Genomic DNA, 71368 nt, shown 5'->3' with positions numbered 1-71368 from the left:
CAGAAAGCTGGCAGGTCTTTCAGGCCAGCAGCCTCCAAGCTCCAGAATGGCCCATGCTGATACCCAGTTCCAGTGTCAGAGAAGGAAATCGCAACTGCTTTAGCTTCAGCACTGTTAGAGAAGGAAAGTGTAGCTGAGTTAGCTTCAGCTTAGCATCGGCCTGACTCTTCCTTAGCGTAAGTGCCTAAAGTAGACGAAGCCTGCAGGCCTCAAGGCCGAACTGTCCAGGAACTCCAGAAATTGCTGACGATGTGACATTGCTGATGATGGAACTGCAAAAGCAATTAAAGCCAGCTAATACAGATACAAAACTCACTACCCAGGAGACCAAGTGGAGTGCAGGAGACCAGATGGGATGCACCTGGCTTGTGGTTGAGCTTTGGGAAGATAAGGGACTGGTAGGAAACAAGGACATGGTAACCAGCCTGGGATGTAGGCCAGGACCTGTGCAAAGGAGACAGACACCAATCAGAAGGAGAGCGAGCACCGACTCAGGAAACAAGATTGGAGGAGACCTTCCCTGGCAGGCAGGGAAACCAAGCTGTCAAGGGTAGAATTACCCCAGAATGTCTTTGTTTGGGGTACCCAGCTCCAGCTCTTACTATGCTCTACCGTCATTTAAATAAATAAATAATTTTGCTGTTATATGTGCATGAGACTCTGCTCCTTGGAAACCTAGCGTTGGACTATTTCTACAGCACCCAGGAAACCAAGCAGACATCTCAGGAGACAGGGTGGCTAAAGAGGGAACTCAGGCATGAGCTCTAATGCAAAAAGGCAGCACACAGCCATGGGAAGCAGGGAGAGGCTGCAAAGGAGGAATTGAGAACTATTGTCCAGGCAAGTAGGGAAGCAGTTCCTCTGACACAGCCAAAGCTCCTCTAGGCTCGATGCTTGCAAGGGATGCCAGGAGCATAAAGATGATGTGCTCTTGTTTCAGTAAGAGTAGAAGCGGGAACAAGGGAAATGTGGGCCCAGGGCTGAACGGGGCAGGCTGCCATTGAGAGGGACCTAGACAGGTCACGGAATGACTGAGTGCCCAACCAGTTCTTAGGCATCTGAGACAGTTTATTGAGCCCTAACAGATACAACAGATTTGGGGTGTCGGTATAGGCGTTCCTACTATTAACAAATGGATTTGATTAACAAATACAGTGCTTAACAAGTAAACGGATTTATCAAACTATTTACATATATCAAACTGTGGACATATATTGATATGTTATGGCACAAAGAAAGGAACAGAAACAAGAGAACAGACAAAAGAAGGATAAGTAGCTCCTCTGAAAAGGGAAAAGCAGTAAAGAGGGAGGAAGCTAACACTTCCACGATTCGGACAATCTCGAACCCCTTTTACAAAGCAGCTTTGCTTCTGTAGATTGGGCAATAACCGTCCTATAGGTGCACCGAACACTCACGCAACCATGCGGCGAGATTTAAATCCCAGCAGGAATTCCTCGGGCGGCACCCCCCCCCCCAAAATGCCACCTGTCCTCCCATTCAAAGTAATAGCAGGGTCTGTCTGTGACTACTTTGCTGGATTTACATGCGATGGCAAGCATTGCAAGTTATAGTTACCTAATCTAAGACTCCATTGGAAAAAATTACAACCACCACCACCACCAAGAAGATCCCCCCTCCTCCCCCCCCCCAGAATGCTTAACACAGCTGCCCAGAAAGGAACTCTCCCATTAGGCAGAACGATTGGACTTTTCAGATTGGTCTGCAACGGGGAAGAGAAAAAAAAATTAAGACACTTCCAAAAATTAACATTAAAGCGTTAAGTCATCAAGAAAAGGCAATGGCCTTACAACGCAGAACCAGCAGAGGCTATTTAAGAGCCATGCCGATTGTAAATCAGTCCTTGCCTCTTAGTCCCCCACAGCTCAGGTAAGCAATCACTAATGTAGTGAGTTCTTTTGTGATAACAATTACTTTCACCTTTCCCCGCCCCACCCCGTATAGCTAGGTTTCAAATATCTTGGGACTAGATTTGAAGTATCATTGTCAAAATAAATACCGGTCCATGTCCAATTTAAACTGTACCAAGTGTACGCTTCTAACAAGACTGATAAATCCATGAGAAGATGCTAGTGGACCCAGGCTGCTTGGTTTTTAGCCGAAGGTAAACTCATGCTTGGCTTGGTCAAGTCAGCCACAGCACAAAGTCTTCCTAGCTCTACTAGAATGTCACTGAAAGGGTAATATTAGTAAATGTCAGAGGCTAACACGAGTAAAGATTAGTCACTAACGTTAAGCAATGTTTCTGTGAAGAAGTAGCTTTCTGGTGGTGAAAACAAATCCCCCCCCCCGGTTGATTGGACTCAACCTGGAGAGCTAGGATCTAAGCCTGGGATTTAAGCACAGGAGTGCCATGAATGGCCAGCAGGAGGCATTCCCCCACGTTTGTGACTGCTAAATGAACCTCTTTCTACACAGCTCCAGGGCAGAGAACACCACCAACAGTAAGCGTATGCTGTGCTTGCTTTACAGACAGCACAGTACCGCTCTAACAACTCTCTAGGTGTTTTTTTCCTTTTAAGAACAGGTCCTGTTTTGCAAGGATGAGGCACAAATACGTATGGCCTTCCTACAGAGAAAGAAAACAACTGCTGATAACAATAAATAATTTAGGAAAATATTCATATGCTTTACAGTCAATAGCATATTCTACAAGCTGCTGAGCCTGCACATCTTCTACCTCTCCACCAAGATTTTTTTAAATTTTGCTCTTATGCTTTTACTCCTTCACTCGCCAGCCCGATAAGGTACTTCTTCAACACAAGTGCGAACGCAAAAGCTACCTGTTAGCCCGACTCAATTTCTTTTTAGCATTTTAATTTCCCTACAGAGTGAATTTCTCACATGAGGTTAGCTTCTTATTCTGAAAGAGCATTGGAATACTTTCTAAGAACTTACAAACTGCTCCCTGATCCTGCAAGCGCCGTCTTCACAGACAGTTTCCGAGTTTGCTGCTTTGTGCTTTATGTCACTGCCAAATGTTGTGCCTGTCCCGTTTTATAGAGGGTAACCTCAAACATGGACTATCCATCCCTATGCCTCCAGGTCAAGAGGGAACAGTGGAAAAACATGAAGCGCCTTTGGTATTGTAACCAGCTGATCTCTTCCAAGACATCCACAGCCCACTCAGAATAACCAAATTAAGTAGCAGAAGGATGACTTTTTAAAACAGATACATAAATAGCTTCCCAAAAGAGCACTTGCACAAGTGAGTAATTCTGGAGACAGGACACTTTTGCTTTATCACAGGAGCAGTGCCAGGCTGTTCCCCTTCCCTTACACAAACTCATTCAAAAGGTCCGAGAACTGACATAATACCAGCCTGTGCACATGATGCGTCCACAGGCTATGCTAGCGCAACCGCACGTGTAAAGAACAGCCCAGCTTCTCCCCGGGAAACTCTACAGCAAGTCTGCATTGTGCAATTATGTGCAATTGTAGCAGCTATTGCAGCTATTGCAGTTATGGAAAGAGTGAGCGACGGAAATTGTGGAACAGCTTTAGTACTGTACTTTACTGCTCTACACGTTCTTTATCTCGCCTTGCCGTGTCAGCAGGAAAAAGTTTCTTCCTTGGTTATTTGAACTCCTGACAATAGGCAAAGCTTGAAAAAAGCAGTGCGTCCCTTTCCCCGCTTGCAAGACAAGAAAAAAAGCCCCATTTAGAATATGATGGAGAAAAACATCTCAAACCACTCTCAGTATTGACAAGGGGGATTTGTAAAGAAATGGTACAGTATAGCTCTGCGTGAGTCTCAGGGCGTCTTTCCTGAAGCATAACCACAGGGCGACACTCATAAAGGAGGAGACTTAGTCACATTACCTAGAAACAGAACTCTTGGAAAAACTTCTAAGAACGGGCTCCAGGCACTGGGAGGCAATCCTGTGTAGCGATAGCAAGTGACTGTACGACTTTAACGTGGCTGCGCTTGACTGCCTGAGATGGCCTTAGACGACCCACGTGTCTCCACCTTAGTCAGTTGGCCAAAACAAGAACGGGGTTTCCACGCAACTTATTGGCAACGCGTTGTTATTTGCTGCTCAGGCTTCCAGTCCGTTTCCAATCAAGAGACAGCTTAGTTTTAGCCACATGAAGTACAGTGACATTTTAAATGTACCTTCCAAAGTTAGTGGTTGAACGGAACTGAAGAGGCTAGAGGGAGACACAGACAGGAGGGCAGGAGGAGATTGAATAGCAAAAGGAGTGACAGCAGAGCCGTCATTACGGGACCAGACTACAGACGCGACTCCACACCTGCAACCGTGACAATGACGGCCAGCAGAGCAGAGGAATAGAAGGCTTGGAGAGAGAGTTTGCACCACGGGCAATAGTTCCTTCTCTTTTCTAAGGCTTCCCTCCTTTTGGTATGAGTTGTTCATTAAAACGTATTCAATTCCGAGGAGGAGGAGGAGGAGCGCCTCCACAGGGCCCAGTCACCATCATCACAGCCACCGAGTCTGACAAGAGTTCTCACAGAGAGACCTGGAGGTATCAGCAGACTTTGCCCGTGGGGAAAAATGGACTCTACGCAGACTGCTTTATTACTTTGTTGCTTACAGAAGGGCTCCATGCTGTTCAGTAGCTGTTATTTCAGTCTTCGCGCCTCGACTGCAGAGAGTTGGGCTAAGGCGTGGGATGACAGAGTTGCGGTAACAGAGCTGGGATAAGGCACTGGCTTGTGATTTGAGAACAAAATGGCAATCATGGGTTGATCTGTTGCAGCCTTTCTTCTAGTATTAAGCAAATGACTCACTCTTTCTGTGCTTCAGCGCCCACCCTGTAAAGCAGTGGGGGCAGGGGGCTAATGCAGTACGAGTGTCACAGGGACGGAGATAGTAGAGGCTCTGAGGCAGACAGATCCTCCAGCAATGGGTGCTAGGCCACATACAAAGAGAGAGGTCTAACCTCCTAGACAAACAAATGTCATAACCATTTACTTGCTGAGCCTCTGCAGACTGCTCTGTGAAATCATCCGTGCTAACTGAGATGCACCTGGTAGGAAAAAAAAACACTACAGATGCTACACAGAAAGCCACAGGCTTAGCAACAGCTGTAGGAGCAACTGGGGGAAACGTCAAGAACTCCCTTTGAGTACTCTAGATGAAGAGAAATGTTTGGCACTCAACTACAGAGGTCAGCTCAGAGCAGTGGAAACATTACCTCACCTTTGCTTGACCTGCAATTCTCTGTAGGGGGCCAGAGCAGCTTTGGGGTGTTGGAGAGAATCTGAACCCTTTCACCTGCAGTGTAGGTGACAGCAGCAAAAGCCATGGATTTTTCCCTCTAATCTCTTGCTCTGTGTATCTGTTAACCACATCATCCGCAAAGTTGTTCCTTCCCCGTGCTTTTTATAGTAGTTCAGCTACAAAGGGCCAATTAGACATTACCAGAACCCAAAGGGTTGCTTGTTCTAAAAAAACAGCTATAGAGTAAAACCCACTTGTCACGATACTGACAAGCCGGAGCATCTATTCTGAAGAAAGAGAAAAGGAAAATGTAGAGGAACTTCCTATCTTGGCATCTTTCCAGAGATGCTGCTAGTGAGCTCCCTGGCTTGAAGTACAACAAAACACCATCTTCACTGTGTGTTCTTAGCAGTTCTGCACTGAACGGTGCTCCTCAATGCAGACTCCGTGGAAAGCCATCTTCCTTTTGTGTGGAGTGGAGGAGGGCCAGATATTCCGACTGGCTAATTCTTTAAGGAAAGGAAATCCACTGCAAGCCACTGAAAGGATAAAAGCCTTCAGAAAGGATGACTGTAGAATGTCGATGAATTCTGCACCAATTCCACCTGTTATGCATCTCATCGTTAAGGGTTAGACTGAAAAGACCAGAAAGCGTCATACACTGAACACGTTCTGCCTCAAATTTCCTGGAAATCAATGCTGTACTTCATCAGATGAGGCACATTACAAGTTGTCATCTTCTAATACTCCACACACATTAATTTCCAAAAGAGTATTAGCTCAGTCTCTCTCAACGAATTTCTTTCAGTGGAAACTAACACACATTCTGAAAATCCATGACAATCCATCTCAGGCTAAAAGAAAACTCCACACACGATGCTCTTGAAGCAAACTGTGTCCTGGAGTTTCCCAGGGCTTCTTTCACCACACTCTCGGAAAACATTCCACATGGATTTTCAAGGCGCAGTGGCCATAAGAACTTGCCAGAAGACGTCGCAGACTTAAATAACCGAGAAGAGTTTGTTCCAAATGTTCACTCTGTGACAGGCCTTTTGGAGTGGGAGAGCTTCTCGCTCAGTTATCTACAATGAATCTCCAGAGGGTGACTACACCTTTTGTCTCTAGAACTGCTTTCTGACTGTAAGGGACTTCTGAAAGTCCTTTTGTCCTGCACAAAAACTGCAGGAAACAAAGCCCTAGACTTTATTCAATGGCTTTCTTTTCCTTTTATGTCCTCCCTAGATGTGTGGTCAACAATTTGCGGGGGAGGGTTGCCTTTTTTTTCTTTTTTTTTTTTTTTCCATTGTGCTCCCCGACAGCTAGCAGGTCCACTGTCTGGGGAATCTTTAACCTGGAAGGAATAGATGGCACTTGGGTAACAAGGAGTTGGGTCAGCTCTTCTGATCACAGAAGACATTGCCTTTTCCTAATTTCCTTGACGTTAATCCCTTTGCACCTTAGTGTCTCGTGCCTAAAGAGGTTCCAGCAAGACAGCAGACGAGAGTAATCCAGCTTGCCTCACACCGTTTTACATCTTTGAAGAAAGCAATTATTTTGTGTGGCCCTTATTCGAAAGCGTACTAACATTCTAAACTCCAGAGCCAAGAAAGGCAGAAAATTGCGTCCAGAGACGCATACTGTGGGTTACCGTCTCTCATCTCCTTTCACATGGTCAATACAGACTCGCTCTGCATACTACACAGAAAGTCATTCTCTGACCTAGTTGCCCAATGATCAGATGACTATCACGGCTGGAGATCGTGGAGACCTCTTGCAAGTTATCACAATAGTTCCAAAAACCAAGGTCACAATCAGAGGCCTCCTCTAATCCAAGCCCAGAGCCGCTCTCTCAGCTCATTATCCAGTAAAAAAGCAGACCCTCTGTTTTACACTCACGTGGAATACTCCTCCAACAAATTCACAAATGAACGTAAAGAAAGAATGACTTTTTGACCACTGAAACACTTCAGCTTTTCTTTCCCGATAGTCTGCGTGCACACAAGGCACTCCACGAAAGTGAGCATATTCCTCCATCCTTTGGCTTTAGACTCCAAACCTGCAGTAGTCACACCGGTACAGCTATGACACCGCCCAGCTATTCACTAACTTCTACTCACCTCACATTCCTACCCCTACCAAAATATAGACCAGATCCAGCTGCAACAGGACACTGCTGAGCCTCTCCTTGACCTGCAGTGTCCTACACACTACTGTAGAACCTGCAAGGGTTCTACAATACTCATTTTGCAAGTGTGCTAACGCTCTCTTACAGTTTCTATTGCTCAGCTGCACCTTTCTTGTTTGTTTCCATACTCTTGGTCATACTCAGATCAGAAGAGAGGATTCCTGAAAAGGTGACCAGCACAAGCAATCTTTTTAGCAAGGCAAAGCTGGGCAAACGGCAAGCATCTCTCAACAACTGTTTAGTAGCAACGCTGTATGGCACACAATGGTAATAATATTACAGGCCTAGCACAGCAAATGCATGCTGCTCTTTGTGGCCCAGAAAGCGTTTCATGAAGGTGCCCCATGCAGTGATTACTATACTATGGCTATAAAGGACCAGTGCTTCACTTAGCATGGCTTTATCTGGCATAATGCAAATGAAAGCCTGAAGGAAACCTGGGCTTCAGTCAGGGTCAAGGTGGAGTCTCCAACCCTCTAATACTCTCAGGTCAGGTTATCATTTGGAGCTTGACCTGCAGTGTCCCCGAAATGCTTCTGCAATACTCATGCTGCAAGTTTCCTAATGCTCTTCTACATTTTCTCTTCCTCAACTGTACCTTTTTTGTTGGTTTTCATGCTCTTGGGTCATACTCTTTGCTCTTCAATGCTTTCTCTTCCTCTTCTACATTCTATGCTACATTTTCACTTTAGTGGGTTTCTCTTTGATTTTACGTCATCAGACACAAACTTTCACCTGGAGGCTTCTTTTGGTAAACAGTCTCTACTAACCAGCCCTACGAGCATGGGGCTTCTCCTTGGGCTCCTTTTCAGTTGGTGAGTCTCTGCGGATCCTACACTATGGCAAGATTTCATTCCTCCTTCTTACCAAGAGGAAAATTAGTAACAAATTCTTCTTTCTTGGTATTTCATGAGACCGCTAATACTGTGGCCGTTCTTACCTAACGACTCAGATATAATTTATGTTTTTAACCAACTCCTTTGATTTACTTTGAACTGAACTGAAGGCTAACGGTGTACGTAGGTGTCTAGCTTTTAAGCAACAGCCCCAAGAACAAATTGTGCAAGCCCTGAGAAAATAAATCCTGGCATTTTTACAGTGAGAACAAATTAAAAATCTTGCCAATGCTACACTTTCAAACAGAAATCAGCATCCTGATACAGCCAGCCGACAAAGCTGCTACTAAATGGTCAAGGCCCACATTTCCTTAATTGCCCTTTTGCTATCACTGGGCCTTAAATCAAAATGAGTATGCAGAAGATCATTACTTAGCTCCACAAATGCACATCTGCTCCAAAAAGTGGTCCAGAGTACCTCAGTATGTTGTGTGACTACTCGCCTTCTTCGAGAAATACATTTTGGTTGCAACACCACCGCATAAGTACAGCTCAGGTGACGGTGACGCGCTGAACGATTTGTCTCAGCACAGAGATAAAAGTACTTCCTGAGGAACCACCTTTATAGAGAGCGGTCTCAGGTAGCAGCCTCTGACTTCATGGACCGCAAGAATTTTGGGCCTTACAGGCTGTCCTGAAGCTATAAGGGCCATTCCTTTTCATCCTCCTGGTTAATAAATAGATTTTTTTTTTTATAGCAGGTATAAAGACAGTTGAAGAGAAATTTTTTTTTTAATAATTCCTGTACTGAGTTTGAGTACCTTCTGGCTTTCGGTTAAAAGGAAACTAAATTGCCATATGCAGTTGAAATACTTCAGCACAGACTCCATGAATTCAGGGCTACTTGTCATATAAGGCATCAAGCAGAGCCCACTAGGGGCACTGAAGCCATTGACAATGTCTAGTCTTACAAAAGCCATGGATTAACTCATCTGTACTCTCTGGGTCCTAATGGTTTGGCCGACTGATGATGGTGCAAGACTCTCAGACAGAAGGTAATTGCCTCTCTCTCTTTTTTTACTATAGATCAGCAATAATCTATCCCTTTCTCCCAGACTTAGGTCACTGCAAAGTTTTCTTCTGTTTATGTCACCACCTCGCTCCATCAGAGAGTCCTTCGTCGTCTTCCCATGGCAGTGACAAAAAAAAAGGATTTACTTTTAAGTGCCACCTCTGTGGCATCTGACTACCCCAGGAAGGCTTGACTTGTCTGATGGATTCCACTCTCTGCAGAAGATCATGACGTTCAGAACAAACGGAGCTCTTTGTCCTTCTCAGATATGCCAAGACTCTTTTCTAGACAGATTAAGACACTGGCAGGAGGCGATTGCTGAGCTCTTCCATAAAGCAGGAACCAGAAAAGATCCGTGCATTCAGTGGCATGGCCCTTCTCTTTTTAGTTATTATCGCTTGAAGTTTACAAGCAAAAATGAGTAAGTGTTCTGCCAGAACTTTTCTTCATATTAACCCCTCTGGCGACACTAAACTTCACTTTCCCGTCCGCTCTCCAGCACACCCCTGTCTCCCATGGCATCTGAAATATTTGCCAAGGCCTGAAACCACGCAGTCACCTCTTCCCCTCTCACCCCTTACTACTACTGCCTACAACTTCCCTGGAACTCGCCACAGTTCAAGGACACTCACTCACTCACGGGGTCCCACCTGCCTAAAGCTTAGCTCCTCTTCTCCCTGAGCCACTGCATCTTTTCTTGAACTCTCACCCTAGAACATCCCTGCTCTCTTTAACTTATGAGTCACTATCCCTGGAAAACATTTGTTGAGATCCTTTATCAAGCATGCACTATAACAAGGAAATGGATTGTAGTCTTGTTGAAGCAAGCTATACTTGAGGTACTAATGGGATTGCGGATTAAGGGTCCTACAGGGCCCCCTCAGAAGAGCTTGACCCTTGCGGAAGCCCTCGCAATCCGAGCTTTTACATCCACTCACCCAAAAACCGCATAACTGCATCCTTGCAGACTTCCAGGCTGTTGCCTTAACCTTTTGGTTGCCTTAGAACTCATTACTTAACTCCTGATGTCAAATGACACCACTGAGTTGTGTCCAGTTCCATCACGATGCCGACTCTGGGGCCATTACAACTGAAAGGGAAAAGCATGCAGGTCCCTTCTCTCTCCCTCCCGTGACTAGGACCGTTTCCCACACCCTACCTTCAGACAGTCTCCAAACAGAGCAGTGGAGCATGGAAGTTTTATCACTGTTTCCTTATCTTACCTAGTCTGTTACAGAGACTAGGCTCAGGTGTCTCTTCCAAAATCTTTGCAACACAAACAACTGCACCCTAGAGCAGTCAGAGCCAATTCAACAAGGGGATGTAGCCAGGCAAAGTCACAAAGCCAGATGATGGGCTACACAGTGCGCGTGAGGGGGAGCTCTCAGGAGAGCTAGGTGTGGAAATGTAGGAAACGTAGTAGGATGGTGTGGTACAAATGGCGTCATCAGAAACTCAAGTGAACAGTACCTATTTATATGGCTACTATCCCTCCTCAGTCACCACGCGCTCATCACTGTAGCACAGAATTTGCTCCACTGAAAAGGCCATTTAAATCCAGCTCTTTGGCTTCGCTCAACTAAGCAGTTTACGCTCATTTGCCTTGGAATGCTCTTCTACTCCCTAAAAACAATAACAGAAAAACAGCTTTTAATATCCTTGAATTTGAAAACACACCAGCTTCTTTTTAATAACTGCCGGAAAACTGTACCTAAACATACTTAAAACTACATTTTTCATTCTTTTTACTTAACTGCCACTTGCTTGAATTCAAGACTTTTGCAGGGGTCACAGCTCTACAAGTGGAAGACGCAAACCCCAGGTCACGTTCACAGGACTCCCACAGTTTGGACTTAAAGTCCAATACCTAAGACTTGGAATCGATTTTTCAGTGCTGGTAATATAGGCTTCGGATGATATTGAATTATGTGTGCATGCACAAACACATTATACATGGGGGCACAGACTTTGTACAGAGCAAAAAGCAGAGAGAGAGAAACACAGACACTAATATTAATGTATTACCGTTTACATCCTACTACCAGACGAGGAATGCTGTCACAGAGGTACAAGGGAAACCTTTCTGTCTCCTCAGTGACTGCTGGTAGAAGAGGGAACACTATGCGAGCATTCGGGCTTTGCAGAAGCGGGTATGGATCCAGCGGAGCTAACTCCTTCCTCTTTGACGTGAAATCATGCTTGTGTAAGGGCAAACTTTGGGACTGCTGTCTGTGCCTAAGAAGTCCACAGCATTTAACCGATTTAGCGGTCAAAAGGGATAGAAATATTGCGATAGAAATCTATGTCTAACAAAAAGGCTTCTGGACAATGGCTTTGAGGTTTAATTCTTATCCTTTCTTTATAGACCGAGACACGGGAAGAAAACCCCCCCCCCACATACCCCGAGCACAAAACCAGCGTTTCATTAACACCACATTCTACCAAAAAGAGTACAGCAGTTCTGAGTCGGTGGGTGAAAGGCAGTTGCATGACGAAAAGAAACAGACTAAAAATATAAAAAGCCAGACATGAATCCTTCTTTTTATCCGGGAGCCCTCAGTCTTAACTCTCATAACCCCATTTCCTACCATACGCCCATACTTCATTTTCAGCTCCAACTGTAACTTCTTGCAGGGAAGAAGCGCTTTCTTATTCATAACAAGTAGCCACTCCACCAGCATTGCTTCATAACAATAATGAATGACTATAGCTAGTCAACCGTTGTAGGTTGTTACCTCAGCCGTGCCGCCACCGCGCCCGCTCGCCCGGCCTCTACGCCCGGCCGCCCTCCGCCCCACACCCTCCAGCCTTCGCCTTCTGCCACCACTCGCCTCTGCTTGCTGCACACACGTCCCGCCAGCACTTGCCCACCATCGCATTTCCCCGCACCTCCAGCATCCTCTTGCAGCCCACCAGCTCTCAGGCACACGCACAGCTCCGGCGTCCCTCCAGGCCCCCTTCCTCTCCCAACTCCCTGCTTGGCTCAGGGAAGAAAGCATCCTGCTGCCACCACCTCGCGCCGGACTGAAGAGCCCAAAAGCCAAGAGGAGGAAACCAGCGTAGGCAAGCACATGACCAGCACTGAGCCCCGGCAGCAGATCAGGAGGAAAGAAAACGCACAAGAGGACATGTCTGAGGAGCTTGTCTCTCGACCGGAGCTCCTCGCCACCTCCAGAGTCAATGGCAACAAGGAGGCCCCCCCACAAGACAATTTTGGCTTGGAGGCATCTCCAAGACATCTACTGCAGGACAAATTACCCTCCACATCTGCAGCTGCTGGAGGTGTTGGGAGGCAAAGACAGCCCCACCGCAGAAAAAGGCATTACAGCCTTCTCTGTGTTCTGCAGCCCCAGCAAGAGGCTGCCTCAGTGGAGGGGCTCTTCCCCAAATCCACTGATCAGGCAACTGCCCACCAGGCCATGGCCCACCTGATGTCTCAGCATTAACCTTGACAAGTTGGCTTCCCATGGAACGCTCCATGCAGCCTGAAATGGCAGACCTGAAAAATACCTATATTCTGCTTGTGCTGCGAGGGAGGAGAACATCTCACCAAAGGAGCAGCAGGCTGCACCATCCACCAAGCCGGCAGCGGACACTGGCTGCATGTCCCGGGCCTTCTATTACTAACCGGCACGAACCGTTCTACTTCTCTGCACAGCTTGCAGCAGCTCTTCTCTATATTCAGGAACGTGAAACAAGCGACAAGTTTTTCATCTACACAAAGCTACTGGAGTCCTGGGGAGTAACTGCCAAGGGGCTGCAGTTGTGCTGGTAGATGAGAAGCGCCCCAGGGCAAAGAGCTCGCACCTTCTACCGTGCTTCTGTGGCTGTGGCACACCCACCCACACATGTAGCCCCAGAGACACCATGCATAGGGACCCAGGGCCCAATGCCCCCAGGTAGGGACCCAGGTGTCTGGGGCCCTGCTCCCCCTGGGGACTCAGGCATCTGGGTTCCTGCTCCCCTCATGCATCCAGCTGTCCAGGTCCCTGCTCCCCCCAGGGAAACAGGCATCTGCCTCACCTCTACCCCCCCAACAGGGACCCAGGTGTCCGGGACCTGATTTCCCCCAACAGGGACCCAGACATCTGGGGCCTGATTCACCCTACCCCGCAAGGGACCCAGGTGTCCGGGGCCCCTCTCCCTGCCCAGGGATCCAGCTGTCTGAGTCCCCACTCCCCCAGGGACCCAGGACTAGGGGTCCCCGCTTCCCATAGGCACCCAGATGTCTGGGTCACCTCTGCCCCCAGGGATCCAGGCGCCTGGGTCGCTGCTTTCCCAGGAACCCAGGTGTCTGGGGCCCTGCTCCCCCCGAGGACTCAGGCATCTGGGTTCCTGCATTTTTGTACCAAAAAAAAAACAACTTTCCAACCCAACCCACTTTACTGCCTCATTGCCCAAATGACCCATGGGGCACAGCCATCCCTGCTCCCACCTCCTCCTGAGCAGTAACCCTCCTCCTGCCCCATGGCCTCCCCTGACCCATAGCCCCCTGCTCTCCCTTTGCCACCTTGCTATACCCTTGGTGTGCCCCCAGAGTTGCTGAGCCCTCTAATGTCCCTTGTGTCTCTACACATCCTCCTTGTGATCTCATGTCCCTTACATAAATCCGTCTTCCTTTTGTCTCTACATACCTTTCGTGGGTTCTCATGTCCCCTGTATACTCCTGTGTCCCTTGTGTCCCTACATATTCTCCACGTGCTCCCATGCTCCTTGCATACTCCCACATCCCTTCTGTCTCTCCATATCCTGGATGTGGTCTTATGTCTCCTGCGCCCTCCCATGTCCCTTCTGTCTCTCCATAGCCTCCATGTCCTCTCATGTCTCCTGCATAATCCCATGTCCCTTGTGTGTCTACACATCCTAGATGTGGTCTTATGTCTCCTACCTGCTCCCATGTCTCCTGTGTCTCTCCATATCCTGGATGTTGTCTTCTGTCTCTGGCATACTCCCATGCCCCTTCTGTCCTTTCATATCCTCCATGTCCTCTCCTATCTCCTGCCCCCAACCATGTCCCCGCTGTCCCTACATAGCCTCCACATCCTCTCATGTCTCCTTCGCCCTCCCATGTCCCTTGTGTCTCTCCGTATTCTCCATATCGTCTCTTGTCTCCTGCACCCTCCCATGCCCCTTCTCTCCCTACATATCCTCCATATCCTCTCATGTCTCTTCCATAATCCCGTGTGCCTTGTGTCCCTACATTACCTCCATGTCCTCTCATGTCTCCTGCATACTCCCGTGTCCCTTGTGTCTCTCCATATCCTGGATGTTGTTTTCTGTCTCTTACCCCCTCCCATGTCCCTTCTGTCCCTACATATCCTCCATGTTCTTTCATGTCTCCTGTGCCCTCCCATGTCCCTTCTCTCCCTACATATCCTCCATATCCTCTCATGTCTCCTGCATAATCCTGTGTGCCTTGTGTCCCTACATTACCTCCATGTCTTCTCATGTCTCCGGCATAATCCCATGTCCCTTCTGTCTCTCCATATCCCTGATGTTGTCTTCTGACTCTTGCCCCCTCCCATGTCCCTTCTGTCTCTGCATATCCTCCATGTCCTCTCATGTCTCTTACAGAAACCCGTGTGCTTTGTGTCCCTACATAACCTTCATGTCCTCTTATGTCTCCTGCATACTCCCATGTCCCTTCTGTCTCTACATATCCTAGATGTGGTCTCATGTCTCCTACCTGCTCCCATGTCCCCTCTGTCTCTTCATATCCTCCATGTTCTTTCATGTCTCTTGCATAATCCCATGTGCCTTCTGTGTCTACACATCCTAAATGTCCTCTCATGTCTCTTGCCCCCTCCCATGTCCCTTGTGTGTCTGTATATCCTCCATGTCCTCTCCTATCTCCTGCCCCCTCCCATGTCCCCTCTGTCCCTACATAGCCTCCACATCCTCTCATGTCTCCTTCGCCCTCCCATGTCCCTTGTGTCTCTCTGTATTCTCCATATCGTCTCTTGTCTCCAGCCCCCTCCCATGTCCCTTGTGTCTCTACATATCCTAGATGTGCTCTTATGTCTCCTGCCTGCTCCCATGTCCCCTGCGTCTCTGCATAACCTCCATATCCTCTCAAGCCTCTCACAGCCTCCCATGTCCCTTCTGTCTCTCCATGTCCTCCATGTCCCCTCTTGTCTCCTGCCCCCTCCCATCTCCCTTCTCTCTCTACATATCCTATGTCTCCCTTGTTCCCCAGACCCTCCTGTGTCCCTTCTGTCCCTACAGAGCCTCCCTTCGCTCTCATGTCCCCTGTGTCCTGCCGTTTCCCCCGGCTCCCCACTCGTCCCCCTTCTCCCTCCGTCTCCCCCGTGTCCCCCCCGGCCCCCCGGGCACTGCCGCCGCTGCCCGAGCCGCTGCCTCCTGCCGGACGCCGGGGTCGCCGCGAGCGGCGGCGCTGCCCGGAGCCGCGGGGGGGGGCTCGGCGGCTGCCGGCGGCCGCTGCCCCTTCGGCGGGGGCGGGACCCCGCGGGGCCCCGCGCTGCCGCCCGGACCCGGACCCGGACCCCGACCCGGCCCCGGCCCCGGCCCCGGCCCCGGCCCCGGCCCCGGACCGCAACCCGGACCCCGAGCAGGCCCCGCTCAAGGACCCCAATCCGGACCCCGACCCGGCCCCAGCCCCACACCGCAACCCGGACCCCGGCCCGGCCCCGCTCAAGGACCCCAACCGGGACCCCGATCCGGCCCCAGCCCCGCTCAAGGACCGCAACCTGGACCCCGATCCCGCCCCGGACCGGGACTCGGACCCCAACCCGCACCCCGGCCCCGGCCCCGGCCCCGCCTCCTGCCGCCCGCGCGCTCCCGCTGCCGCCCCGGGACCCCGCTGCCCACCCCGGCCCCGGCCCCCAACCCGGCCCCGGCCCGAGCCAGCCGCGGAGCCCCGCCAGGAGACGCGACCTGCCCCCGCCCATGGCGGGCGCCGCCCCCAAACCTCGCTCCCTCGCTCGCCGGGGCCCCTCGTCGCCGCCGCACGCCAACGCCTGGACGCCCCGGCCCCGCGGTCCCTCGTCGCCTGCGTCCCCTGACGCCTGGGCCGCGCCGACGCCGCCGCTCCTCGGACGCCGCCGCTCCCGGCTCCTCCGGCTCCTCCGGCTCCTCCGACGCCGCCGCTCCCGGCACCTGGGGCTCCCTCGGACGCCGCCGTTACCGGCTCCTCCGGCTCCCTCGGACGCCGCTGTTGCCGGGACACCGCGTTCTGCGACGCCGCCGTTACCGACACTCCTGGCGGCTCCTCCGACGCCGCCTTTGAGGGACACCGGGCTCCCTCGGACGCCTGGCATCGGGCACGTCCTGGGGCAGCACAGGCAGATCCCGGGGCAGCATCACGCTGCAGGTGCCAGCGCAGATGCCAGGACAGGATGCTGGGGCAGGTGCAAGGCATGATCCTGGGGCAGGATCGCATGCTCCAGATTCCTCTGGAGTAGACATCTGAATGTAGGGTTTGGGGAGGGGGAATGAATGGCAGGCTAAAGGAGGTCCCGTTCAACTCCAAAATCTGCCTGCTCAGTCCAGCTGTGGGATGTACACAAGAGCGCAGAGAGTCCATGTCTTAAGAGCAGAAGGCAGGGCCCCTTGAGCTGCTCCAAGACTGCATTTCCCTTCTGCCACAAGTTTAACCCACCTCGGTCCTGCTGCTGGTTGTACATTGTTCTTCTGCCACTGGAACAGTTGAGAGACCATGAAAGGCAGTTTTGCTGGCCAGCTCTATTTCCCTGACGTGAAAAAAGGGAAACAAATCCCATGAACTAGAGAAAGAAAAATGAGTGAGAGTATCGGAGCTTCCAGGACAGTGGTCTTGTTTTACAGCGACTGACGTATTCTTCCCCTCCTTGAAGGTGTATCGCAAAGGATTCTCTCTTTGCTCTCTCACTCGCTACACAATTGGTTTTCCTAACTTGTCCCATTCCAGGGCCTGTGATTGTCTTGGCATTCCTCTCTGCTCAGAGGATTCTCTGCAGCTTGTGGGAAGGATGTTGCCAGCCAGGAAGTTAGCTCTGTTCTTCCCTCAGAAACTGCTGCTTGGATGTTCCCCTGATTCTCCAAACTGCGGAAAGAGCTGGAGCTACATATCGTCTGGGTGCTCTCATGTCCCTTGCATATTCCCGTGTCCCTTGTGTCCCTACATAGCCTCCCGTGCTGCAAAGGACCCACAGAGCCAAGGTGTCACCACACTGCACCTGTACAGGGTCCCGACTCCCCTGGACAACAGCCTTCAGGGACTTGCTGAAAAAGCCCTCCCTTCACGAGCTGCCCTGCGTTCACCCTCCCACGCCGTTTGCTTTCTGTCGCGAGCACAGCTTTCCACTCTCGCCTGGCTTCTCCAGATCTTCCTGATGAGCATCTTCCTGCCCCCCGTTTCAGCCCCTCACCTGCCAAACAGAATAACAAAGCCAGGCATTACCTGGACACGCAAAGGACCTGGCAGCTTCACAGACATCAGGGGCTGTTGGGGGGAAAAGCACTTTGGAAGTCTTTTGCAGAGCTCAAAGGACAAAGTGGGCACAAGGAAAAGCAGGAGCAAGCGGTGCTTTGGGCAGCAGCCCAGAGCACCGCAGGGCAGCCGGGCAGCCGCTTTCCCAGAGGGAAAAAAAAGCTCGAGCAGCTCCAAAATGCTCTTTGCATCCACCTCCAGCAGCCCCAAATGGCAGCTGGCCACGTCCCGCGCCCCTTTCCAGCTTTACTCCTGCAGCAAACTTGGCTCCCACACAGGCCGGGAAATACAAAACCCTTCAAAAGCAAAGAAAGGCACGACATGAGCTTTGCTCGCACTCTCCCTCAGCGCCCAACTCGCTTCTCTAAAGCACTCAGCAACGTGCACGCACCTCCCGGCACCCTGCACCCAGCACCCAGGTCCTGCCCCCGGAGCTCGTCCGCCCGCCCCCCTGGCACGGCCGCGCCGCCGCTGCCTCTGCCTCTGCCTCTGCCTCTGCCTCTGCCTCTGCCTCTGCCTCTGCCTCTGCCTCTGCCGCTGCCTCTGCCTCTGCCTCTGCCTCTGCCTCTGCCACTGCCTCTGCCTCTGCCTCTGCCTCTGCCTCTGCCTCTGCCTCTGCCACTGCCTCTGCCTCTGCGCGGGGAGGATTTCCGCCCCCGCCCCCGCACAGCCCCCGGCCCCGGCCCCGGCTGCGCTCCCCGCGAGTCGCGGCCGCCCCGACAGCTACACCGAACCACAGCCCCGAAAGGTTGGGCGCTGTCAAGGAGAAGTATCCCACAACATTTTGCATGCATACGGCAGCGCAGCTTTCCACAACACGGCAGCGTACCTGTGGAGGTAAAGCTCCTTTCAAGAAACAAGCAGTTGCTGTAGGAGGCCTTAATGGTGCGCCTAACACTTACCCAGTTGGACGGGCGAAATGAATACTCTCCAATGGACGTAGCATTGGAGGTCTTGCTGTTCTTGGGCGCAATGAATAGTCTGGGAATGGATATTCTGCAAGGAGAGTCTGGCCTAGATAGCTGGGGTACGTGGGAAATCGGTAGTCCTCCAGTGACAGGACAAACTCATCTCCGTAGGATTAAGCCTAGGACTCTCCTACGAAGAGCCCCACTCCTGCCCAACAGCAAACCAGTCAACATTGCTCAGTAGACGCTCCCTGCTCCTGTCACAAAACCTGTGACAGAATTACTCCCACAATTACAGCAACGGAGTATTCTAGGGGAAAAAAAAACCCTCTTGGGTTTTGCAGGTCACTCATTGCTGGACTCAGGAGGCTGGCGAGACCTCTGTACGATGTGCTGACGAACAAGGCGGTCTGGACCTGGCAAGCAAACCATCAGGAAGCATTAGCTGCTTTAAAGGCGGAAAGTGTCACTTACCAGTGTACGGGGCCGATCCACCCCACACCCCCAGCTACGCTACATACAGGCATAGGCGATAAGGGCTCGCCGTGGGGATGATGGCAACAAGGTGCGCAAGGTCCAAAGGACTACCCTACTGCCTTTGGCTCTAAATCGCCGCAAGGCTCGCAAGGCTCGAGGGACCCCCCCCTGCCCTGCCCTGCCCTGCCCTGCCCTGCCCTGCCCTGGAGAAAGTGCTGTTAGCGGCGTCTGAAGGGCTGCTAACTAGCGAGCCATTAAGTCGCGAAAGGGAAGTCAAGTTGTGTGTGCCTGGTGCTGTGTTTCAAACGCGTTTTACCCGGCCAGCCTTTGCGCCTTTGCGCCGGGGGACAGCACAAAGACTGCAGAGCAGCGAGGGGCTTCGTCTGCAGATCCGCGGGGGCGAGAGAGGGGCCGGAGAAAGCGAGCGAGCGAGCGAGCGAGCGAGCGAGCGGCGAGTGCCGAGCGCCCGGGGACGCCTGCGGAGCGCTGCCCTGCGGCCTCGTCGGCGGGAGCGGCGCCGCTGCCCGGCACGGCGAGAGCGAAGCCGGGCTCGGGGGCCGCGGCGGGCGCGCCCGGCGCCCCGGGAAACCCTGCGGAGGCCGAGCCGCAGCTCTGCCGCGAGAGCGCGGAGAAGCTTTCGCCGAGGCAATGGCCGGCTCGGCCCCGCTAGCAGAGCTCCGAGCGCTGGAAACGGCCCTGGAGCGAGGCGCCGCCTGTGCCTCGAGGGCCGCGCGTGCTCCGCGGGCCGGGCCCCCCGCTGGCTGGGCAGCTGGCTGAAAAGCAATCGGCAAGTCAGTGGGAGAGGTGTGTGTGGGGGGGGGGGGGACTGCCTGGGAAAAGACTTAGCATAGAGCTCAAGCTCAGAACATCCCCGCAGGACATGTATGTGCCCACCAAACCCCCGCAACCCTGAGGCAAAGTGGAATCAGAGGGCTGCTCCTCCTCTGGCCAGAAGCCATGTATGACCCATTTCTGCGGCAGAACGGCTGGGCAAATGGCTACCGGAATGGCTAGGACCTGTTGGGAGCTTTGATTTATTTCAAGGGGCTGCGAGGAGAGGCTGGCCTGTGACAAAAGCCCCGGCAAAGCACATTGTAGACTCAGGCCATTTTTGTCAAGCGATGGTACAGTGCATGTCGCAGGGACAACAAACAGCTCGCCAGTCTCAGAGAAGGTAAAGTACTCGGGGAAACTTGCCAGGCGGAGTGTATTGGCCCCTCAGGGAGACGAGCGGAAGGCTGGAAACACCTTCTCCCAGGAGTAGAAACAAGGAGTGGTATCGGGGATGTGCCCCCCGCCCGAGCTGCAACTGGTCTAGCAACTGCAGCTGCTTCAGCAGCTGCTTTGCCACTTTTCCCTTGCGCCGAGAACTACCATCCGACAACGGGTCACATTTTAAGAACAAAGAGGTGCACACGTGGTGTGCTTCACGTGGAGTCCCCTGGACTTTGCACCCCCCTCGGCGACCTCCAAGGAAGGGGAGAACAGAGAGGTGGAACGGATGACTGCAAGAGCAGCTACGCCCGAGTGAATCTAGGAATCGCTCTAACGGGCGAATCGCACTTTCCTGTGTGGAAAGTGGCAAGTCGGCTAAAGAAGCGACAAACTGCCATGGGAAGTCCCATAGATAAGGGCCTGATGCCAGGAGCCCCAGCAAGGCCTGTCACAACGGAAGGAAAAGGCATCGCGGAGCTGTGCGTGCGTCTGAGAGCTGGTGGGCTGCAAGAGGATGCTGGAGGTGCAGGGAAATGCGATGGTGGGCAAGTGCTGGCGGGATGTGTGTGCAGCAAGCAGAGGCGAGTGGTGGCGGAAGGCGAAGGCTGGAGGGTGTGGGGCGCAGGGCGGCCGGGCGTAGAGGCCGGGCGAGCGGGCGCGGTGGCGGCACGGCTGAGGTAACAACCTACAACGGTTGACTAGCTATAGTCATTCATTATTGTTATGAAGCAATGCTGGTGGAGTGGCTACTTGTTATGAATAAGAAAGCGCTTCTTCCCTGCAAGAAGTTACAGTTGGAGCTGAAAATGAAGTACGGGCGTATGGTAGGAAATGGGGTTATGAGAGTTAAGACTGAGGGCTCCCGGATAAAAAGAAGGATTCATGTCTGGCTTTTTATATTTTTAGTCTGTTTCTTTTCGTCATGCAACTGCCTTTCACCCACCGACTCAGAACTGCTGTACTCTTTTTGGTAGAATGTGGTGTTAATGAAACGCTGGTTTTGTGCTCGGGGTATGTGGGGGGGGTTTTTCTTCCCGTGTCTCGGTCTATAAAGAAAGGATAAGAATTAAACCTCAAAGCCATTGTCCAGAAGCCTTTTTGTTAGACATAGATTTCTATCGCAATATTTCTATCCCTTTTGACCGCTAAATCGGTTAAATGCTGTGGACTTCTTAGGCACAGACAGCAGTCCCAAAGTTTGCCCATACACAAGCATGATTTCACGTCAAAGAGGAAGGAGTTAGCTCCGCTGGATCCATACCCGCTTCTGCAAAGCCCGAATGCTCGCATAGTGTTCCCTCTTCTACCAGCAGTCACTGAGGAGACAGAAAGGTTTCCCTTGTACCTCTGTGACAGCATTCCTCGTCTGGTAGTAGGATGTAAACGGTAATACATTAATATTAGTGTCTGTGTTTCTCTCTCTCTGCTTTTTGCTCTGTACAAAGTCTGTGCCCCCATGTATAATGTGTTTGTGCATGCACACATAATTCAATATCATCCGAAGCCTATATTACCAGCACTGAAAAATCGATTCCAAGTCTTAGGTATTGGACTTTAAGTCCAAACTGTGGGAGTCCTGTGAACGTGACCTGGGGTTTGCGTCTTCCACTTGTAGAGCTGTGACCCCTGCAAAAGTCTTGAATTCAAGCAAGTGGCAGTTAAGTAAAAAGAATGAAAAATGTAGTTTTAAGTATGTTTAGGTACAGTTTTCCGGCAGTTATTAAAAAGAAGCTGGTGTGTTTTCAAATTCAAGGATATTAAAAGCTGTTTTTCTGTTATTGTTTTTAGGGAGTAGAAGAGCATTCCAAGGCAAATGAGCGTAAACTGCTTAGTTGAGCGAAGCCAAAGAGCTGGATTTAAATGGCCTTTTCAGTGGAGCAAATTCTGTGCTACAGTGATGAGCGCGTGGTGACTGAGGAGGGATAGTAGCCATATAAATAGGTACTGTTCACTTGAGTTTCTGATGACGCCATTTGTACCACACCATCCTACTACGTTTCCTACATTTCCACACCTAGCTCTCCTGAGAGCTCCCCCTCACGCGCACTGTGTAGCCCATCATCTGGCTTTGTGACTTTGCCTGGCTACATCCCCTTGTTGAATTGGCTCTAACTGCTCTAGGGTGCAGTTGTTTGTGTTGCAAAGATTTTGGAAGAGACACCTGAGCCTAGTCTCTGTAACAGACTAGGTAAGATAAGGAAACAGTGATAAAACTTCCATGCTCCACTGCTCTGTTTGGAGACTGTCTGAAGGTAGGGTGTGGGAAACGGTCCTAGTCACGGGAGGGAGAGAGAAGGGACCTGCATGCTTTTCCCTTTCAGTTGTAATGGCCCCAGAGTCGGCATCGTGATGGAACTGGACACAACTCAGTGGTGTCATTTGACATCAGGAGTTAAGTAATGAGTTCTAAGGCAACCAAAAGGTTAAGGCAATAGCCTGGAAGTCTGCAAGGATGCAGTTATGCGGTTTTTGGGTGAGTGGATGTAAAAGCTCGGATTGCGAGGGCTTCCGCAAGGGTCAAGCTCTTCTGAGGGGGCCCTGTAGGACCCTTAATCCGCAATCCCATTAGTACCTCAAGTATAGCTTGCTTCAACAAGACTACAATCCATTTCCTTGTTATAGTGCATGCTTGATAAAGGATCTCAACAAATGTTTTCCAGGGATAGTGACTCATAAGTTAAAGAGAGCAGGGATGTTCTAGGGTGAGAGTTCAAGAAAAGATGCAGTGGCTCAGGGAGAAGAGGAGCTAAGCTTTAGGCAGGTGGGACCCCGTGAGTGAGTGAGTGTCCTTGAACTGTGGCGAGTTCCAGGGAAGTTGTAGGCAGTAGTAGTAAGGGGTGAGAGGGGAAGAGGTGACTGCGTGGTTTCAGGCCTTGGCAAATATTTCAGATGCCATGGGAGACAGGGGTGTGCTGGAGAGCGGACGGGAAAGTGAAGTTTAGTGTCGCCAGAGGGGTTAATATGAAGAAAAGTTCTGGCAGAACACTTACTCATTTTTGCTTGTAAACTTCAAGCGATAATAACTAAAAAGAGAAGGGCCATGCCACTGAATGCACGGATCTTTTCTGGTTCCTGCTTTATGGAAGAGCTCAGCAATCGCCTCCTGCCAGTGTCTTAATCTGTCTAGAAAAGAGTCTTGGCATATCTGAGAAGGACAAAGAGCTCCGTTTGTTCTGAACGTCATGATCTTCTGCAGAGAGTGGAATCCATCAGACAAGTCAAGCCTTCCTGGGGTAGTCAGATGCCACAGAGGTGGCACTTAAAAGTAAATCCTTTTTTTTTGTCACTGCCATGGGAAGACGACGAAGGACTCTCTGATGGAGCGAGGTGGTGACATAAACAGAAGAAAACTTTGCAGTGACCTAAGTCTGGGAGAAAGGGATAGATTATTGCTGATCTATAGTAAAAAAAGAGAGAGAGGCAATTACCTTCTGTCTGAGAGTCTTGCACCATCATCAGTCGGCCAAACCATTAGGACCCAGAGAGTACAGATGAGTTAATCCATGGCTTTTGTAAGACTAGACATTGTCAATGGCTTCAGTGCCCCTAGTGGGCTCTGCTTGATGCCTTATATGACAAGTAGCCCTGAATTCATGGAGTCTGTGCTGAAGTATTTCAACTGCATATGGCAATTTAGTTTCCTTTTAACCGAAAGCCAGAAGGTACTCAAACTCAGTACAGGAATTATTAAAAAAAAAAATTTCTCTTCAACTGTCTTTATACCTGCTATAAAAAAAAAAATCTATTTATTAACCAGGAGGATGAAAAGGAATGGCCCTTATAGCTTCAGGACAGCCTGTAAGGCCCAAAATTCTTGCGGTCCATGAAGTCAGAGGCTGCTACCTGAGACCGCTCTCTATAAAGGTGGTTCCTCAGGAAGTACTTTTATCTCTGTGCTGAGACAAATCGTTCAGCGCGTCACCGTCACCTGAGCTGTACTTATGCGGTGGTGTTGCAACCAAAATGTATTTCTCGAAGAAGGCGAGTAGTCACACAACATACTGAGGTACTCTGGACCACTTTTTGGAGCAGATGTGCATTTGTGGAGCTAAGTAATGATCTTCTGCATACTCATTTTGATTTAAGGCCCAGTGATAGCAAAAGGGCAATTAAGGAAATGTGGGCCTTGACCATTTAGTAGCAGCTTTGTCGGCTGGCTGTATCAGGATGCTGATTTCTGTTTGAAAGTGTAGCATTGGCAAGATTTTTAATTTGTTCTCACTGTAAAAATGCCAGGATTTATTTTCTCAGGGCTTGCACAATTTGTTCTTGGGGCTGTTGCTTAAAAGCTAGACACCTACGTACACCGTTAGCCTTCAGTTCAGTTCAAAGTAAATCAAAGGAGTTGGTTAAAAACATAAATTATATCTGAGTCGTTAGGTAAGAACGGCCACAGTATTAGCGGTCTCATGAAATACCAAGAAAGAAGAATTTGTTACTAATTTTCCTCTTGGTAAGAAGGAGGAATGAAATCTTGCCATAGTGTAGGATCCGCAGAGACTCACCAACTGAAAAGGAGCCCAAGGAGAAGCCCCATGCTCGTAGGGCTGGTTAGTAGAGACTGTTTACCAAAAGAAGCCTCCAGGTGAAAGTTTGTGTCTGATGACGTAAAATCAAAGAGAAACCCACTAAAGTGAAAATGTAGCATAGAATGTAGAAGAGGAAGAGAAAGCATTGAAGAGCAAAGAGTATGACCCAAGAGCATGAAAACCAACAAAAAAGGTACAGTTGAGGAAGAGAAAATGTAGAAGAGCATTAGGAAACTTGCAGCATGAGTATTGCAGAAGCATTTCGGGGACACTGCAGGTCAAGCTCCAAATGATAACCTGACCTGAGAGTATTAGAGGGTTGGAGACTCCACCTTGACCCTGACTGAAGCCCAGGTTTCCTTCAGGCTTTCATTTGCATTATGCCAGATAAAGCCATGCTAAGTGAAGCACTGGTCCTTTATAGCCATAGTATAGTAATCACTGCGTGGGGCACTTTCATGAAACGCTTCCTGGGCCACAAAGAGCAGCATGCATTTGCTGTGCTAGGCCTGTAATATTATTACCATTGTGTGCCATACAGCGTTGCTACTAAACAGTTGTTGAGAGATGCTTGCCGTTTGCCCAGCTTTGCCTTGCTAAAAAGATTGCTTGTGCTGGTCACCTTTTCAGGAATCCTCTCTTCTGATCTGAGTATGACCAAGAGTATGGAAACAAACAAGAAAGGTGCAGCTGAGCAATAGAAACTGTAAGAGAGCGTTAGCACACTTGCAAAATGAGTATTGTAGAACCCTTACAGGTTCTACAGTAGTGTGTAGGACACTGCAGGTCAAGGAGAGGCTCAGCAGTGTCCTGTTGCAGCTGGATCTGGTCTATATTTTGGTAGGGGTAGGAATGTGAGGTGAGTAGAAGTTAGTGAATAGCTGGGCGGTGTCATAGCTGTACCGGTGTGACTACTGCAGGTTTGGAGTCTAAAGCCAAAGGATGGAGGAATATGCTCACTTTCGTGGAGTGCCTTGTGTGCACGCAGACTATCGGGAAAGAAAAGCTGAAGTGTTTCAGTGGTCAAAAAGTCATTCTTTCTTTACGTTCATTTGTGAATTTGTTGGAGGAGTATTCCACGTGAGTGTAAAACAGAGGGTCTGCTTTTTTACTGGATAATGAGCTGAGAGAGCGGCTCTGGGCTTGGATTAGAGGAGGCCTCTGATTGTGACCTTGGTTTTTGGAACTATTGTGATAACTTGCAAGAGGTCTCCACGATCTCCAGCCGTGATAGTCATCTGATCATTGGGCAACTAGGTCAGAGAATGACTTTCTGTGTAGTATGCAGAGCGAGTCTGTATTGACCATGTGAAAGGAGATGAGAGACGGTAACCCACAGTATGCGTCTCTGGACGCAATTTTCTGCCTTTCTTGGCTCTGGAGTTTAGAATGTTAGTACGCTTTCGAATAAGGGCCACACAAAATAATTGCTTTCTTCAAAGATGTAAAACGGTGTGAGGCAAGCTGGATTACTCTCGTCTGCTGTCTTGCTGGAACCTCTTTAGGCACGAGACACTAAGGTGCAAAGGGATTAACGTCAAGGAAATTAGGAAAAGGCAATGTCTTCTGTGATCAGAAGAGCTGACCCAACTCCTTGTTACCCAAGTGCCATCTATTCCTTCCAGGTTAAAGATTCCCCAGACAGTGGACCTGCTAGCTGTCGGGGAGCACAATGGAAAAAAAAAAAAAAAGAAAAAAAAGGCAACCCTCCCCCGCAAATTGTTGACCACACATCTAGGGAGGACATAAAAGGAAAAGAAAGCCATTGAATAAAGTCTAGGGCTTTGTTTCCTGCAGTTTTTGTGCAGGACAAAAGGACTTTCAGAAGTCCCTCCTTACAGTCAGAAAGCAGTTCTAGAGACAAAAGGTGTAGTCACCCTCTGGAGATTCATTGTAGATAACTGAGCGAGAAGCTCTCCCACTCCAAAAGGCCTGTCACAGAGTGAACATTTGGAACAAACTCTTCTCGGTTATTTAAGTCTGCGACGTCTTCTGGCAAGTTCTTATGGCCACTGCGCCTTGAAAATCCATGTGGAATGTTTTCCGAGAGTGTGGTGAAAGAAGCCCTGGGAAACTCCAGGACACAGTTTGCTTCAAGAGCATCGTGTGTGGAGTTTTCTTTTAGCCTGAGATGGATTGTCATGGATTTTCAGAATGTGTGTTAGTTTCCACTGAAAGAAATTCGTTGAGAGAGACTGAGCTAATACTCTTTTGGAAATTAATGTGTGTGGAGTATTAGAAGATGACAACTTGTAATGTGCCTCATCTGATGAAGTACAGCATTGATTTCCAGGAAATTTGAGGCAGAACGTGTTCAGTGTATGACGCTTTCTGGTCTTTTCAGTCTAACCCTTAACGATGAGATGCATAACAGGTGGAATTGGTGCAGAATTCATCGACATTCTACAGTCATCCTTTCTGAAGGCTTTTATCCTTTCAGTGGCTTGCAGTGGATTTCCTTTCCTTAAAGAATTAGCCAGTCGGAATATCTGGCCCTCCTCCACTCCACACAAAAGGAAGATGGCTTTCCACGGAGTCAGCATTGAGGAGCACCGTTCAGTGCAGAACTGCTAAGAACACACAGTGAAGATGGTGTTTTGTTGTACTTCAAGCCAGGGAGCTCACTAGCAGCATCTCTGGAAAGATGCCAAGATAGGAAGTTCCTCTACATTTTCCTTTTCTCTTTCTTCAGAATAGATGCTCCGGCTTGTCAGTATCGTGACAAGTGGGTTTTACTCTATAGCTGTTTTTTTAGAACAAGCAACCCTTTGGGTTCTGGTAATGTCTAATTGGCCCTTTGTAGCTGAACTACTATAAAAAGCACGGGGAAGGAACAACTTTGCGGATGATGTGGTTAACAGATACACAGAGCAAGAGATTAGAGGGAAAAATCCATGGCTTTTGCTGCTGTCACCTACACTGCAGGTGAAAGGGTTCAGATTCTCTCCAACACCCCAAAGCTGCTCTGGCCCCCTACAGAGAATTGCAGGTCAAGCAAAGGTGAGGTAATGTTTCCACTGCTCTGAGCTGACCTCTGTAGTTGAGTGCCAAACATTTCTCTTCATCTAGAGTACTCAAAGGGAGTTCTTGACGTTTCCCCCAGTTGCTCCTACAGCTGTTGCTAAGCCTGTGGCTTTCTGTGTAGCATCTGTAGTGTTTTTTTTTTCTACCAGGTGCATCTCAGTTAGCACGGATGATTTCACAGAGCAGTCTGCAGAGGCTCAGCAAGTAAATGGTTATGACATTTGTTTGTCTAGGAGGTTAGACCTCTCTCTTTGTATGTGGCCTAGCACCCATTGCTGGAGGATCTGTCTGCCTCAGAGCCTCTACTATCTCCGTCCCTGTGACACTCGTACTGCATTAGCCCCCTGCCCCCACTGCTTTACAGGGTGGGCGCTGAAGCACAGAAAGAGTGAGTCATTTGCTTAATACTAGAAGAAAGGCTGCAACAGATCAACCCATGATTGCCATTTTGTTCTCAAATCACAAGCCAGTGCCTTATCCCAGCTCTGTTACCGCAACTCTGTCATCCCACGCCTTAGCCCAACTCTCTGCAGTCGAGGCGCGAAGACTGAAATAACAGCTACTGAACAGCATGGAGCCCTTCTGTAAGCAACAAAGTAATAAAGCAGTCTGCGTAGAGTCCATTTTTCCCCACGGGCAAAGTCTGCTGATACCTCCAGGTCTCTCTGTGAGAACTCTTGTCAGACTCGGTGGCTGTGATGATGGTGACTGGGCCCTGTGGAGGCGCTCCTCCTCCTCCTCCTCGGAATTGAATACGTTTTAATGAACAACTCATACCAAAAGGAGGGAAGCCTTAGAAAAGAGAAGGAACTATTGCCCGTGGTGCAAACTCTCTCTCCAAGCCTTCTATTCCTCTGCTCTGCTGGCCGTCATTGTCACGGTTGCAGGTGTGGAGTCGCGTCTGTAGTCTGGTCCCGTAATGACGGCTCTGCTGTCACTCCTTTTGCTATTCAATCTCCTCCTGCCCTCCTGTCTGTGTCTCCCTCTAGCCTCTTCAGTTCCGTTCAACCACTAACTTTGGAAGGTACATTTAAAATGTCACTGTACTTCATGTGGCTAAAACTAAGCTGTCTCTTGATTGGAAACGGACTGGAAGCCTGAGCAGCAAATAACAACGCGTTGCCAATAAGTTGCGTGGAAACCCCGTTCTTGTTTTGGCCAACTGACTAAGGTGGAGACACGTGGGTCGTCTAAGGCCATCTCAGGCAGTCAAGCGCAGCCACGTTAAAGTCGTACAGTCACTTGCTATCGCTACACAGGATTGCCTCCCAGTGCCTGGAGCCCGTTCTTAGAAGTTTTTCCAAGAGTTCTGTTTCTAGGTAATGTGACTAAGTCTCCTCCTTTATGAGTGTCGCCCTGTGGTTATGCTTCAGGAAAGACGCCCTGAGACTCACGCAGAGCTATACTGTACCATTTCTTTACAAATCCCCCTTGTCAATACTGAGAGTGGTTTGAGATGTTTTTCTCCATCATATTCTAAATGGGGCTTTTTTTCTTGTCTTGCAAGCGGGGAAAGGGACGCACTGCTTTTTTCAAGCTTTGCCTATTGTCAGGAGTTCAAATAACCAAGGAAGAAACTTTTTCCTGCTGACACGGCAAGGCGAGATAAAGAACGTGTAGAGCAGTAAAGTACAGTACTAAAGCTGTTCCACAATTTCCGTCGCTCACTCTTTCCATAACTGCAATAGCTGCAATAGCTGCTACAATTGCACATAATTGCACAATGCAGACTTGCTGTAGAGTTTCCCGGGGAGAAGCTGGGCTGTTCTTTACACGTGCGGTTGCGCTAGCATAGCCTGTGGACGCATCATGCGCACAGGCTGGTATTATGTCAGTTCTCGGACCTTTTGAATGAGTTTGTGTAAGGGAAGGGGAACAGCCTGGCACTGCTCCTGTGATAAAGCAAAAGTGTCCTGTCTCCAGAATTACTCACTTGTGCAAGTGCTCTTTTGGGAAGCTATTTATGTATCTGTTTTAAAAAGTCATCCTTCTGCTACTTAATTTGGTTATTCTGAGTGGGCTGTGGATGTCTTGGAAGAGATCAGCTGGTTACAATACCAAAGGCGCTTCATGTTTTTCCACTGTTCCCTCTTGACCTGGAGGCATAGGGATGGATAGTCCATGTTTGAGGTTACCCTCTATAAAACGGGACAGGCACAACATTTGGCAGTGACATAAAGCACAAAGCAGCAAACTCGGAAACTGTCTGTGAAGACGGCGCTTGCAGGATCAGGGAGCAGTTTGTAAGTTCTTAGAAAGTATTCCAATGCTCTTTCAGAATAAGAAGCTAACCTCATGTGAGAAATTCACTCTGTAGGGAAATTAAAATGCTAAAAAGAAATTGAGTCGGGCTAACAGGTAGCTTTTGCGTTCGCACTTGTGTTGAAGAAGTACCTTATCGGGCTGGCGAGTGAAGGAGTAAAAGCATAAGAGCAAAATTTAAAAAAATCTTGGTGGAGAGGTAGAAGATGTGCAGGCTCAGCAGCTTGTAGAATATGCTATTGACTGTAAAGCATATGAATATTTTCCTAAATTATTTATTGTTATCAGCAGTTGTTTTCTTTCTCTGTAGGAAGGCCATACGTATTTGTGCCTCATCCTTGCAAAACAGGACCTGTTCTTAAAAGGAAAAAAACACCTAGAGAGTTGTTAGAGCGGTACTGTGCTGTCTGTAAAGCAAGCACAGCATACGCTTACTGTTGGTGGTGTTCTCTGCCCTGGAGCTGTGTAGAAAGAGGTTCATTTAGCAGTCACAAACGTGGGGGAATGCCTCCTGCTGGCCATTCATGGCACTCCTGTGCTTAAATCCCAGGCTTAGATCCTAGCTCTCCAGGTTGAGTCCAATCAACCGGGGGGGGGGATTTGTTTTCACCACCAGAAAGCTACTTCTTCACAGAAACATTGCTTAACGTTAGTGACTAATCTTTACTCGTGTTAGCCTCTGACATTTACTAATATTACCCTTTCAGTGACATTCTAGTAGAGCTAGGAAGACTTTGTGCTGTGGCTGACTTGACCAAGCCAAGCATGAGTTTACCTTCGGCTAAAAACCAAGCAGCCTGGGTCCACTAGCATCTTCTCATGGATTTATCAGTCTTGTTAGAAGCGTACACTTGGTACAGTTTAAATTGGACATGGACCGGTATTTATTTTGACAATGATACTTCAAATCTAGTCCCAAGATATTTGAAACCTAGCTATACGGGGTGGGGCGGGGAAAGGTGAAAGTAATTGTTATCACAAAAGAACTCACTACATTAGTGATTGCTTACCTGAGCTGTGGGGGACTAAGAGGCAAGGACTGATTTACAATCGGCATGGCTCTTAAATAGCCTCTGCTGGTTCTGCGTTGTAAGGCCATTGCCTTTTCTTGATGACTTAACGCTTTAATGTTAATTTTTGGAAGTGTCTTAATTTTTTTTTCTCTTCCCCGTTGCAGACCAATCTGAAAAGTCCAATCGTTCTGCCTAATGGGAGAGTTCCTTTCTGGGCAGCTGTGTTAAGCATTCTGGGGGGGGGGAGGAGGGGGGATCTTCTTGGTGGTGGTGGTGGTTGTAATTTTTTCCAATGGAGTCTTAGATTAGGTAACTATAACTTGCAATGCTTGCCATCGCATGTAAATCCAGCAAAGTAGTCACAGACAGACCCTGCTATTACTTTGAATGGGAGGACAGGTGGCATTTTGGGGGGGGGGGGGTGCCGCCCGAGGAATTCCTGCTGGGATTTAAATCTCGCCGCATGGTTGCGTGAGTGTTCGGTGCACCTATAGGACGGTTATTGCCCAATCTACAGAAGCAAAGCTGCTTTGTAAAAGGGGTTCGAGATTGTCCGAATCGTGGAAGTGTTAGCTTCCTCCCTCTTTACTGCTTTTCCCTTTTCAGAGGAGCTACTTATCCTTCTTTTGTCTGTTCTCTTGTTTCTGTTCCTTTCTTTGTGCCATAACATATCAATATATGTCCACAGTTTGATATATGTAAATAGTTTGATAAATCCGTTTACTTGTTAAGCACTGTATTTGTTAATCAAATCCATTTGTTAATAGTAGGAACGCCTATACCGACACCCCAAATCTGTTGTATCTGTTAGGGCTCAATAAACTGTCTCAGATGCCTAAGAACTGGTTGGGCACTCAGTCATTCCGTGACCTGTCTAGGTCCCTCTCAATGGCAGCCTGCCCCGTTCAGCCCTGGGCCCACATTTCCCTTGTTCCCGCTTCTACTCTTACTGAAACAAGAGCACATCATCTTTATGCTCCTGGCATCCCTTGCAAGCATCGAGCCTAGAGGAGCTTTGGCTGTGTCAGAGGAACTGCTTCCCTACTTGCCTGGACAATAGTTCTCAATTCCTCCTTTGCAGCCTCTCCCTGCTTCCCATGGCTGTGTGCTGCCTTTTTGCATTAGAGCTCATGCCTGAGTTCCCTCTTTAGCCACCCTGTCTCCTGAGATGTCTGCTTGGTTTCCTGGGTGCTGTAGAAATAGTCCAACGCTAGGTTTCCAAGGAGCAGAGTCTCATGCACATATAACAGCAAAATTATTTATTTATTTAAATGACGGTAGAGCATAGTAAGAGCTGGAGCTGGGTACCCCAAACAAAGACATTCTGGGGTAATTCTACCCTTGACAGCTTGGTTTCCCTGCCTGCCAGGGAAGGTCTCCTCCAATCTTGTTTCCTGAGTCGGTGCTCGCTCTCCTTCTGATTGGTGTCTGTCTCCTTTGCACAGGTCCTGGCCTACATCCCAGGCTGGTTACCATGTCCTTGTTTCCTACCAGTCCCTTATCTTCCCAAAGCTCAACCACAAGCCAGGTGCATCCCATCTGGTCTCCTGCACTCCACTTGGTCTCCTGGGTAGTGAGTTTTGTATCTGTATTAGCTGGCTTTAATTGCTTTTGCAGTTCCATCATCAGCAATGTCACATCGTCAGCAATTTCTGGAGTTCCTGGACAGTTCGGCCTTGAGGCCTGCAGGCTTCGTCTACTTTAGGCACTTACGCTAAGGAAGAGTCAGGCCGATGCTAAGCTGAAGCTAACTCAGCTACACTTTCCTTCTCTAACAGTGCTGAAGCTAAAGCAGTTGCGATTTCCTTCTCTGACACTGGAACTGGGTATCAGCATGGGCCATTCTGGAGCTTGGAGGCTGCTGGCCTGAAAGACCTGCCAGCTTTCTGGAGCCCTTCAGAGCTGCCTCCCATGGGATTCCTCCACCAGTCCCCCCAGGAGGCCCAAGTCTGCTCCTCTCACATCCACAGTCTGCACTCTGCTGCTCTTCTTCCTCACTCCCCTCAGAAGCACAAGCTCCACTGCCTCATGGCCACTGCAGGCAAGGCTGACACAGCTGATCACATGCCTGCTGGGTTCTTGCTGGTTGGCAAGTTCCAGGTCCAGGTGATTACAATCCCTGGATTTTCCTGGTGAGCATCTTCCTGCTCCCCATTTCAGCCCCTCACCTGCCAAATGAAATAACAAAGACAGACAGTACTTGAACACCCAAAGGACCTGAGACACGCAAATGCGGGACGCGACTCTAGTATCTGTCCAGGTCCCGCACACCTTTCCAGCTTTACTCCTGCAGCAAACTTGGCTTCCACACAAGCCGGGAAATACAAAACCCATCAAAAGCAAAGAAAGGCACGACATGAGCTTTGCTCGCACTCTCCCTCAGCGCCCAACTCTCTTCTCTAAAGCACTACGCCAAAAGGTCTTTACCCAGGGAGGTCAAGGCCTCATCATTGTCCCCACTCCCGGCCCTGTAGAGCTCCTTCTGCCCTTCTTCCAACTCCTTCCGCTCGTCCGCCGAGAAGCTGGCCGCGACAGCTTCCAACGTTGCAAGGGCCTGGCACAAAAATGAAAAACTCGGATGCTGCTGAACAGCAACAACAGCCAGGCTCTTGCTCCAGCTCCACAGCAAGGTTTGCCTCTGCAGGCCTCAACAAGGCAGACATTGCTTCTGGCACCTATCAACATCGTACCGACAGGATGACCCAGCTTCAGGGCTGCCTCCAAAGACTCTCGTTCTACACCAGCTTCCATACTAAGCTCTTCTGCCTTGGCCCTGACAGAGAACCAAAGCAAGCTGCTTCTCCCAACTGTCTCCACTGCATGCCTCCAAAGCAAAGCAATACAATCCGCTCGAGCACCTACAGCGGCAGAGATGCTGCTGCCAGCCACACACAGCCTACCATTAGCCTTGCTCCCTCCCAGAGCGGGAGCTGCAGATGCTGGTGCTGAGCAGGTTCCCACCCACAACCCCACCCCAAAGGCGTAATCCAGACTGGTCACAACTGGGAAAAACAGAAAAAAAGTATGCCGAGATGTCTCAACACATGAAAGCACTAAGCTGCTGCACCCAGCACCATGCACCCCAGCCCCTGGAACCCTGCACTGCGACTCCTCACCCTGGCACTGTGTACTCCAGCACCCCACACCCTGGATCTCAGCACCTGGGACCCTGCACCCAGCACCCACCTCCAGGCACCCGGCAGCCAGCAACGTGCACCTCACCTCAAAGGATCCTGCAGCCAGCACCATGCATCCCAGCACCTGTCACCCTGCACCCAGCAGTGAGCACCCACCTCCCGGTACTCTGCAGCCAGCAATGTGCACACACCTCCCAGCACCCTGCACCCAGAAAATGTGCACACACCTCCCGGCACCCAACACCCGGGTCCTGCCCCCGGAGCCCGCCCGCCCCCCAGCACGGCCGCACAGCAGTGCTCCCCGCCCAGCCCCCGCCCGGGCCCCGGCCCCAGCTGCGCTCCCCGCAGCCTGGCCCAGCTGCCAGGGCTCCCCTGCACCCGGCCGCCCTCTGAGCTGCACCCTCCAGCCTTCGCCTTCCGCCACCACTCGCCTCTGCCTGCTGCACACACGTCCCGCCAGCACATTGCCCACCATCGCATTTCCCCGCACCTCCAGCATCCTCTTGCAGCCCACCAGCTCTCAGAGGCATGCACAGCTCCGGCGTCCCTCCAGGCCCCCTTCCTCTCCCAACTCCCTGCTTGGCTCAGGGAAGAAAGCATCCTGCTGCCACCACCTCGCGCCGGACTGAAGAGCCCAAAAGCCAAGAGGAGGAAACCAGCGTAGGCAAGCACATGACCAGCACTGAGCCCCGGCAGCAGCTCAGGAGGAAAGAAAACGCACAAGAGGACATGTCTGAGGAGCTTGTCTCTCGACCGGAGCTCCTCGCCACCTCCAGAGTCAATGGCAACAAGGAGGCCCCCCCACAAGACAATTTTGGCTTGGAGGCATCTCCAAGACATCTACTGCAGGACAAATTACCCTCCACATCTGCAGCTGCTGGAGGTGTTGGGAGGCAAAGACAGCCCCACCGCAGAAAAAGGCATTACAGCCTTCTCTGTGTTCTGCAGCCCCAGCAAGAGGCTGCCTCAGTGGAGGGGCTCTTCCCCAAATCCACTGATCAGGCAACTGCCCACCAGGCCATGGCCCACCTGATGTCTCAGCATTAACCTTGACAAGTTGGCTTCCCATGGAACGCTCCATGCAGCCTGAAATGGCAGACCTGAAAAATACCTATATTCTGCTTGTGCTGCGAGGGAGGAGAACATCTCACCAAAGGAGCAGCAGGCTGCACCATCCACCAAGCCGGCAGCGGACACTGGCTGCATGTCCCGGGCCTTCTATTACTAACCGGCACGAACCGTTCTACTTCTCTGCACAGCTTGCAGCAGCTCTTCTCTATATTCAGGAACGTGAAACAAGCGACAAGTTTTTCATCTACACAAAGCTACTGGAGTCCTGGGGAGTAACTGCCAAGGGGCTGCAGTTGTGCTGGTAGATGAGAAGCGCCCCAGGGCAAAGAGCTCGCACCTTCTACCGTGCTTCTGTGGCTGTGGCACACCCACCCACACATGTAGCCCCAGAGACACCATGCATAGGGACCCAGGGCCCAATGCCCCCAGGTAGGGACCCAGGTGTCTGGGGCCCTGCTCCCCCTGGGGACTCAGGCATCTGGGTTCCTGCTCCCCTCATGCATCCAGCTGTCCAGGTCCCTGCTCCCCCCAGGGAAACAGGCATCTGCCTCACCTCTACCCCCCCAACAGGGACCCAGGTGTCCGGGACCTGATTTCCCCCAACAGGGACCCAGACATCTGGGGCCTGATTCACCCTACCCCGCAAGGGACCCAGGTGTCCGGGGCCCCTCTCCCTGCCCAGGGATCCAGCTGTCTGAGTCCCCACTCCCCCAGGGACCCAGGACTAGGGGTCCCCGCTTCCCATAGGCACCCAGATGTCTGGGTCACCTCTGCCCCCAGGGATCCAGGCGCCTGGGTCGCTGCTTTCCCAGGAACCCAGGTGTCTGGGGCCCTGCTCCCCCCGAGGACTCAGGCATCTGGGTTCCTGCATTTTTGTACCAAAAAAAAAACAACTTTCCAACCCAACCCACTTTACTGCCTCATTGCCCAAATGACCCATGGGGCACAGCCATCCCTGCTCCCACCTCCTCCTGAGCAGTAACCCTCCTCCTGCCCCATGGCCTCCCCTGACCCATAGCCCCCTGCTCTCCCTTTGCCACCTTGCTATACCCTTGGTGTGCCCCCAGAGTTGCTGAGCCCTCTAATGTCCCTTGTGTCTCTACACATCCTCCTTGTGATCTCATGTCCCTTACATAAATCCGTCTTCCTTTTGTCTCTACATACCTTTCGTGGGTTCTCATGTCCCCTGTATACTCCTGTGTCCCTTGTGTCCCTACATATTCTCCACGTGCTCCCATGCTCCTTGCATACTCCCACATCCCTTCTGTCTCTCCATATCCTGGATGTGGTCTTATGTCTCCTGCGCCCTCCCATGTCCCTTCTGTCTCTCCATAGCCTCCATGTCCTCTCATGTCTCCTGCATAATCCCATGTCCCTTGTGTGTCTACACATCCTAGATGTGGTCTTATGTCTCCTACCTGCTCCCATGTCTCCTGTGTCTCTCCATATCCTGGATGTTGTCTTCTGTCTCTGGCATACTCCCATGCCCCTTCTGTCCTTTCATATCCTCCATGTCCTCTCCTATCTCCTGCCCCCAACCATGTCCCCGCTGTCCCTACATAGCCTCCACATCCTCTCATGTCTCCTTCGCCCTCCCATGTCCCTTGTGTCTCTCCGTATTCTCCATATCGTCTCTTGTCTCCTGCACCCTCCCATGCCCCTTCTCTCCCTACATATCCTCCATATCCTCTCATGTCTCTTCCATAATCCCGTGTGCCTTGTGTCCCTACATTACCTCCATGTCCTCTCATGTCTCCTGCATACTCCCGTGTCCCTTCTGTCTCTCCATATCCTGGATGTTGTCGTCTGTCTCTTACCCCCTCCCATGTCCCTTCTGTCTCTCCATATCCCCGATGTTGTCTTCTGACTCTTGCCCCCTCCCATGTCCCTTCTGTCTCTGCATATCCTCCATGTCCTCTCATGTCTCTTACAGAAACCCGTGTGCTTTGTGTCCCTACGTAACCTTCATGTCCTCTTATGTCTCTTCCATGCTCCCATGTCTCCTGTGTCTCTCCATATCCTGGATGTTGTCTTCTGTCTCTGGCATACTCCCATGCCCCTTCTGTCCTTTCATATCCTCCATGTCCTCTCCTATCTCCTGCCCCCAACCATGTCCCCGCTGTCCCTACATAGCCTCCACATCCTCTCATGTCTCCTTCGCCCTCCCATGTCCCTTGTGTCTCTCCGTATTCTCCATATCGTCTCTTGTCTCCTGCACCCTCCCATGCCCCTTCTCTCCCTACATATCCTCCATATCCTCTCATGTCTCTTCCATAATCCCGTGTGCCTTGTGTCCCTACATTACCTCCATGTCCTCTCATGTCTCCTGCATACTCCCGTGTCCCTTCTGTCTCTCCATATCCTGGATGTTGTCGTCTGTCTCTTACCCCCTCCCATGTCCCTTCTGTCTCTCCATATCCCCGATGTTGTCTTCTGACTCTTGCCCCCTCCCATGTCCCTTCTGTCTCTGCATATCCTCCATGTCCTCTCATGTCTCTTACAGAAACCCGTGTGCTTTGTGTCCCTACGTAACCTTCATGTCCTCTTATGTCTCTTCCATGCTCCCATGTCTCCTGTGTCTCTCCATATCCTGGATGTTGTCTTCTGTCTCTGGCATACTCCCATGCCCCTTCTGTCCTTTCATATCCTCCATGTCCTCTCCTATCTCCTGCCCCCAACCATGTCCCCGCTGTCCCTACATAGCCTCCACATCCTCTCATGTCTCCTTCGCCCTCCCATGTCCCTTGTGTCTCTCCGTATTCTCCATATCGTCTCTTGTCTCCTGCACCCTCCCATGCCCCTTCTCTCCCTACATATCCTCCATATCCTCTCATGTCTCTTCCATAATCCCGTGTGCCTTGTGTCCCTACATTACCTCCATGTCCTCTCATGTCTCCTGCATACTCCCGTGTCCCTTCTGTCTCTCCATATCCTGGATGTTGTCGTCTGTCTCTTACCCCCTCCCATGTCCCTTCTGTCTCTCCATATCCCCGATGTTGTCTTCTGACTCTTGCCCCCTCCCATGTCCCTTCTGTCTCTGCATATCCTCCATGTCCTCTCATGTCTCTTACAGAAACCCGTGTGCTTTGTGTCCCTACGTAACCTTCATGTCCTCTTATGTCTCTTCCATGCTCCCATGTCTCCTGTGTCTCTCCATATCCTGGATGTTGTCTTCTGTCTCTGGCATACTCCCATGCCCCTTCTGTCCTTTCATATCCTCCATGTCCTCTCCTATCTCCTGCCCCCAACCATGTCCCCGCTGTCCCTACATAGCCTCCACATCCTCTCATGTCTCCTTCGCCCTCCCATGTCCCTTGTGTCTCTCCATATTCTCCATATCGTCTCTTGTCTCCTGCACCCTCCCATGCCCCTTCTCTCCCTACATATCCTCCATATCCTCTCATGTCTCTTCCATAATCCCGTGTGCCTTGTGTCCCTACATTACCTCCATGTCCTCTCATGTCTCCTGCATACTCCCGTGTCCCTTCTGTCTCTCCATATCCTGGATGTTGTCTTCTGTCTCTTACCCCCTCCCATGTCCCTTCTGTCCCTACATATCCTCCATGTTCTTTCATGTCTCCTGTGCCCTCCCATGTCCCTTCTCTCCCTACATATCCTCCATATCCTCTCATGTCTCCTGCATAATCCTGTGTGCCTTGTGTCCCTACATTACCTCCATGTCTTCTCATGTCTCCGGCATAATCCCATGTCCCTTCTGTCTCTCCATATCCCTGATGTTGTCTTCTGACTCTTGCCCCCTCCCATGTCCCTTCTGTCTCTGCATATCCTCCATGTCCTCTCATGTCTCTTACAGAAACCCGTGTGCTTTGTGTCCCTACATAACCTTCATGTCCTCTTATGTCTCCTGCATACTCCCATGTCCCTTCTGTCTCTACATATCCTAGATGTGGTCTCATGTCTCCTACCTGCTCCCATGTCCCCTCTGTCTCTTCATATCCTCCATGTTCTTTCATGTCTCTTGCATACTCCCATGTCCCTTCTGTCTCTACATATCCTAGATGTGGTCTCATGTCTCCTACCTGCTCCCATGTCCCCTCTGTCTCTTCATATCCTCCATGTTCTTTCATGTCTCCTGCATAATCCCATGTGCCTTCTGTGTCTACACATCCTAAGTGTCCTCTCATGTCTCTTGCCCCCTCCCATGTCCCTTGTGTGTCTGTATATCCTCCATGTCCTCTCCTATCTCCTGCCCCCTCCCATGTCCCCTCTGTCCCTACATAGCCTCCACATCCTCTCATGTCTCCTTCGCCCTCCCATGTCCCTTGTGTCTCTCTGTATTCTCCATATCGTCTCTTGTCTCCAGCCCCCTCCCATGTCCCTTGTGTCTCTACATATCCTAGATGTGCTCTTATGTCTCCTGCCTGCTCCCATGTCCCCTGCGTCTCTGCATAACCTCCATATCCTCTCAAGCCTCTCACAGCCTCCCATGTCCCTTCTGTCTCTCCATGTCCTCCATGTCCCCTCTTGTCTCCTGCCCCCTCCCATCTCCCTTCTCTCTCTACATATCCTATGTCTCCCTTGTTCCCCAGACCCTCCTGTGTCCCTTCTGTCCCTACAGAGCCTCCCTTCGCTCTCATGTCCCCTGTGTCCTGCCGTTTCCCCCGGCTCCCCACTCGTCCCCCTTCTCCCTCCGTCTCCCCCGTGTCCCCCCCGGCCCCCCGGGCACTGCCGCCGCTGCCCGAGCCGCTGCCTCCTGCCGGACGCCGGGGTCGCCGCGAGCGGCGGCGCTGCCCGGAGCCGCGGGGGGGGCTCGGCGGCTGCCGGCGGCCGCTGCCCCTTCGGCGGGGGCGGGACCCCGCGGGGCCCCGCGCTGCCGCCCGGACCCGGACCCGGACCCCGACCCGGCCCCGGACCAGGCCGCGGACCCCGACCCGGCCCCGGCCCCGGCCCCGGCCCCGGCCCCGGACCGCAACCCGGACCCCGAGCAGGCCCCGCTCAAGGACCCCAATCCGGACCCCGACCCGGCCCCAGCCCCACACCGCAACCCGGACCCCGGCCCGGCCCCGCTCAAGGACCCCAACCGGGACCCCGATCCGGCCCCAGCCCCGCTCAAGGACCGCAACCTGGACCCGGACCCCGACGCGGCCCCGGACCAGGCCGCGGACCCGGCCCCGGCCCCGGCCCCGGCCCCGGCCCCGGACCGCAACCCGGACCCCGAGCAGGCCCCGCTCAAGGACCCCAATCCGGACCCCGACCCGGCCCCAGCCCCACACCGCAACCCGGACCCCGGCCCGGCCCCGCTCAAGGACCCCAACCGGGACCCCGATCCGGCCCCAGCCCCGCTCAAGGACCGCAACCTGGACCCCGATCCCGCCCCGGACCGGGACTCGGACCCCAACCCGCACCCCGGCCCCGCCTCCTGCCGCCCGCGCGCTCCCGCTGCCGCCCCGGGACCCCGCTGCCCACCCCGGCCCCGGCCCCCAACCCGGCCCCGGCCCGAGCCAGCCGCGGAGCCCCGCCAGGAGACGCGACCTGCCCCCGCCCATGGCGGGCGCCGCCCCCAAACCTCGCTCCCTCGCTCGCCGGGGCCCCTCGTCGCCGCCGCACGCCAACGCCTGGACGCCCCGGCCCCGCGGTCCCTCGTCGCCTGCGTCCCCTGACGCCTGGGCCGCGCCGACGCCGCCGCTCCTCGGACGCCGCCGCTCCCGGCTCCTCCGGCTCCTCCGGCTCCTCCGACGCCGCCGCTCCCGGCACCTGGGGCTCCCTCGGACGCCGCCGTTACCGGCTCCTCCGGCTCCCTCGGACGCCGCTGTTGCCGGGACACCGCGTTCTGCGACGCCGCCGTTACCGACACTCCTGGCGGCTCCTCCGACGCCGCCTTTGAGGGACACCGGGCTCCCTCGGACGCCTGGCATCGGGCACGTCCTGGGGCAGCACAGGCAGATCCCGGGGCAGCATCACGCTGCAGGTGCCAGCGCAGATGCCAGGACAGGATGCTGGGGCAGGTGCAAGGCATGATCCTGGGGCAGGATCGCATGCTCCAGATTCCTCTGGAGTAGACATCTGAATGTAGGGTTTGGGGAGGGGGAATGAATGGCAGGCTAAAGGAGGTCCCGTTCAACTCCAAAATCTGCCTGCTCAGTCCAGCTGTGGGATGTACACAAGAGCGCAGAGAGTCCATGTCTTAAGAGCAGAAGGCAGGGCCCCTTGAGCTGCTCCAAGACTGCATTTCCCTTCTGCCACAAGTTTAACCCACCTCGGTCCTGCTGCTGGTTGTACATTGTTCTTCTGCCACTGGAACAGTTGAGAGACCATGAAAGGCAGTTTTGCTGGCCAGCTCTATTTCCCTGACGTGAAAAAAGGGAAACAAATCCCATGAACTAGAGAAAGAAAAATGAGTGAGAGTATCGGAGCTTCCAGGACAGTGGTCTTGTTTTACAGCGACTGACGTATTCTTCCCCTCCTTGAAGGTGTATCGCAAAGGATTCTCTCTTTGCTCTCTCACTCGCTACACAATTGGTTTTCCTAACTTGTCCCATTCCAGGGCCTGTGATTGTCTTGGCATTCCTCTCTGCTCAGAGGATTCTCTGCAGCTTGTGGGAAGGATGTTGCCAGCCAGGAAGTTAGCTCTGTTCTTCCCTCAGAAACTGCTGCTTGGATGTTCCCCTGATTCTCCAAACTGCGGAAAGAGCTGGAGCTACATATCGTCTGGGTGCTCTCATGTCCCTTGCATATTCCCGTGTCCCTTGTGTCCCTACATAGCCTCCCGTGCTGCAAAGGACCCACAGAGCCAAGGTGTCACCACACTGCACCTGTACAGGGTCCCGACTCCCCTGGACAACAGCCTTCAGGGACTTGCTGAAAAAGCCCTCCCTTCACGAGCTGCCCTGCGTTCACCCTCCCACGCCGTTTGCTTTCTGTCGCGAGCACAGCTTTCCACTCTCGCCTGGCTTCTCCAGATCTTCCTGATGAGCATCTTCCTGCCCCCCGTTTCAGCCCCTCACCTGCCAAACAGAATAACAAAGCCAGGCATTACCTGGACACGCAAAGGACCTGGCAGCTTCACAGACATCAGGGGCTGTTGGGGGGAAAAGCACTTTGGAAGTCTTTTGCAGAGCTCAAAGGACAAAGTGGGCACAAGGAAAAGCAGGAGCAAGCGGTGCTTTGGGCAGCAGCCCAGAGCACCGCAGGGCAGCCGGGCAGCCGCTTTCCCAGAGGGAAAAAAAAGCTCGAGCAGCTCCAAAATGCTCTTTGCATCCACCTCCAGCAGCCCCAAATGGCAGCTGGCCACGTCCCGCGCCCCTTTCCAGCTTTACTCCTGCAGCAAACTTGGCTCCCACACAGGCCGGGAAATACAAAACCCTTTCTTCAAAAGCAAAGAAAGGCACGACATGAGCTTTGCTCGCACTCTCCCTCAGCGCCCAACTCGCTTCTCTAAAGCACTCAGCAACGTGCACGCACCTCCTGGCACCCTGCACCCAGCACCCAGGTCCTGCCCCCGGAGCTCGTCCGCCCGCCCCCCTGGCACGGCCGCGCCGCCGCTGCCTCTGCCTCTGCCTCTGCCTCTGCCTCTGCCTCTGCCACTGCCGCTGCCGCTGCCTCTGCCTCTGCCTCTGCCACTGCCTCTGCCTCTGCGCGGGGAGGATTTCCGCCCCCGCCCCCGCACAGCCCCCGGCCCCGGCCCCGGCTGCGCTCCCCGCGAGTCGCGGCCGCCCCGACAGCTACACCGAACCACAGCCCCGAAAGGTTGGGCGCTGTCAAGGAGAAGTATCCCACAACATTTTGCATGCATACGGCAGCGCAGCTTTCCACAACACGGCAGCGTACCTGTGGAGGTAAAGCTCCTTTCAAGAAACAAGCAGTTGCTGTAGGAGGCCTTAATGGTGCGCCTAACACTTACCCAGTTGGACGGGCGAAATGAATACTCTCCAATGGACGTAGCATTGGAGGTCTTGCTGTTCTTGGGCGCAATGAATAGTCTGGGAATGGATATTCTGCAAGGAGAGTCTGGCCTAGATAGCTGGGGTACGTGGGAAATCGGTAGTCCTCCAGTGACAGGACAAACTCATCTCCGTAGGATTAAGCCTAGGACTCTCCTACGAAGAGCCCCACTCCTGCCCAACAGCAAACCAGTCAACATTGCTCAGTAGACGCTCCCTGCTCCTGTCACAAAACCTGTGACAGAATTACTCCCACAATTACAGCAACGGAGTATTCTAGGGGAAAAAAAAACCCTCTTGGGTTTTGCAGGTCACTCATTGCTGGACTCAGGAGGCTGGCGAGACCTCTGTACGATGTGCTGACGAACAAGGCGGTCTGGACCTGGCAAGCAAACCATCAGGAAGCATTAGCTGCTTTAAAGGCGGAAAGTGTCACTTACCAGTGTACGGGGCCGATCCACCCCACACCCCCAGCTACGCTACATACAGGCATAGGCGATAAGGGCTCGCCGTGGGGATGAGGGATAAGGGCTGCCCTGCCCTGCCCTGCCCTGGAGAAAGTGCTGTTAGCGGCGTCTGAAGGGCTGCTAACTAGCGAGCCATTAAGTCGCGAAAGGGAAGTCAAGTTGTGTGTGCCTGGTGCTGTGTTTCAAACGCGTTTTACCCGGCCAGCCTTTGCGCCTTTGCGCCGGGGGACAGCACAAAGACTGCAGAGCAGCGAGGGGCTTCGTCTGCAGATCCGCGGGGGCGAGAGAGGGGCCGGAGAAAGCGAGCGAGCGAGCGAGCGAGCGGCGAGTGCCGAGCGCCCGGGGACGCCTGCGGAGCGCTGCCCTGCGGCCTCGTCGGCGGGAGCGGCGCCGCTGCCCGGCACGGCGAGAGCGAAGCCGGGCTCGGGGGCCGCGGCGGGCGCGCCCGGCGCCCCGGGAAACCCTGCGGAGGCCGAGCCGCAGCTCTGCCGCGAGAGCGCGGAGAAGCTTTCGCCGAGGCAATGGCCGGCTCGGCCCCGCTAGCAGAGCTCCGAGCGCTGGAAACGGCCCTGGAGCGAGGCGCCGCCTGTGCCTCGAGGGCCGCGCGTGCTCCGCGGGCCGGGCCCCCCGCTGGCTGGGCAGCTGGCTGAAAAGCAATCGGCAAGTCAGTGGGAGAGAGATGTGTGTGTGTGGGGGGGGGACTGCCTGGGAAAAGACTTAGCATAGAGCTCAAGCTCAGAACATCCCCGCAGGACATGTATGTGCCCACCAAACCCCCGCAACCCTGAGGCAAAGTGGAATCAGAGGGCTGCTCCTCCTCTGGCCAGAAGCCATGTATGACCCATTTCTGCGGCAGAACGGCTGGGCAAATGGCTACCGGAATGGCTAGGACCTGCTGGGAGCTTTGATTTATTTCAAGGGGCTGCGAGGAGAGGCTGGCCTGTGACAAAAGCCCCGGCAAAGCACATTGTAGACTCAGGCCATTTTTGTCAAGCGATGGTACAGTGCATGTCGCAGGGACAACAAACAGCTCGCCAGTCTCAGAGAAGGTAAAGTACTCGGGGAAACTTGCCAGGCGGAGTGTATTGGCCCCTCAGGGAGACGAGCGGAAGGCTGGAAACACCTTCTCCCAGGAGTAGAAACAAGGAGTGGTATCGGGGATGTGCCCCCCGCCCGAGCTGCAACTGGTCTAGCAACTGCAGCTGCTTCAGCAGCTGCTTTGCCACTTTTCCCTTGCGCCGAGAACTACCATCCGACAACGGGTCACATTTTAAGAACAAAGAGGTGCACACGTGGTGTGCTTCACGTGGAGTCCCCTGGACTTTGCACCCCCCTCGGCGACCTCCAAGGAAGGGGAGAACAGAGAGGTGGAACGGATGACTGCAAGAGCAGCTACGCCCGAGTGAATCTAGGAATCGCTCTAACGGGCGAATCGCACTTTCCTGTGTGGAAAGTGGCAAGTCGGCTAAAGAAGCGACAAACTGCCATGGGAAGTCCCATAGATAAGGGCCTGATGCCAGGAGCCCCAGCAAGGCCTGTCACAATGGAAGGAAAAGGCATCGCGGAGCTGTGCGTGCGTCTGAGAGCTGGTGGGCTGCAAGAGGATGCTGGAGGTGCGGGGAAATGCGATGGTGGGCAAGTGCTGGCGGGACGTGTGTGCAGCAAGCAGAGGCGAGTGGTGGCGGAAGGCGAAGGCTGGAGGGTGTGGGGCGGAGGGCGGCCGGGCGTAGAGGCCGGGCGAGCGGGCGCGGTGGCGGCACGGCTGAGGTAACAACCTACAACGGTTGACTAGCTATAGTCATTCATTATTGTTATGAAGCAATGCTGGTGGAGTGGCTACTTGTTATGAATAAGAAAGCGCTTCTTCCCTGCAAGAAGTTACAGTTGGAGCTGAAAATGAAGTACGGGCGTATGGTAGGAAATGGGGTTATGAGAGTTAAGACTGAGGGCTCCCGGATAAAAAGAAGGATTCATGTCTGGCTTTTTATATTTTTAGTCTGTTTCTTTTCGTCATGCAACTGCCTTTCACCCACCGACTCAGAACTGCTGTACTCTTTTTGGTAGAATGTGGTGTTAATGAAACGCTGGTTTTGTGCTCGGGGTATGTGGGGGGGGGTTTTCTTCCCGTGTCTCGGTCTATAAAGAAAGGATAAGAATTAAACCTCAAAGCCATTGTCCAGAAGCCTTTTTGTTAGACATAGATTTCTATCGCAATATTTCTATCCCTTTTGACCGCTAAATCGGTTAAATGCTGTGGACTTCTTAGGCACAGACAGCAGTCCCAAAGTTTGCCCATACACAAGCATGATTTCATGTCAAAGAGGAAGGAGTTAGCTCCGCTGGATCCATACCCGCTTCTGCAAAGCCCGAATGCTCGCATAGTGTTCCCTCTTCTACCAGCAGTCACTGAGGAGACAGAAAGGTTTCCCTTGTACCTCTGTGACAGCATTCCTTGTCTGGTAGTAGGATGTAAACGGTAATACATTAATATTAGTGTCTGTGTTTCTCTCTCTCTGCTTTTTGCTCTGTACAAAGTCTGTGCCCCCATGTATAATGTGTTTGTGCATGCACACATAATTCAATATCATCCGAAGCCTATATTACCAGCACTGAAAAATCGATTCCAAGTCTTAGGTATTGGACTTTAAGTCCAAACTGTGGGAGTCCTGTGAACGTGACCTGGGGTTTGCGTCTTCCACTTGTAGAGCTGTGACCCCTGCAAAAGTCTTGAATTCAAGCAAGTGGCAGTTAAGTAAAAAGAATGAAAAATGTAGTTTTAAGTATGTTTAGGTACAGTTTTCCGGCAGTTATTAAAAAGAAGCTGGTGTGTTTTCAAATTCAAGGATATTAAAAGCTGTTTTTCTGTTATTGTTTTTAGGGAGTAGAAGAGCATTCCAAGGCAAATGAGCGTAAACTGCTTAGTTGAGCGAAGCCAAAGAGCTGGATTTAAATGGCCTTTTCAGTGGAGCAAATTCTGTGCTACAGTGATGAGCGCGTGGTGACTGAGGAGGGATAGTAGCCATATAAATAGGTACTGTTCACTTGAGTTTCTGATGACGCCATTTGTACCACACCATCCTACTACGTTTCCTACATTTCCACACCTAGCTCTCCTGAGAGCTCCCCCTCACGCGCACTGTGTAGCCCATCATCTGGCTTTGTGACTTTGCCTGGCTACATCCCCTTGTTGAATTGGCTCTGACTGCTCTAGGGTGCAGTTGTTTGTGTTGCAAAGATTTTGGAAGAGACACCTGAGCCTAGTCTCTGTAACAGACTAGGTAAGATAAGGAAACAGTGATAAAACTTCCATGCTCCACTGCTCTGTTTGGAGACTGTCTGAAGGTAGGGTGTGGGAAACGGTCCTAGTCACGGGAGGGAGAGAGAAGGGACCTGCATGCTTTTCCCTTTCAGTTGTAATGGCCCCAGAGTCGGCATCGTGATGGAACTGGACACAACTCAGTGGTGTCATTTGACATCAGGAGTTAAGTAATGAGTTCTAAGGCAACCAAAAGGTTAAGGCAACAGCCTGGAAGTCTGCAAGGATGCAGTTATGCGGTTTTTGGGTGAGTGGATGTAAAAGCTCGGATTGCGAGGGCTTCCGCAAGGGTCAAGCTCTTCTGAGGGGGCCCTGTAGGACCCTTAATCCGCAATCCCATTAGTACCTCAAGTATAGCTTGCTTCAACAAGACTACAATCCATTTCCTTGTTATAGTGCATGCTTGATAAAGGATCTCAACAAATGTTTTCCAGGGACAGTGACTCATAAGTTAAAGAGAGCAGGGATGTTCTAGGGTGAGAGTTCAAGAAAAGATGCAGTGGCTCAGGGAGAAGAGGAGCTAAGCTTTAGGCAGGTGGGACCCCGTGAGTGAGTGAGTGTCCTTGAACTGTGGCGAGTTCCAGGGAAGTTGTAGGCAGTAGTAGTAAGGGGTGAGAGGGGAAGAGGTGACTGCGTGGTTTCAGGCCTTGGCAAATATTTCAGATGCCATGGGAGACAGGGGTGTGCTGGAGAGCGGACGGGAAAGTGAAGTTTAGTGTCGCCAGAGGGGTTAATATGAAGAAAAGTTCTGGCAGAACACTTACTCATTTTTGCTTGTAAACTTCAAGCGATAATAACTAAAAAGAGAAGGGCCATGCCACTGAATGCACGGATCTTTTCTGGTTCCTGCTTTATGGAAGAGCTCAGCAATCGCCTCCTGCCAGTGTCTTAATCTGTCTAGAAAAGAGTCTTGGCATATCTGAGAAGGACAAAGAGCTCCGTTTGTTCTGAACGTCATGATCTTCTGCAGAGAGTGGAATCCATCAGACAAGTCAAGCCTTCCTGGGGTAGTCAGATGCCACAGAGGTGGCACTTAAAAGTAAATCCTTTTTTTTTGTCACTGCCATGGGAAGACGACGAAGGACTCTCTGATGGAGCGAGGTGGTGACATAAACAGAAGAAAACTTTGCAGTGACCTAAGTCTGGGAGAAAGGGATAGATTATTGCTGATCTATAGTAAAAAAAGAGAGAGAGGCAATTACCTTCTGTCTGAGAGTCTTGCACCATCATCAGTCGGCCAAACCATTAGGACCCAGAGAGTACAGATGAGTTAATCCATGGCTTTTGTAAGACTAGACATTGTCAATGGCTTCAGTGCCCCTAGTGGGCTCTGCTTGATGCCTTATATGACAAGTAGCCCTGAATTCATGGAGTCTGTGCTGAAGTATTTCAACTGCATATGGCAATTTAGTTTCCTTTTAACCGAAAGCCAGAAGGTACTCAAACTCAGTACAGGAATTATTAAAAAAAAAAAAAATTCTCTTCAACTGTCTTTATACCTGCTATAAAAAAAAAAAATCTATTTATTAACCAGGAGGATGAAAAGGAATGGCCCTTATAGCTTCAGGACAGCCTGTAAGGCCCAAAATTCTTGCGGTCCATGAAGTCAGAGGCTGCTACCTGAGACCGCTCTCTATAAAGGTGGTTCCTCAGGAAGTACTTTTATCTCTGTGCTGAGACAAATCGTTCAGCGCGTCACCGTCACCTGAGCTGTACTTATGCGGTGGTGTTGCAACCAAAATGTAGACAATGTATTTCTCGAAGAAGGCGAGTAGTCACACAACATACTGAGGTACTCTGGACCACTTTTTGGAGCAGATGTGCATTTGTGGAGCTAAGTAATGATCTTCTGCATACTCATTTTGATTTAAGGCCCAGTGATAGCAAAAGGGTAATTAAGGAAATGTGGGCCTTGACCATTTAGTAGCAGCTTTGTCGGCTGGCTGTATCAGGATGCTGATTTCTGTTTGAAAGTGTAGCATTGGCAAGATTTTTAATTTGTTCTCACTGTAAAAATGCCAGGATTTATTTTCTCAGGGCTTGCACAATTTGTTCTTGGGGCTGTTGCTTAAAAGCTAGACACCTACGTACACCGTTAGCCTTCAGTTCAGTTCAAAGTAAATCAAAGGAGTTGGTTAAAAACATAAATTATATCTGAGTCGTTAGGTAAGAACGGCCACAGTATTAGCGGTCTCATGAAATACCAAGAAAGAAGAATTTGTTACTAATTTTCCTCTTGGTAAGAAGGAGGAATGAAATCTTGCCATAGTGTAGGATCCGCAGAGACTCACCAACTGAAAAGGAGCCCAAGGAGAAGCCCCATGCTCGTAGGGCTGGTTAGTAGAGACTGTTTACCAAAAGAAGCCTCCAGGTGAAAGTTTGTGTCTGATGACGTAAAATCAAAGAGAAACCCACTAAAGTGAAAATGTAGCATAGAATGTAGAAGAGGAAGAGAAAGCATTGAAGAGCAAAGAGTATGACCCAAGAGCATGAAAGCCAACAAAAAAGGTACAGTTGAGGAAGAGAAAATGTAGAAGAGCATTAGGAAACTTGCAGCATGAGTATTGCAGAAGCATTTCGGGGACACTGCAGGTCAAGCTCCAAATGATAACCTGACCTGAGAGTATTAGAGGGTTGGAGACTCCACCTTGACCCTGACTGAAGCCCAGGTTTCCTTCAGGCTTTCATTTGCATTATGCCAGATAAAGCCATGCTAAGTGAAGCACTGGTCCTTTATAGCCATAGTATAGTAATCACTGCATGGGGCACCTTCATGAAACGCTTTCTGGGCCACAAAGAGCAGCATGCATTTGCTGTGCTAGGCCTGTAATATTATTACCATTGTGTGCCATACAGCGTTGCTACTAAACAGTTGTTGAGAGATGCTTGCCGTTTGCCCAGCTTTGCCTTGCTAAAAAGATTGCTTGTGCTGGTCACCTTTTCAGGAATCCTCTCTTCTGATCTGAGTATGACCAAGAGTATGGAAACAAACAAGAAAGGTGCAGCTGAGCAATAGAAACTGTAAGAGAGCGTTAGCACACTTGCAAAATGAGTATTGTAGAACCCTTGCAGGTTCTACAGTAGTGTGTAGGACACTGCAGGTCAAGGAGAGGCTCAGCAGTGTCCTGTTGCAGCTGGATCTGGTCTATATTTTGGTAGGGGTAGGAATGTGAGGTGAGTAGAAGTTAGTGAATAGCTGGGCGGTGTCATAGCTGTACCGGTGTGACTACTGCAGGTTTGGAGTCTAAAGCCAAAGGATGGAGGAATATGCTCACTTTCGTGGAGTGCCTTGTGTGCACGCAGACTATCGGGAAAGAAAAGCTGAAGTGTTTCAGTGGTCAAAAAGTCATTCTTTCTTTACGTTCATTTGTGAATTTGTTGGAGGAGTATTCCACGTGAGTGTAAAACAGAGGGTCTGCTTTTTTACTGGATAATGAGCTGAGAGAGCGGCTCTGGGCTTGGATTAGAGGAGGCCTCTGATTGTGACCTTGGTTTTTGGAACTATTGTGATAACTTGCAAGAGGTCTCCACGATCTCCAGCCGTGATAGTCATCTGATCATTGGGCAACTAGGTCAGAGAATGACTTTCTGTGTAGTATGCAGAGCGAGTCTGTATTGACCATGTGAAAGGAGATGAGAGACGGTAACCCACAGTATGCGTCTCTGGACGCAATTTTCTGCCTTTCTTGGCTCTGGAGTTTAGAATGTTAGTACGCTTTCGAATAAGGGCCACACAAAATAATTGCTTTCTTCAAAGATGTAAAACGGTGTGAGGCAAGCTGGATTACTCTCGTCTGCTGTCTTGCTGGAACCTCTTTAGGCACGAGACACTAAGGTGCAAAGGGATTAACGTCAAGGAAATTAGGAAAAGGCAATGTCTTCTGTGATCAGAAGAGCTGACCCAACTCCTTGTTACCCAAGTGCCATCTATTCCTTCCAGGTTAAAGATTCCCCAGACAGTGGACCTGCTAGCTGTCGGGGAGCACAATGGAAAAAAAAAAAAAAAGAAAAAAAAGGCAACCCTCCCCCGCAAATTGTTGACCACACATCTAGGGAGGACATAAAAGGAAAAGAAAGCCATTGAATAAAGTCTAGGGCTTTGTTTCCTGCAGTTTTTGTGCAGGACAAAAGGACTTTCAGAAGTCCCTTACAGTCAGAAAGCAGTTCTAGAGACAAAAGGTGTAGTCACCCTCTGGAGATTCATTGTAGATAACTGAGCGAGAAGCTCTCCCACTCCAAAAGGCCTGTCACAGAGTGAACATTTGGAACAAACTCTTCTCGGTTATTTAAGTCTGCGACGTCTTCTGGCAAGTTCTTATGGCCACTGCGCCTTGAAAATCCATGTGGAATGTTTTCCGAGAGTGTGGTGAAAGAAGCCCTGGGAAACTCCAGGACACAGTTTGCTTCAAGAGCATCGTGTGTGGAGTTTTCTTTTAGCCTGAGATGGATTGTCATGGATTTTCAGAATGTGTGTTAGTTTCCACTGAAAGAAATTCGTTGAGAGAGACTGAGCTAATACTCTTTTGGAAATTAATGTGTGTGGAGTATTAGAAGATGACAACTTGTAATGTGCCTCATCTGATGAAGTACAGCATTGATTTCCAGGAAATTTGAGGCAGAACGTGTTCAGTGTATGACGCTTTCTGGTCTTTTCAGTCTAACCCTTAACGATGAGATGCATAACAGGTGGAATTGGTGCAGAATTCATCGACATTCTACAGTCATCCTTTCTGAAGGCTTTTATCCTTTCAGTGGCTTGCAGTGGATTTCCTTTCCTTAAAGAATTAGCCAGTCGGAATATCTGGCCCTCCTCCACTCCACACAAAAGGAAGATGGCTTTCCACGGAGTCAGCATTGAGGAGCACCGTTCAGTGCAGAACTGCTAAGAACACACAGTGAAGATGGTGTTTTGTTGTACTTCAAGCCAGGGAGCTCACTAGCAGCATCTCTGGAAAGATGCCAAGATAGGAAGTTCCTCTACATTTTCCTTTTCTCTTTCTTCAGAATAGATGCTCCGGCTTGTCAGTATCGTGACAAGTGGGTTTTACTCTATAGCTGTTTTTTTAGAACAAGCAACCCTTTGGGTTCTGGTAATGTCTAATTGGCCCTTTGTAGCTGAACTACTATAAAAAGCACGGGGAAGGAACAACTTTGCGGATGATGTGGTTAACAGATACACAGAGCAAGAGATTAGAGGGAAAAATCCATGGCTTTTGCTGCTGTCACCTACACTGCAGGTGAAAGGGTTCAGATTCTCTCCAACACCCCAAAGCTGCTCTGGCCCCCTACAGAGAATTGCAGGTCAAGCAAAGGTGAGGTAATGTTTCCACTGCTCTGAGCTGACCTCTGTAGTTGAGTGCCAAACATTTCTCTTCATCTAGAGTACTCAAAGGGAGTTCTTGACGTTTCCCCCAGTTGCTCCTACAGCTGTTGCTAAGCCTGTGGCTTTCTGTGTAGCATCTGTAGTGTTTTTTTTTTCTACCAGGTGCATCTCAGTTAGCACGGATGATTTCACAGAGCAGTCTGCAGAGGCTCAGCAAGTAAATGGTTATGACATTTGTTTGTCTAGGAGGTTAGACCTCTCTCTTTGTATGTGGCCTAGCACCCATTGCTGGAGGATCTGTCTGCCTCAGAGCCTCTACTATCTCCGTCCCTGTGACACTCGTACTGCATTAGCCCCCTGCCCCCACTGCTTTACAGGGTGGGCGCTGAAGCACAGAAAGAGTGAGTCATTTGCTTAATACTAGAAGAAAGGCTGCAACAGATCAACCCATGATTGCCATTTTGTTCTCAAATCACAAGCCAGTGCCTTATCCCAGCTCTGTTACCGCAACTCTGTCATCCCACGCCTTAGCCCAACTCTCTGCAGTCGAGGCGCGAAGACTGAAATAACAGCTACTGAACAGCATGGAGCCCTTCTGTAAGCAACAAAGTAATAAAGCAGTCTGCGTAGAGTCCATTTTTCCCCACGGGCAAAGTCTGCTGATACCTCCAGGTCTCTCTGTGAGAACTCTTGTCAGACTCGGTGGCTGTGATGATGGTGACTGGGCCCTGTGGAGGCGCTCCTCCTCCTCCTCCTCGGAATTGAATACGTTTTAATGAACAACTCATACCAAAAGGAGGGAAGCCTTAGAAAAGAGAAGGAACTATTGCCCGTGGTGCAAACTCTCTCTCCAAGCCTTCTATTCCTCTGCTCTGCTGGCCGTCATTGTCACGGTTGCAGGTGTGGAGTCGCGTCTGTAGTCTGGTCCCGTAATGACGGCTCTGCTGTCACTCCTTTTGCTATTCAATCTCCTCCTGCCCTCCTGTCTGTGTCTCCCTCTAGCCTCTTCAGTTCCGTTCAACCACTAACTTTGGAAGGTACATTTAAAATGTCACTGTACTTCATGTGGCTAAAACTAAGCTGTCTCTTGATTGGAAACGGACTGGAAGCCTGAGCAGCAAATAACAACGCGTTGCCAATAAGTTGCGTGGAAACCCCGTTCTTGTTTTGGCCAACTGACTAAGGTGGAGACACGTGGGTCGTCTAAGGCCATCTCAGGCAGTCAAGCGCAGCCACGTTAAAGTCGTACAGTCACTTGCTATCGCTACACAGGATTGCCTCCCAGTGCCTGGAGCCCGTTCTTAGAAGTTTTTCCAAGAGTTCTGTTTCTAGGTAATGTGACTAAGTCTCCTCCTTTATGAGTGTCGCCCTGTGGTTATGCTTCAGGAAAGACGCCCTGAGACTCACGCAGAGCTATACTGTACCATTTCTTTACAAATCCCCCTTGTCAATACTGAGAGTGGTTTGAGATGTTTTTCTCCATCATATTCTAAATGGGGCTTTTTTTCTTGTCTTGCAAGCGGGGAAAGGGACGCACTGCTTTTTTCAAGCTTTGCCTATTGTCAGGAGTTCAAATAACCAAGGAAGAAACTTTTTCCTGCTGACACGGCAAGGCGAGATAAAGAACGTGTAGAGCAGTAAAGTACAGTACTAAAGCTGTTCCACAATTTCCGTCGCTCACTCTTTCCATAACTGCAATAGCTGCAATAGCTGCTACAATTGCACATAATTGCACAATGCAGACTTGCTGTAGAGTTTCCCGGGGAGAAGCTGGGCTGTTCTTTACACGTGCGGTTGCGCTAGCATAGCCTGTGGACGCATCATGCGCACAGGCTGGTATTATGTCAGTTCTCGGACCTTTTGAATGAGTTTGTGTAAGGGAAGGGGAACAGCCTGGCACTGCTCCTGTGATAAAGCAAAAGTGTCCTGTCTCCAGAATTACTCACTTGTGCAAGTGCTCTTTTGGGAAGCTATTTATGTATCTGTTTTAAAAAGTCATCCTTCTGCTACTTAATTTGGTTATTCTGAGTGGGCTGTGGATGTCTTGGAAGAGATCAGCTGGTTACAATACCAAAGGCGCTTCATGTTTTTCCACTGTTCCCTCTTGACCTGGAGGCATAGGGATGGATAGTCCATGTTTGAGGTTACCCTCTATAAAACGGGACAGGCACAACATTTGGCAGTGACATAAAGCACAAAGCAGCAAACTCGGAAACTGTCTGTGAAGACGGCGCTTGCAGGATCAGGGAGCAGTTTGTAAGTTCTTAGAAAGTATTCCAATGCTCTTTCAGAATAAGAAGCTAACCTCATGTGAGAAATTCACTCTGTAGGGAAATTAAAATGCTAAAAAGAAATTGAGTCGGGCTAACAGGTAGCTTTTGCGTTCGCACTTGTGTTGAAGAAGTACCTTATCGGGCTGGCGAGTGAAGGAGTAAAAGCATAAGAGCAAAATTTAAAAAAATCTTGGTGGAGAGGTAGAAGATGTGCAGGCTCAGCAGCTTGTAGAATATGCTATTGACTGTAAAGCATATGAATATTTTCCTAAATTATTTATTGTTATCAGCAGTTGTTTTCTTTCTCTGTAGGAAGGCCATACGTATTTGTGCCTCATCCTTGCAAAACAGGACCTGTTCTTAAAAGGAAAAAAACACCTAGAGAGTTGTTAGAGCGGTACTGTGCTGTCTGTAAAGCAAGCACAGCATACGCTTACTGTTGGTGGTGTTCTCTGCCCTGGAGCTGTGTAGAAAGAGGTTCATTTAGCAGTCACAAACGTGGGGGAATGCCTCCTGCTGGCCATTCATGGCACTCCTGTGCTTAAATCCCAGGCTTAGATCCTAGCTCTCCAGGTTGAGTCCAATCAACCGGGGGGGGGGATTTGTTTTCACCACCAGAAAGCTACTTCTTCACAGAAACATTGCTTAACGTTAGTGACTAATCTTTACTCGTGTTAGCCTCTGACATTTACTAATATTACCCTTTCAGTGACATTCTAGTAGAGCTAGGAAGACTTTGTGCTGTGGCTGACTTGACCAAGCCAAGCATGAGTTTACCTTCGGCTAAAAACCAAGCAGCCTGGGTCCACTAGCATCTTCTCATGGATTTATCAGTCTTGTTAGAAGCGTACACTTGGTACAGTTTAAATTGGACATGGACCGGTATTTATTTTGACAATGATACTTCAAATCTAGTCCCAAGATATTTGAAACCTAGCTATACGGGGTGGGGCGGGGAAAGGTGAAAGTAATTGTTATCACAAAAGAACTCACTACATTAGTGATTGCTTACCTGAGCTGTGGGGGACTAAGAGGCAAGGACTGATTTACAATCGGCATGGCTCTTAAATAGCCTCTGCTGGTTCTGCGTTGTAAGGCCATTGCCTTTTCTTGATGACTTAACGCTTTAATGTTAATTTTTGGAAGTGTCTTAATTTTTTTTTCTCTTCCCCGTTGCAGACCAATCTGAAAAGTCCAATCGTTCTGCCTAATGGGAGAGTTCCTTTCTGGGCAGCTGTGTTAAGCATTCTGGGGGGGGGGAGGAGGGGGGATCTTCTTGGTGGTGGTGGTGGTTGTAATTTTTTCCAATGGAGTCTTAGATTAGGTAACTATAACTTGCAATGCTTGCCATCGCATGTAAATCCAGCAAAGTAGTCACAGACAGACCCTGCTATTACTTTGAATGGGAGGACAGGTGGCATTTTGGGGGGGGGGGGGTGCCGCCCGAGGAATTCCTGCTGGGATTTAAATCTCGCCGCATGGTTGCGTGAGTGTTCGGTGCACCTATAGGACGGTTATTGCCCAATCTACAGAAGCAAAGCTGCTTTGTAAAAGGGGTTCGAGATTGTCCGAATCGTGGAAGTGTTAGCTTCCTCCCTCTTTACTGCTTTTCCCTTTTCAGAGGAGCTACTTATCCTTCTTTTGTCTGTTCTCTTGTTTCTGTTCCTTTCTTTGTGCCATAACATATCAATATATGTCCACAGTTTGATATATGTAAATAGTTTGATAAATCCGTTTACTTGTTAAGCACTGTATTTGTTAATCAAATCCATTTGTTAATAGTAGGAACGCCTATACCGACACCCCAAATCTGTTGTATCTGTTAGGGCTCAATAAACTGTCTCAGATGCCTAAGAACTGGTTGGGCACTCAGTCATTCCGTGACCTGTCTAGGTCCCTCTCAATGGCAGCCTGCCCCGTTCAGCCCTGGGCCCACATTTCCCTTGTTCCCGCTTCTACTCTTACTGAAACAAGAGCACATCATCTTTATGCTCCTGGCATCCCTTGCAAGCATCGAGCCTAGAGGAGCTTTGGCTGTGTCAGAGGAACTGCTTCCCTACTTGCCTGGACAATAGTTCTCAATTCCTCCTTTGCAGCCTCTCCCTGCTTCCCATGGCTGTGTGCTGCCTTTTTGCATTAGAGCTCATGCCTGAGTTCCCTCTTTAGCCACCCTGTCTCCTGAGATGTCTGCTTGGTTTCCTGGGTGCTGTAGAAATAGTCCAACGCTAGGTTTCCAAGGAGCAGAGTCTCATGCACATATAACAGCAAAATTATTTATTTATTTAAATGACGGTAGAGCATAGTAAGAGCTGGAGCTGGGTACCCCAAACAAAGACATTCTGGGGTAATTCTACCCTTGACAGCTTGGTTTCCCTGCCTGCCAGGGAAGGTCTCCTCCAATCTTGTTTCCTGAGTCGGTGCTCGCTCTCCTTCTGATTGGTGTCTGTCTCCTTTGCACAGGTCCTGGCCTACATCCCAGGCTGGTTACCATGTCCTTGTTTCCTACCAGTCCCTTATCTTCCCAAAGCTCAACCACAAGCCAGGTGCATCCCATCTGGTCTCCTGCACTCCACTTGGTCTCCTGGGTAGTGAGTTTTGTATCTGTATTAGCTGGCTTTAATTGCTTTTGCAGTTCCATCATCAGCAATGTCACATCGTCAGCAATTTCTGGAGTTCCTGGACAGTTCGGCCTTGAGGCCTGCAGGCTTCGTCTACTTTAGGCACTTACGCTAAGGAAGAGTCAGGCCGATGCTAAGCTGAAGCTAACTCAGCTACACTTTCCTTCTCTAACAGTGCTGAAGCTAAAGCAGTTGCGATTTCCTTCTCTGACACTGGAACTGGGTATCAGCATGGGCCATTCTGGAGCTTGGAGGCTGCTGGCCTGAAAGACCTGCCAGCTTTCTGGAGCCCTTCAGAGCTGCCTCCCATGGGATTCCTCCACCAGTCCCCCCAGGAGGCCCAAGTCTGCTCCTCTCACATCCACAGTCTGCACTCTGCTGCTCTTCTTCCTCACTCCCCTCAGAAGCACAAGCTCCACTGCCTCATGGCCACTGCAGGCAAGGCTGACACAGCTGATCACATGCCTGCTGGGTTCTTGCTGGTTGGCAAGTTCCAGGTCCAGGTGATTACAATCCCTGGATTTTCCTGGTGAGCATCTTCCTGCTCCCCATTTCAGCCCCTCACCTGCCAAATGAAATAACAAAGACAGACAGTACTTGAACACCCAAAGGACCTGAGACACGCAAATGCGGGACGCGACTCTAGTATCTGTCCAGGTCCCGCACACCTTTCCAGCTTTACTCCTGCAGCAAACTTGGCTTCCACACAAGCCGGGAAATACAAAACCCATCAAAAGCAAAGAAAGGCACGACATGAGCTTTGCTCGCACTCTCCCTCAGCGCCCAACTCTCTTCTCTAAAGCACTACGCCAAAAGGTCTTTACCCAGGGAGGTCAAGACCTCCCATCATTGTCCCCACTCCCGGCCCTGTAGAGCTCCTTCTGCCCTTCTTCCAACTCCTTCCGCTCGTCCGCCGAGAAGCTGGCCGCGACAGCTTCCAACGTTGCAAGGGCCTGGCACAAAAATGAAAAACTCGGATGCTGCTGAACAGCAACAACAGCCAGGCTCTTGCTCCAGCTCCACAGCAAGGTTTGCCTCTGCAGGCCTCAACAAGGCAGACATTGCTCCTGGCACCTATCAACATCGTACCGACAGGATGACCCAGCTTCAGGGCTGCCTCCAAAGACTCTCGTTCTACACCAGCTTCCATACTAAGCTCTTCTGCCTTGGCCCTGACAGAGAACCAAAGCAAGCTGCTTCTCCCAACTGTCTCCACTGCATGCCTCCAAAGCAAAGCAATACAATCCGCTCGAGCACCTACAGCGGCAGAGATGCTGCTGCCAGCCACACACAGCCTACCATTAGCCTTGCTCCCTCCCAGAGCGGGAGCTGCAGATGCTGGTGCTGAGCAGGTTCCCACCCACAACCCCACCCCAAAGGCGTAATCCAGACTGGTCACAACTGGGAAAAACAGAAAAAAAGTATGCCGAGATGTCTCAACACATGAAAGCACTAAGCTGCTGCACCCAGCACCATGCACCCCAGCCCCTGGAACCCTGCACTGCGACTCCTCACCCTGGCACTGTGTACTCCAGCACCCCACACCCTGGATCTCAGCACCTGGGACCCTGCACCCAGCACCCACCTCCAGGCACCCGGCAGCCAGCAACGTGCACCTCACCTCAAAGGATCCTGCAGCCAGCACCATGCATCCCAGCACCTGTCACCCTGCACCCAGCAGTGAGCACCCACCTCCCGGTACTCTGCAGCCAGCAATGTGCACACACCTCCCAGCACCCTGCACCCAGAAAATGTGCACACACCTCCCGGCACCCAACACCCGGGTCCTGCCCCCGGAGCCCGCCCGCCCCCCAGCACGGCCGCACAGCAGTGCTCCCCGCCCAGCCCCCGCCCGGGCCCCGGCCCCAGCTGCGCTCCCCGCAGCCTGGCCCAGCTGCCAGGGCTCCCCTGCACCCGGCCGCCCTCTGAGCTGCACCCTCCAGCCTTCGCCTTCCGCCACCACTCGCCTCTGCCTGCTGCACACACGTCCCGCCAGCACATTGCCCACCATCGCATTTCCCCGCACCTCCAGCATCCTCTTGCAGCCCACCAGCTCTCAGAGGCATGCACAGCTCCGGCGTCCCTCCAGGCCCCCTTCCTCTCCCAACTCCCTGCTTGGCTCAGGCAAGAAAGCATCCTGCTGCCACCACCTCGCGCCGGACTGAAGAGCCCAAAAGCCAAGAGGAGGAAACCAGCGTAGGCAAGCACATGACCAGCACTGAGCCCCGGCAGCAGCTCAGGAGGAAAGAAAACGCACAAGAGGACATGTCTGAGGAGCTTGTCTCTCGACCGGAGCTCCTCGCCACCTCCAGAGTCAATGGCAACAAGGAGGCCCCCCCACAAGACAATTTTGGCTTGGAGGCATCTCCAAGACATCTACTGCAGGACAAATTACCCTCCACATCTGCAGCTGCTGGAGGTGTTGGGAGGCAAAGACAGCCCCACCGCAGAAAAAGGCATTACAGCCTTCTCTGTGTTCTGCAGCCCCAGCAAGAGGCTGCCTCAGTGGAGGGGCTCTTCCCCAAATCCACTGATCAGGCAACTGCCCACCAGGCCATGGCCCACCTGATGTCTCAGCATTAACCTTGACAAGTTGGCTTCCCATGGAACGCTCCATGCAGCCTGAAATGGCAGACCTGAAAAATACCTATATTCTGCTTGTGCTGCGAGGGAGGAGAACATCTCACCAAAGGAGCAGCAGGCTGCACCATCCACCAAGCCGGCAGCGGACACTGGCTGCATGTCCCGGGCCTTCTATTACTAACCGGCACGAACCGTTCTACTTCTCTGCACAGCTTGCAGCAGCTCTTCTCTATATTCAGGAACGTGAAACAAGCGACAAGTTTTTCATCTACACAAAGCTACTGGAGTCCTGGGGAGTAACTGCCAAGGGGCTGCAGTTGTGCTGGTAGATGAGAAGCGCCCCAGGGCAAAGAGCTCGCACCTTCTACCGTGCTTCTGTGGCTGTGGCACACCCACCCACACATGTAGCCCCAGAGACACCATGCATAGGGACCCAGGGCCCAATGCCCCCAGGTAGGGACCCAGGTGTCTGGGGCCCTGCTCCCCCTGGGGACTCAGGCATCTGGGTTCCTGCTCCCCTCATGCATCCAGCTGTCCAGGTCCCTGCTCCCCCCAGGGAAACAGGCATCTGCCTCACCTCTACCCCCCCAACAGGGACCCAGGTGTCCGGGACCTGATTTCCCCCAACAGGGACCCAGACATCTGGGGCCTGATTCACCCTACCCCGCAAGGGACCCAGGTGTCCGGGGCCCCTCTCCCTGCCCAGGGATCCAGCTGTCTGAGTCCCCACTCCCCCAGGGACCCAGGACTAGGGGTCCCCGCTTCCCATAGGCACCCAGATGTCTGGGTCACCTCTGCCCCCAGGGATCCAGGCGCCTGGGTCGCTGCTTTCCCAGGAACCCAGGTGTCTGGGGCCCTGCTCCCCCCGAGGACTCAGGCATCTGGGTTCCTGCATTTTTGTACCAAAAAAAAAACAACTTTCCAACCCAACCCACTTTACTGCCTCATTGCCCAAATGACCCATGGGGCACAGCCATCCCTGCTCCCACCTCCTCCTGAGCAGTAACCCTCCTCCTGCCCCATGGCCTCCCCTGACCCATAGCCCCCTGCTCTCCCTTTGCCACCTTGCTATACCCTTGGTGTGCCCCCAGAGTTGCTGAGCCCTCTAATGTCCCTTGTGTCTCTACACATCCTCCTTGTGATCTCATGTCCCTTACATAAATCCGTCTTCCTTTTGTCTCTACATACCTTTCGTGGGTTCTCATGTCCCCTGTATACTCCTGTGTCCCTTGTGTCCCTACATATTCTCCACGTGCTCCCATGCTCCTTGCATACTCCCACATCCCTTCTGTCTCTCCATATCCTGGATGTGGTCTTATGTCTCCTGCGCCCTCCCATGTCCCTTCTGTCTCTCCATAGCCTCCATGTCCTCTCATGTCTCCTGCATAATCCCATGTCCCTTGTGTGTCTACACATCCTAGATGTGGTCTTATGTCTCCTACCTGCTCCCATGTCTCCTGTGTCTCTCCATATCCTGGATGTTGTCTTCTGTCTCTGGCATACTCCCATGCCCCTTCTGTCCTTTCATATCCTCCATGTCCTCTCCTATCTCCTGCCCCCAACCATGTCCCCGCTGTCCCTACATAGCCTCCACATCCTCTCATGTCTCCTTCGCCCTCCCATGTCCCTTGTGTCTCTCCGTATTCTCCATATCGTCTCTTGTCTCCTGCACCCTCCCATGCCCCTTCTCTCCCTACATATCCTCCATATCCTCTCATGTCTCTTCCATAATCCCGTGTGCCTTGTGTCCCTACATTACCTCCATGTCCTCTCATGTCTCCTGCATACTCCCGTGTCCCTTCTGTCTCTCCATATCCTGGATGTTGTCGTCTGTCTCTTACCCCCTCCCATGTCCCTTCTGTCTCTCCATATCCCCGATGTTGTCTTCTGACTCTTGCCCCCTCCCATGTCCCTTCTGTCTCTGCATATCCTCCATGTCCTCTCATGTCTCTTACAGAAACCCGTGTGCTTTGTGTCCCTACGTAACCTTCATGTCCTCTTATGTCTCTTCCATGCTCCCATGTCTCCTGTGTCTCTCCATATCCTGGATGTTGTCTTCTGTCTCTGGCATACTCCCATGCCCCTTCTGTCCTTTCATATCCTCCATGTCCTCTCCTATCTCCTGCCCCCAACCATGTCCCCGCTGTCCCTACATAGCCTCCACATCCTCTCATGTCTCCTTCGCCCTCCCATGTCCCTTGTGTCTCTCCGTATTCTCCATATCGTCTCTTGTCTCCTGCACCCTCCCATGCCCCTTCTCTCCCTACATATCCTCCATATCCTCTCATGTCTCTTCCATAATCCCGTGTGCCTTGTGTCCCTACATTACCTCCATGTCCTCTCATGTCTCCTGCATACTCCCGTGTCCCTTCTGTCTCTCCATATCCTGGATGTTGTCGTCTGTCTCTTACCCCCTCCCATGTCCCTTCTGTCTCTCCATATCCCCGATGTTGTCTTCTGACTCTTGCCCCCTCCCATGTCCCTTCTGTCTCTGCATATCCTCCATGTCCTCTCATGTCTCTTACAGAAACCCGTGTGCTTTGTGTCCCTACGTAACCTTCATGTCCTCTTATGTCTCTTCCATGCTCCCATGTCTCCTGTGTCTCTCCATATCCTGGATGTTGTCTTCTGTCTCTGGCATACTCCCATGCCCCTTCTGTCCTTTCATATCCTCCATGTCCTCTCCTATCTCCTGCCCCCAACCATGTCCCCGCTGTCCCTACATAGCCTCCACATCCTCTCATGTCTCCTTCGCCCTCCCATGTCCCTTGTGTCTCTCCGTATTCTCCATATCGTCTCTTGTCTCCTGCACCCTCCCATGCCCCTTCTCTCCCTACATATCCTCCATATCCTCTCATGTCTCTTCCATAATCCCGTGTGCCTTGTGTCCCTACATTACCTCCATGTCCTCTCATGTCTCCTGCATACTCCCGTGTCCCTTCTGTCTCTCCATATCCTGGATGTTGTCGTCTGTCTCTTACCCCCTCCCATGTCCCTTCTGTCTCTCCATATCCCCGATGTTGTCTTCTGACTCTTGCCCCCTCCCATGTCCCTTCTGTCTCTGCATATCCTCCATGTCCTCTCATGTCTCTTACAGAAACCCGTGTGCTTTGTGTCCCTACGTAACCTTCATGTCCTCTTATGTCTCTTCCATGCTCCCATGTCTCCTGTGTCTCTCCATATCCTGGATGTTGTCTTCTGTCTCTGGCATACTCCCATGCCCCTTCTGTCCTTTCATATCCTCCATGTCCTCTCCTATCTCCTGCCCCCAACCATGTCCCCGCTGTCCCTACATAGCCTCCACATCCTCTCATGTCTCCTTCGCCCTCCCATGTCCCTTGTGTCTCTCCATATTCTCCATATCGTCTCTTGTCTCCTGCACCCTCCCATGCCCCTTCTCTCCCTACATATCCTCCATATCCTCTCATGTCTCTTCCATAATCCCGTGTGCCTTGTGTCCCTACATTACCTCCATGTCCTCTCATGTCTCCTGCATACTCCCGTGTCCCTTCTGTCTCTCCATATCCTGGATGTTGTCTTCTGTCTCTTACCCCCTCCCATGTCCCTTCTGTCCCTACATATCCTCCATGTTCTTTCATGTCTCCTGTGCCCTCCCATGTCCCTTCTCTCCCTACATATCCTCCATATCCTCTCATGTCTCCTGCATAATCCTGTGTGCCTTGTGTCCCTACATTACCTCCATGTCTTCTCATGTCTCCGGCATAATCCCATGTCCCTTCTGTCTCTCCATATCCCTGATGTTGTCTTCTGACTCTTGCCCCCTCCCATGTCCCTTCTGTCTCTGCATATCCTCCATGTCCTCTCATGTCTCTTACAGAAACCCGTGTGCTTTGTGTCCCTACATAACCTTCATGTCCTCTTATGTCTCCTGCATACTCCCATGTCCCTTCTGTCTCTACATATCCTAGATGTGGTCTCATGTCTCCTACCTGCTCCCATGTCCCCTCTGTCTCTTCATATCCTCCATGTTCTTTCATGTCTCTTGCATACTCCCATGTCCCTTCTGTCTCTACATATCCTAGATGTGGTCTCATGTCTCCTACCTGCTCCCATGTCCCCTCTGTCTCTTCATATCCTCCATGTTCTTTCATGTCTCCTGCATAATCCCATGTGCCTTCTGTGTCTACACATCCTAAGTGTCCTCTCATGTCTCTTGCCCCCTCCCATGTCCCTTGTGTGTCTGTATATCCTCCATGTCCTCTCCTATCTCCTGCCCCCTCCCATGTCCCCTCTGTCCCTACATAGCCTCCACATCCTCTCATGTCTCCTTCGCCCTCCCATGTCCCTTGTGTCTCTCTGTATTCTCCATATCGTCTCTTGTCTCCAGCCCCCTCCCATGTCCCTTGTGTCTCTACATATCCTAGATGTGCTCTTATGTCTCCTGCCTGCTCCCATGTCCCCTGCGTCTCTGCATAACCTCCATATCCTCTCAAGCCTCTCACAGCCTCCCATGTCCCTTCTGTCTCTCCATGTCCTCCATGTCCCCTCTTGTCTCCTGCCCCCTCCCATCTCCCTTCTCTCTCTACATATCCTATGTCTCCCTTGTTCCCCAGACCCTCCTGTGTCCCTTCTGTCCCTACAGAGCCTCCCTTCGCTCTCATGTCCCCTGTGTCCTGCCGTTTCCCCCGGCTCCCCACTCGTCCCCCTTCTCCCTCCGTCTCCCCCGTGTCCCCCCCGGCCCCCCGGGCACTGCCGCCGCTGCCCGAGCCGCTGCCTCCTGCCGGACGCCGGGGTCGCCGCGAGCGGCGGCGCTGCCCGGAGCCGCGGGGGGGGCTCGGCGGCTGCCGGCGGCCGCTGCCCCTTCGGCGGGGGCGGGACCCCGCGGGGCCCCGCGCTGCCGCCCGGACCCGGACCCGGACCCCGACCCGGCCCCGGACCAGGCCGCGGACCCCGACCCGGCCCCGGCCCCGGCCCCGGCCCCGGCCCCGGACCGCAACCCGGACCCCGAGCAGGCCCCGCTCAAGGACCCCAATCCGGACCCCGACCCGGCCCCAGCCCCACACCGCAACCCGGACCCCGGCCCGGCCCCGCTCAAGGACCCCAACCGGGACCCCGATCCGGCCCCAGCCCCGCTCAAGGACCGCAACCTGGACCCGGACCCCGACCCGGCCCCGGACCAGGCCGCGGACCCGGCCCCGGCCCCGGCCCCGGCCCCGGCCCCGGACCGCAACCCGGACCCCGAGCAGGCCCCGCTCAAGGACCCCAATCCGGACCCCGACCCGGCCCCAGCCCCACACCGCAACCCGGACCCCGGCCCGGCCCCGCTCAAGGACCCCAACCGGGACCCCGATCCGGCCCCAGCCCCGCTCAAGGACCGCAACCTGGACCCCGATCCCGCCCCGGACCGGGACTCGGACCCCAACCCGCACCCCGGCCCCGCCTCCTGCCGCCCGCGCGCTCCCGCTGCCGCCCCGGGACCCCGCTGCCCACCCCGGCCCCGGCCCCCAACCCGGCCCCGGCCCGAGCCAGCCGCGGAGCCCCGCCAGGAGACGCGACCTGCCCCCGCCCATGGCGGGCGCCGCCCCCAAACCTCGCTCCCTCGCTCGCCGGGGCCCCTCGTCGCCGCCGCACGCCAACGCCTGGACGCCCCGGCCCCGCGGTCCCTCGTCGCCTGCGTCCCCTGACGCCTGGGCCGCGCCGACGCCGCCGCTCCTCGGACGCCGCCGCTCCCGGCTCCTCCGGCTCCTCCGGCTCCTCCGACGCCGCCGCTCCCGGCACCTGGGGCTCCCTCGGACGCCGCCGTTACCGGCTCCTCCGGCTCCCTCGGACGCCGCTGTTGCCGGGACACCGCGTTCTGCGACGCCGCCGTTACCGACACTCCTGGCGGCTCCTCCGACGCCGCCTTTGAGGGACACCGGGCTCCCTCGGACGCCTGGCATCGGGCACGTCCTGGGGCAGCACAGGCAGATCCCGGGGCAGCATCACGCTGCAGGTGCCAGCGCAGATGCCAGGACAGGATGCTGGGGCAGGTGCAAGGCATGATCCTGGGGCAGGATCGCATGCTCCAGATTCCTCTGGAGTAGACATCTGAATGTAGGGTTTGGGGAGGGGGAATGAATGGCAGGCTAAAGGAGGTCCCGTTCAACTCCAAAATCTGCCTGCTCAGTCCAGCTGTGGGATGTACACAAGAGCGCAGAGAGTCCATGTCTTAAGAGCAGAAGGCAGGGCCCCTTGAGCTGCTCCAAGACTGCATTTCCCTTCTGCCACAAGTTTAACCCACCTCGGTCCTGCTGCTGGTTGTACATTGTTCTTCTGCCACTGGAACAGTTGAGAGACCATGAAAGGCAGTTTTGCTGGCCAGCTCTATTTCCCTGACGTGAAAAAAGGGAAACAAATCCCATGAACTAGAGAAAGAAAAATGAGTGAGAGTATCGGAGCTTCCAGGACAGTGGTCTTGTTTTACAGCGACTGACGTATTCTTCCCCTCCTTGAAGGTGTATCGCAAAGGATTCTCTCTTTGCTCTCTCACTCGCTACACAATTGGTTTTCCTAACTTGTCCCATTCCAGGGCCTGTGATTGTCTTGGCATTCCTCTCTGCTCAGAGGATTCTCTGCAGCTTGTGGGAAGGATGTTGCCAGCCAGGAAGTTAGCTCTGTTCTTCCCTCAGAAACTGCTGCTTGGATGTTCCCCTGATTCTCCAAACTGCGGAAAGAGCTGGAGCTACATATCGTCTGGGTGCTCTCATGTCCCTTGCATATTCCCGTGTCCCTTGTGTCCCTACATAGCCTCCCGTGCTGCAAAGGACCCACAGAGCCAAGGTGTCACCACACTGCACCTGTACAGGGTCCCGACTCCCCTGGACAACAGCCTTCAGGGACTTGCTGAAAAAGCCCTCCCTTCACGAGCTGCCCTGCGTTCACCCTCCCACGCCGTTTGCTTTCTGTCGCGAGCACAGCTTTCCACTCTCGCCTGGCTTCTCCAGATCTTCCTGATGAGCATCTTCCTGCCCCCCGTTTCAGCCCCTCACCTGCCAAACAGAATAACAAAGCCAGGCATTACCTGGACACGCAAAGGACCTGGCAGCTTCACAGACATCAGGGGCTGTTGGGGGGAAAAGCACTTTGGAAGTCTTTTGCAGAGCTCAAAGGACAAAGTGGGCACAAGGAAAAGCAGGAGCAAGCGGTGCTTTGGGCAGCAGCCCAGAGCACCGCAGGGCAGCCGGGCAGCCGCTTTCCCAGAGGGAAAAAAAAGCTCGAGCAGCTCCAAAATGCTCTTTGCATCCACCTCCAGCAGCCCCAAATGGCAGCTGGCCACGTCCCGCGCCCCTTTCCAGCTTTACTCCTGCAGCAAACTTGGCTCCCACACAGGCCGGGAAATACAAAACCCTTTCTTCAAAAGCAAAGAAAGGCACGACATGAGCTTTGCTCGCACTCTCCCTCAGCGCCCAACTCGCTTCTCTAAAGCACTCAGCAACGTGCACGCACCTCCTGGCACCCTGCACCCAGCACCCAGGTCCTGCCCCCGGAGCTCGTCCGCCCGCCCCCCTGGCACGGCCGCGCCGCCGCTGCCTCTGCCTCTGCCTCTGCCTCTGCCTCTGCCTCTGCCTCTGCCACTGCCGCTGCCGCTGCCTCTGCCTCTGCCTCTGCCACTGCCTCTGCCTCTGCGCGGGGAGGATTTCCGCCCCCGCCCCCGCACAGCCCCCGGCCCCGGCCCCGGCTGCGCTCCCCGCGAGTCGCGGCCGCCCCGACAGCTACACCGAACCACAGCCCCGAAAGGTTGGGCGCTGTCAAGGAGAAGTATCCCACAACATTTTGCATGCATACGGCAGCGCAGCTTTCCACAACACGGCAGCGTACCTGTGGAGGTAAAGCTCCTTTCAAGAAACAAGCAGTTGCTGTAGGAGGCCTTAATGGTGCGCCTAACACTTACCCAGTTGGACGGGCGAAATGAATACTCTCCAATGGACGTAGCATTGGAGGTCTTGCTGTTCTTGGGCGCAATGAATAGTCTGGGAATGGATATTCTGCAAGGAGAGTCTGGCCTAGATAGCTGGGGTACGTGGGAAATCGGTAGTCCTCCAGTGACAGGACAAACTCATCTCCGTAGGATTAAGCCTAGGACTCTCCTACGAAGAGCCCCACTCCTGCCCAACAGCAAACCAGTCAACATTGCTCAGTAGACGCTCCCTGCTCCTGTCACAAAACCTGTGACAGAATTACTCCCACAATTACAGCAACGGAGTATTCTAGGGGAAAAAAAAACCCTCTTGGGTTTTGCAGGTCACTCATTGCTGGACTCAGGAGGCTGGCGAGACCTCTGTACGATGTGCTGACGAACAAGGCGGTCTGGACCTGGCAAGCAAACCATCAGGAAGCATTAGCTGCTTTAAAGGCGGAAAGTGTCACTTACCAGTGTACGGGGCCGATCCACCCCACACCCCCAGCTACGCTACATACAGGCATAGGCGATAAGGGCTCGCCGTGGGGATGATGGCAACAAGGTGCGCAAGGTCCAAAGGACTACCCTACTGCCTTTGGCTCTAAATCGCCGCAAGGCTCGCAAGGCTCGAGGGACCCCCCCCTGCCCTGCCCTGCCCTGCCCTGCCCTGCCCTGCCCTGGAGAAAGTGCTGTTAGCGGCGTCTGAAGGGCTGCTAACTAGCGAGCCATTAAGTCGCGAAAGGGAAGTCAAGTTGTGTGTGCCTGGTGCTGTGTTTCAAACGCGTTTTACCCGGCCAGCCTTTGCGCCTTTGCGCCGGGGGACAGCACAAAGACTGCAGAGCAGCGAGGGGCTTCGTCTGCAGATCCGCGGGGGCGAGAGAGGGGCCGGAGAAAGCGAGCGAGCGAGCGAGCGAGCGAGCGAGCGGCGAGTGCCGAGCGCCCGGGGACGCCTGCGGAGCGCTGCCCTGCGGCCTCGTCGGCGGGAGCGGCGCCGCTGCCCGGCACGGCGAGAGCGAAGCCGGGCTCGGGGGCCGCGGCGGGCGCGCCCGGCGCCCCGGGAAACCCTGCGGAGGCCGAGCCGCAGCTCTGCCGCGAGAGCGCGGAGAAGCTTTCGCCGAGGCAATGGCCGGCTCGGCCCCGCTAGCAGAGCTCCGAGCGCTGGAAACGGCCCTGGAGCGAGGCGCCGCCTGTGCCTCGAGGGCCGCGCGTGCTCCGCGGGCCGGGCCCCCCGCTGGCTGGGCAGCTGGCTGAAAAGCAATCGGCAAGTCAGTGGGAGAGGTGTGTGTGTGTGGGGGGGGGGGGACTGCCTGGGAAAAGACTTAGCATAGAGCTCAAGCTCAGAACATCCCCGCAGGACATGTATGTGCCCACCAAACCCCCGCAACCCTGAGGCAAAGTGGAATCAGAGGGCTGCTCCTCCTCTGGCCAGAAGCCATGTATGACCCATTTCTGCGGCAGAACGGCTGGGCAAATGGCTACCGGAATGGCTAGGACCTGCTGGGAGCTTTGATTTATTTCAAGGGGCTGCGAGGAGAGGCTGGCCTGTGACAAAAGCCCCGGCAAAGCACATTGTAGACTCAGGCCATTTTTGTCAAGCGATGGTACAGTGCATGTCGCAGGGACAACAAACAGCTCGCCAGTCTCAGAGAAGGTAAAGTACTCGGGGAAACTTGCCAGGCGGAGTGTATTGGCCCCTCAGGGAGACGAGCGGAAGGCTGGAAACACCTTCTCCCAGGAGTAGAAACAAGGAGTGGTATCGGGGATGTGCCCCCCGCCCGAGCTGCAACTGGTCTAGCAACTGCAGCTGCTTCAGCAGCTGCTTTGCCACTTTTCCCTTGCGCCGAGAACTACCATCCGACAACGGGTCACATTTTAAGAACAAAGAGGTGCACACGTGGTGTGCTTCACGTGGAGTCCCCTGGACTTTGCACCCCCCTCGGCGACCTCCAAGGAAGGGGAGAACAGAGAGGTGGAACGGATGACTGCAAGAGCAGCTACGCCCGAGTGAATCTAGGAATCGCTCTAACGGGCGAATCGCACTTTCCTGTGTGGAAAGTGGCAAGTCGGCTAAAGAAGCGACAAACTGCCATGGGAAGTCCCATAGATAAGGGCCTGATGCCAGGAGCCCCAGCAAGGCCTGTCACAATGGAAGGAAAAGGCATCGCGGAGCTGTGCGTGCGTCTGAGAGCTGGTGGGCTGCAAGAGGATGCTGGAGGTGCGGGGAAATGCGATGGTGGGCAAGTGCTGGCGGGACGTGTGTGCAGCAAGCAGAGGCGAGTGGTGGCGGAAGGCGAAGGCTGGAGGGTGTGGGGCGGAGGGCGGCCGGGCGTAGAGGCCGGGCGAGCGGGCGCGGTGGCGGCACGGCTGAGGTAACAACCTACAACGGTTGACTAGCTATAGTCATTCATTATTGTTATGAAGCAATGCTGGTGGAGTGGCTACTTGTTATGAATAAGAAAGCGCTTCTTCCCTGCAAGAAGTTACAGTTGGAGCTGAAAATGAAGTACGGGCGTATGGTAGGAAATGGGGTTATGAGAGTTAAGACTGAGGGCTCCCGGATAAAAAGAAGGATTCATGTCTGGCTTTTTATATTTTTAGTCTGTTTCTTTTCGTCATGCAACTGCCTTTCACCCACCGACTCAGAACTGCTGTACTCTTTTTGGTAGAATGTGGTGTTAATGAAACGCTGGTTTTGTGCTCGGGGTATGTGGGGGGGGGTTTTCTTCCCGTGTCTCGGTCTATAAAGAAAGGATAAGAATTAAACCTCAAAGCCATTGTCCAGAAGCCTTTTTGTTAGACATAGATTTCTATCGCAATATTTCTATCCCTTTTGACCGCTAAATCGGTTAAATGCTGTGGACTTCTTAGGCACAGACAGCAGTCCCAAAGTTTGCCCATACACAAGCATGATTTCATGTCAAAGAGGAAGGAGTTAGCTCCGCTGGATCCATACCCGCTTCTGCAAAGCCCGAATGCTCGCATAGTGTTCCCTCTTCTACCAGCAGTCACTGAGGAGACAGAAAGGTTTCCCTTGTACCTCTGTGACAGCATTCCTCGTCTGGTAGTAGGATGTAAACGGTAATACATTAATATTAGTGTCTGTGTTTCTCTCTCTCTGCTTTTTGCTCTGTACAAAGTCTGTGCCCCCATGTATAATGTGTTTGTGCATGCACACATAATTCAATATCATCCGAAGCCTATATTACCAGCACTGAAAAATCGATTCCAAGTCTTAGGTATTGGACTTTAAGTCCAAACTGTGGGAGTCCTGTGAACGTGACCTGGGGTTTGCGTCTTCCACTTGTAGAGCTGTGACCCCTGCAAAAGTCTTGAATTCAAGCAAGTGGCAGTTAAGTAAAAAGAATGAAAAATGTAGTTTTAAGTATGTTTAGGTACAGTTTTCCGGCAGTTATTAAAAAGAAGCTGGTGTGTTTTCAAATTCAAGGATATTAAAAGCTGTTTTTCTGTTATTGTTTTTAGGGAGTAGAAGAGCATTCCAAGGCAAATGAGCGTAAACTGCTTAGTTGAGCGAAGCCAAAGAGCTGGATTTAAATGGCCTTTTCAGTGGAGCAAATTCTGTGCTACAGTGATGAGCGCGTGGTGACTGAGGAGGGATAGTAGCC

The sequence above is a fragment of the Struthio camelus genome, chromosome 15 (assembly GCF_040807025.1).
Source record: "Struthio camelus isolate bStrCam1 chromosome 15, bStrCam1.hap1, whole genome shotgun sequence".
In the NCBI taxonomy this organism is placed as follows: Eukaryota; Metazoa; Chordata; class Aves; order Struthioniformes; family Struthionidae; genus Struthio; species Struthio camelus.
Note: the sequence above shows the minus strand (reverse complement) of the source record.